This window comes from Octopus bimaculoides, chromosome 5 (assembly GCF_046866305.1).
Source record: "Octopus bimaculoides isolate indiv1 chromosome 5, ASM4686630v1, whole genome shotgun sequence".
Lineage (NCBI taxonomy): Eukaryota > Metazoa > Mollusca > Cephalopoda > Octopoda > Octopodidae > Octopus > Octopus bimaculoides.
In genome coordinates this window covers 30,791,042-30,863,130 of record NC_142932.1, presented here as the reverse complement: position 1 = coordinate 30,863,130, position 72,089 = coordinate 30,791,042, and the positions used below count along the sequence as shown (strand labels likewise).

The 72,089-nt window shown below is 39.8% G+C and overlaps 1 protein-coding gene across 1 annotated transcript; it reads right to left on the bottom strand.

The window, feature by feature from the left end:
- Positions 1–26,341: 26,341 nt before the first annotated feature.
- On the bottom strand, positions 26,342–66,057 carry LOC106877673 (glycine receptor subunit alpha-2). Its single transcript, XM_089352149.1, has 8 exons — positions 65,827–66,057; positions 43,246–43,316; positions 35,340–35,407; positions 34,026–34,252; positions 31,110–31,192; positions 29,452–29,583; positions 28,333–28,724; positions 26,342–26,567 (listed from the first exon to the last, which is right to left on the bottom strand). The coding sequence occupies exons 1-8, from the start codon at positions 65,943–65,945 to the stop codon at positions 26,370–26,372; spliced, it is 1,290 nt and encodes a 429-aa protein (XP_089208275.1). The 5' UTR covers positions 65,946–66,057; the 3' UTR covers positions 26,342–26,369.
- Positions 66,058–72,089: the final 6,032 nt, after the last annotated feature.

Sequence of the window (72,089 nt, the reverse complement as noted above, 5' to 3'; positions counted from 1 at the left end):
GTAAAGGTGAGTTACCACTTTTATAAAGCGGTGGTTTTACATAAAATTTATATTAACTAATTCTTCCATACTAACCTATTAGAGTTTTACACAACAATTCAAAATAGACTTGTTGGATTAAGTAATAGACATGGCATAAAAATAGCCAATATGTCAAGAGAGTGAGTGTCGTGGAATCGAGTGAAAACCAACGATTAATTTCCCAAATATCAGGGGTTTTATAACTGCTCATACCTGAATTCTAAGAACCGTATTTTGTGAAAGATTTCTCTTTGACGAAAGTTTAGAATTCAAATATGGGCAGTAATTCTAACCAATGGGAAACTAACAATTTTACCTATTTGGGCAACATGACCATTACATCATATTACCGCCGATAAAAGTTTATTATTATGACTTGCGTCGCCGTTCAAAGTAACCCGATCACTGTTTCCGGCAGTAAACAAGCTGCTACCACGGTTCAAACTAATAGTGCCCAATATAAGTTAGGTATGTAAGATTTTAAAATGTTTTTCCTATTTATGGACAATATTTCACCGTTAGAATTAATGAAGTGTAACTCCAAATTTATCGGGGTTTTTTTTTATTATTATGGCTTGATAACCAGAATTAATTTTTTTTCTGTTGCAAAGTCTAATTCTTTAAACCATATTTTGTTATTTTTAGGATCAACTTGTAGTTTGGATCGTGTAATAAGAGTAATTTTGAACGTAAGTAAAAAAACATTCCTGTTGAAAGTAAACCCAAATCAGGGGTTACTTTCAACAGCGACAATTATATATAAAAAAGTAACCAAATATTGACTGCAACTTATTTTTATTTCATATATCAGTTTACCTATTTAGTCTCCCTAACATAGTCAAATTTAGTTAAGATTGAAAAAAAGGTTATGAAATTACTGCAATAAGAAGTCTAAAACAGTTCAAAGTATTTATAGCAACGGCCAGAATAGGAATAATTCGTGGCAAAGCTCCATATACTTATTTCTTTACTGCTCACAAGGGGCCAAACATAGAGGGGACAAACAAGGGATTAAGTCGATTACATCGACCCCAGTACGTAACTAGCACTTAATTTATCGACCCCGGAAGGATGAAAGGTAAAGTCGACCTCGGCGGAATTTGAACTCAGAACGTAGCGGCAGACGAAATACCGCTAGGCATTTTGCTCGGCGTGCTAACGTTTCTGCCAGCTCGCCGCCTTGTACTATGCACTTTTGAAACCGGTAAAGTGTATTCGTATATTTTAAAATATAATTAAATTCTAATTAATTTTAATGCATTCTCTGTGCATTTTCAACTTTATTTCTATTATTTCCACTTGCTTGGATTAATAACAAATTATGTATAGAGAAAAAGAGTTAACAGATGAGATCGATAATCTTTCAATATAGAAAACACTTTGTAGCGCTCAAATGATTTGAAGTTACACTCCGATGTCTTCACCAAGGACCAAGTTCAGCAGAGTCAGGCGTGGCTATAAGGGGAATCCAAATGTGCAGATAATGGTTCAAATAAACAGACAAAGCCTTAGGCTTTAATGTAGAAAATATATATACATGTACATGAGTAAAAATAGAAAGCAGATTCATAATCTCCAGATGATAAACAATCAACTATAGATATATGTGTATATCAACGATGTGCGATAACTTCTGATGTTGGTCATGCAATAAATACTTGGTGCACATGGCGGAGATGTAACTCAAACCCACCATCCTTTAAAAAATTTTTTAAACAGAAACCCAGGTTTTCGGCTATGGAGATTCCGGTTCTGAAAAAAAATTGGTGAAAATCGCATCTTCAGAATTTCAGTTGCCCCAAATTGGGGAACCAAACTTCTTGGTACACAGCCGAAGTGTTTTGCTTCAAAACAACAACAGTCCCACCGATCCGGGTTTTAAAACTTCCATCTTGCGATCGCGGGTGCAGCACCCTAACCACTAGATCATGCCCTTTCATTCAACCAGTCTCGGAGACCCTAAAAAGCGTCGACGGCGCTGCCTTTCTTTCCTTGACTTTCCCACTGAAAAAGACAAAATGATAATTCTCCAGTTACATATTGTTGAAGGAAAAGAAACCAACGAAATAACTTAGGGTCGCAAGGGAGCTGGAAACAAGGACAAGGCATCTACGTGGTCGTATGCTTGGCTAAAAATGGTGGGAAAATGTCACGCAAATCATAGCCGACTTTCTTTCAAAACAAAAATCATGTCGACATATTCTTTTCTTTTGTAGGCACGAAATTTTGAGGGAGAAGCCAGTCGATTAGATCGACCCCAGTACGCAACTGGTACTTAATGTATCGACCCCGAAAAGATGAAAGGCAAAGTCGACCTAGGCGGAATTTGAACTCAGGACGTAAAGACAGACGAAATACTGCTAAGCATTTCTCCCGGCGTGCTAACGTTTCCGCCAGCTCGCCGCCTAATAAGACCGACATATTGTTTTGTGTTGTAGTCCAAGAAAAAAATGAAATAGTCACGGCGGGAACGCTCTTGATCACAGGTCTGCTTTATCGATGCAGACCTGGGGCTAAACAACACCAGCACCAGCAAGTAGTAGTAGTAGTAGTAGTAGTAGTAGTAGTAGTAGTAGTTATAGCGACGAATGTTTCGTGGGTGTTAAGAGAAAGTGAGAAGAGAGAGAGAGAGAGAGAGAGAGAGAGAGAGAGAGAGAGAGAGAGAGAGAGAGAGAGAGAGAGAGAAAATACGGGTGGTAAGTGACTTTGGGTGGAGAACGAGAATGTGGAGAGGGAGCGGATGTTGAAAGTGGAGTTGGGTAAATGGGTGGGTATTGGTCGGGTGGCGAGGGAGAGCGAGTGAGACTGAAAGGAGTTGAGAAAGGGTGTATGGAATGTGAGGGAATATGAAAAGGGGTATGTGAACATGTGGGGCGGAGGGTAATGGCATCAGCAAAAGAAAGGTGGAGAGGGGGTAGCGGTAGGTAGGTGAAGGTGGTAGGAAGGGATGCCGTGAAAGTAGTGGGTGTAGGTCACGGAGGGCGCGGGTAGGTGTGGATAAGGGGGTGAAGCAGATGACAATCTTAGACGACGGGTAGAGTGGGGGTAAGTAGCTGCATTATGTGTCTGTGTGTTGGGGAGAAGCGAAGGTTGCAGGTCGATGGGTGTGGGTTGAACAGGCGGCACGTGCTTGTAGAGTACCGGATGTTGGCCAGATACCTGTGTCAGAAAAGACAACGTGTGATAAAGACTATAAGGGGTACAATTGGTGGTGGGGTATAGATAGATAGATAGATAGATAGATAGATAGATTGAGATAGATAGATAGATAGATAGATAGATAGATAGATAGATAGATAGATAGATAGATAGATAGATAGACAGATAAGTTGAAAGCTAGGCAGATAGATAGATAGATAGATAGATAGATAGATAGATAGATAGATAGATAGATAGATACATTTCTTTTATTAGCCACACAGGGCTCAACGAAGATGGGACAAATACAATGTAGAGCTTTTCTTTTTGGGAGGGGGAAGGAAGAAAAAAAAAAGGGGTAGTGTCGATCAAAAGGGATCGTAGGAAGGGAAAAGGGGGAGTTCGATCAAAAGGGATCGAGAAAAAAAAAAAAAGGGCCGATCAATAGGGATCGTGTATCACACAGTAATGTTCTCGTGTAAAAAGAGGGGAGGACAGTTTAGGTTTAGCCGTGGAAAGAAAAGCCTACGGAAAAGACCACGGTAACCTTGGTCAATATTCTCATTGAAGAAACTATAACAGTAAGTGACTCTCTTTTGCCTTTTTGTTTTATTTTTTTCTTGGATTTTTTAAATTTTTTTTTTTTAGTTCATAGGGTTATGCTCAAGATGGCTCCGTCGTTCACACGTGCCATCCTTGCTACATTCACCCATCTTTTTTTGAAGCATTCACTAGACAAGACTTCCCTTTCTACTCTCACCTTCCTCTTCAGGTGATACTTGAAGAAGTTGATGAGAGATTGCCCAGAGAGGAAAGTCTTTGTCTCTAGACCTTTCAGACGCGTCCACCATACACATTCTTTCGCCATAGCCACAAATACGATGAAAATAGCTCTTCCTTCCCGTTTAAAAGAAGGAGGCGCGACAATATTCATGATAGACTCGGCTGATAGACCGACTCGTCCCACACGCGATAGCAGTTGTTCGACGTAAGCCCACAGCTCGGAAATGGTGGGACACTGTACGAGTGCGTGCAGAACGGTTTCGTCGCTCTGCCGGCATCTCGGACAGGTCGGCCCCGTGTTTCTCGAGCCATGCCTGTAGAGCTTATCCCGAACGGGTAGTGCTTCTCGATAGCACTGCCAGGCCAGGGATCTCTGGAAGTTGTCCATAGGTCCCGGCCCGAAGGTCGTCTTAAACAGGCGGGTCAGGTATTCCTCGTCGACGCCCAGGTTCGCCCAGAGATCGTCGTCGTACCTTTCCTCCACTAATCCACTATAGAATGCGTTAGTTGTGATGCAGTCGCTCAAGGTTGATCCGGGTTGTTGGAGTTGCCGAAGAGCAGCGCGACACTCGCGGTGCCATTCGCCATTCCTCGGCCTCTTCTTGATCCACAACTGCAGTTCGGTCATGGAGACGAGCTGCAGGAAAGCGCGCCGCACAAACGGTGACCACACCTGTTCACCGCTGTCTACGTAGAGCCGGAGGTGTCGCAGTCTCAGCGCGTGTCTGCGCATCATCAACCACGGCATGCCCAGTCCTCCTTTTAACGGGTGTTGGCAGCAAACGGATCGCCTAACCATCGGAACGCTTCCTTTCCACAAGAAGCGGAAGAGGATGCGCTCCAGTTTGGTGATGGTAGGTTCGGGACAAGGAACGACGGTCAGGCGGTAGTAGATGACGGACGCGATGTACGTGTTCGCCACCTCCGCCCGACTTTTCAGGGAAAGCTTCCTCTCGGACCATTGCTGGGCTAGAGTGGCCACCCTTCTCGTTATCTCGTCCCAGTTCTTCTCCGTTTGGAGGTCCGGACCAAACCAGACCCCGAGCAACTCAACCGGACTGTCAGTCCAACGTCCCACGACGGAGGCGCTACTTGACGGCATGGGCTAGATCGACAAGTAGGTAGCCAGATCGATAGCTAGATGATTAAAGAGAGCAAGAGAGAGAGAGAGAGAGAGAGAGAGAGAGAGAGAGAGAGAGAGAGAGAGAGAGAGAGAGAGAGAACAGACAGACAGACAGACAGACAGACAGACAGACAGACAGACAGACAGACAGACAGACAGACAGACAGACAGACAGAAAGGTCTAGGCACAGAGATACAGTTAGACATTCAGATAGACAGTCAGACAGATTCATAAGCAAAAAGTCTGACAGACAGATCGATTGACAGACAAAAAGGACAGAAAGAAAAACAGATAGATAGATAGACAGATAGATAGACAAACAGACAGGCAGACAAGCAGACAGGCAGACAGACAGACAGACAGACAGACAGACAGACAGATAGATAGATAGATAGATAACAGTAATTATGAAGTATATATATGCATGGGAGTTTGTGTGTATCAACATCAAGCTGTAGCGTGTATGTATATTTATATGTAAGTAGTTGTGTACGCGTGTGTACATGTGTGTGTGTGTGTGTGTGTGTGTGTGTGTGTGTGAATGATTGTGTAAAAAAAAAACAGAGGTGATATATTTGTCGAACAACAGGGGAGATGGCGAATATTTTTAATGTTGATGAGTGGATGAAGAAGAAATGAGGTTAGTGAGTTAAAGAGTGTGGTGGGTGAGGTAATAGTAGGAGGAAGAGGGGGAGTGGATGGTGGCGCTGGTGACAACGGTGATGGTAACGTTAGCAACAGAGGTGGTGGTGGTGGTGGCCGTGGTGTTGTTGTTGGTGGTGATGTAATGTAAAATGTGTCGTTGATAGATTAATATAGTGAGAGAGAGGGAGATAGATAGATAGATAGATAGATAGATAGATAGATAGATAGATAGATAGATAGATAGATAGATAGATAGATATCAGTGATATATAGATAGAGAGAGAGAGAGAGATATACAGACAGATAGATAGTTAGATAGACAGAGAGATAGAGACACCGACAGAGAAATAGAGAGATAGAGAGATCGACCGACAGACAGACAGATATGTTTCTTTATTGGCTACACAGGGCTGAACACAGAGGGAACAAAATACAAAGTAGAGCTTTTCTTTTTGGGAAGGAAAGAAAAAAAAAGGGGGGGGTAGAATTTCGATCAAAAGGGATCGTGGTAAAAAAAAAAAAAAACGATCAATAGGGATCCTCATAGGATTCTTGACAGATCCTTCTCCGAAACGTTCATTGTCAGATCTATACGACATATCCAATCCAAGTCTGGAGTTACAAATGTTCCTACGTTCATGTTCCCTATTAATACCCTTTATTCGCTGTCAATCGTAACACCACACACTTGTTCACGCACGCATGCACACACACACACATATACTACTACTACTACTACTACTACTACTACTATCACTACTACGACTACCACTACAATACTTATGATAACATGCTTCACTGATTCTTAAACTCTCTCTTTGGAACCGAGATACCTAACCACACATCTGTACTGCATCGATGAACAGAGATATTGAAAATATTCTTTAATAAAGACAGAGCAACTAAGTCTCCTTCAACAACATGGTACAGTTAAAATTTTTATTTGTCCTGGTTTAGACAGGGAAAAAGAGGCAATGTCTATGACTGTCAAAGTTCTCTCAGACTGGAGAGAGATTCATATAGTTAATATACAGTTTGAACATCAAACGTACATCGACATCAGCCTGAAAGACGTTGACAATAAGGTACAGAGATAAAACGTCCAGATTTTAAACATCGTTTCACCGCCCAAGACATTTCGCCCTTGGAGGAGAAAGTCACTGCGGCAAATGTATTTCCTCGTTCTACATGTATCTACTGCATAATCCCGATAACCGTGTTAATCATCACAAAAAAGTACCTCCACCATATTCTAATGTAATGGTCAACAAGGTTAGTTCGATACCGGCGAGCGGTCCTATTTTAGTTTGTCCTTGACTCGGGTTTCTAAAGTGTCAAATTTAATATGGAAGAAGAATATAGTTTAGGAATTCATATAAAAGACATAGGCCAAGAATAAATGAGTCAAATAATTGATAACATTGAGCATACAAAAATGATGCGTGTGTATGCACGCACACACACGCACACACACACACACACACATATATATATATACGACGGGATTCCTTCAGTTTCCGTCTACCAAATCCACTCACAAGGCTTTGGTCGGCCCGTGGCTATAGTAGAAAACACTTGTCCAAGGTGCCACGCAGTGGGACTGAACCCGGAACCATGCGGTTGGTAAGCAAGCTACTTACCATACAACCACTCCTGCGTCTTTGCTTATTACGAAGGCCTTGAATTTTCCAGTCTTAGGGGTGGTATTTTTTAAAATTAAGATCAATTTTTAAAAGTATCATCGCTTTTGAGGTTAGTCTATAATCGTACAGATCAAACACCCACGCAGGTGTGATTTATAAAGTGTTGCTAACTGACAAAGAAGTTGAAATAGTATGAGCTATTTTTTTCTTTTTCTTTTTCTGCTAAATGAACTAGAATGAAATTTGTGTAAAGTAGAACTAACATGGATTGATACAAGCATTCTTTGTAAGAGAAAACTAAAGATTAAAGACAAAAGAGTAAGAAAAGCTAAACACGAGACCCCAAATAAAGCAGAACGTGAGAAAGTATGGTAATTCGTTTCCCGGAAGTGTTGGTTTGTGTATCCTTTCTGTTATACACACAAGATCTAAATTTGAGTGGGTGGGGGGATGGGTTAGTCGATTACATCGACACCAGTGCTCGACTGGTACTTATTTTATCGATCTCCGAAAAGCTGAAAGACAAAGTTGATCTCGGCGGAATTTGAACTCAGAACGTAAAGACCGACGAAATGCCGCTAAGCATTCAGTCCAGTCATATAAGTATACATGCATATATATATATATATATATATATATATATATATATAAAGTTAAAACTTACTTGCAAATGGACGCGTCGCGTTCGATAGAGAGAGAGAGAGAGAGAGAATATATATATATATATATATATATATATATATATATATATATATATATATATATATATATATATATATATACGTATATGTATGTATAGATTGGTGTATATACACCAAGCGCATATTTGTATGTACATATTATGTATGTATGTGTGTGTGTGTATATATATATATATATATATATGCATATGTATATGTATATATATATATATATATATATATATATATATATATATATATATATATACATATATATATATATATATATATATATATATATACATATATATATATATATATATATATATATATATATATATATATATATATATATACATATATATATATATATATATATATATATATATATATATACATACATACATACATATATACCAACACACAGATACATATATATACATATAGATGTAGAGAGATAGACAGATAGATAGATAGATAGAGAGAGAGAGAGAGAGAGAGAGAGAGAGAGAGAAAGAGACATAGCGAAAGAGAGACAGACAGACAGAAAGAGTGAGAGATATACTCATATATATATACATGTGTGTATATATGCGTATGCATATGGAATAGTAGTCGTCTGAGACAGGTGAGTAACTTTTAATTATAGACCCGAAGCGGAAGTGTAAAAGAGGCTCGCCATATAAGACAGGACCTGATGTTTTACAAGGTTTTACCTGACACGTCTTAATATAGTTTGCCATAGATAGAAATAATTTCAAGATTTGCCATGCCAGTCACTGTTCACACCTGTAATAACAAATCAGTCAATGGACCTTTTGCATCTATAAAGAGCAGCCAAATTGAATCGTGTGTATTTACGTAGTTCACTTGGTCACATGACTTGTGGAGTTAGATTATACATCGCCGTTCTGCGTATTGTTTGCTATGACAAAGTATTAAGGAGCGAATTTACCTGTATATACCTGCATGTCTCTCGACCTATATGTATTTGTTAATCTATCTATCTGTCTACTTGTCTATCTCTCTGCATGTCTGTCTGTCTATCTGCCTGTGCGTCTGTGTGTATGTAAGCGTGTGTGAGAATGCATATGTGCAGTATATATAAATACAAGTATATATATACACATGTACATATATGCATACACACACACGCACACACACACACACACATCTATCTATCTATCTATCTATCTATCTATCTATATATATATATATATATATATATATATATATATTACAATTCATGTTGCTCCAGGTCGCTTAGGTGGCACAATTAAGTAATCCTGTGATCTACCGCCGTCCTCTCCAATGGGGGAGAATATTGACGCCACAGAATCTGGGAAACGGGTCCCCTATGAGCCTATATGACGCGAGAAGGACCTACGATGCTTTTGATGTTATAGACGCACGTATGTATATTTGGGCGTGTTTTTCTATCTATGGATCAGTGTGTGTATATATGTATGTATGCATGTGTATACGTGTTTATGCGTATATATGCGTGTATGCGTCTGTTTCTGCATCTTTGTGCTGCATGAGTGTGGATTGAAAGATAACCAAGTCATTATATTATACGAGGTGCATCCCAAAGGTGGGACATTTTTCAATTTCAAGGAAGTACAAGATTCTAATTTCCTTCAGTCCGATTGTGATAGCACTCCAGCCACTTCGTAACGGCCTCACGGAAGTCCTTCAAAGGGAATGTGTCCAGGACCTTCATCTTCTCAATGTTTCCAAAACGACTGTCCCTGAGGTTCTCCTTCAGTTTTCAAAACATCCAAAAGTCAGAGGAGCAGGGTCTGAACTGTATGCAAGGTGTAGGACAAGTTTCGATGCCCATCTCTGTCACTAATATGTCTTTCCTTCTGTTCGTCACTGAGTACCCTGAGAACAAAATTTTGCACAAAATTTGTACAAATCTGGGTTTTCAGGAATAATTCTGTGTACAGTTTCTTCACCAACTCCAAATTCTATGCTTATTGTCTTTATAGAAACACGACATTCTTCATCCAGAAAATTGCAAATTTTCGCAACCAACATAGGCGTAGGAATGACTGTGTGGTAAGTAGCTTGCTTACGAACCACATGGTTCCGGGTTCAGTCCCACTGCGTGGCACCTTGGGCGTCTTCTACTATAGCCTCGGGACGACCAAAGCCTTGTGAGATTTGGTAGATGGAAACTGAAAGAAGCCCGTCGTATATATGTATATATATATATATATATGTGTGTGTGTGTGTGTGTGTGTGTGTGTGTGTGTGTGTGTGTGTTTGCGTCTGTGTTTGTCCCCCCAACATCGCTTGACAACCGATGCTGGTGTGTTTACGTCTCCGTAACTTAGCGGTTCGGCAAAAGAGACCGATAGAATAAATACTAGGCTTCCAAAGAATTTAAGCTCTGGGGTCGATTTGCTCGACTAAAGGCGGTGCTCCAGCATGGCCACAGTCAAATGACTGAAACAAGTAAAAGAGTAAAAAGAGAGTAACTCTAATATTCTGACTTCTCTTTCTCTCTCTCTCTCTCTCTCTCTCTCTCTCTCTCTTTCTTTCTTTCTCTCTCTCTCTCTCTCTCTCTCTCTCTCTCTTTTTCTTTCTCTGTCCCACATCTCTCACCATCTCTCTCTTCCTCGCTACTGTCCTTAAACCTCCTGTACCAGTAAAAACACAGGTACTCAGTTTATACAAATTAATCCATTGGCACACTGGAGCATTTATTAAGTTTCTGTATTATTTTTGCCCAGTTTTCATTCAAGACTTTCCGAGGTGACGAGATTCCGAATTGTTTTCGCGCGCCGACTGCGTTCTGCAAACTAGTGAGCTACAACAAGCAGTGTTTAGTAAGATGTGTTCAAGTGCTGTTACAGCCATCTCCTTCAAACTAGAATAACAGAAGTTGGCAGGTCCGCTTCTTAGATGTACAGTAATAATTTACTGAAATCACAATAATCTAGGACAGCTATAACTGCTTCTTCTGAAATGAAGTCTCAAAACTTCTGAAACGCGCCTTGTACGTAAGTTATAATCTTCAGCCTTAATTAGGAAGAAAGAATGAAAGGGAGACAGAGAAAGAGAGTGAGAGATATAGATAGAGAGATAGAGATAGAGACTGACAAACAGACAGATAGACAGACCGAAAGCAGAGTAAGAGAGAAAGAGGAAAAAACAAAAAGATAGAGTCAGACATACGTTTAGAGGTAAATAAAGAGAGAGAGAGAGAGAGAGAGAGAGAGAGAGAGAGAGAGAGAGAGAGAGAGAGAGAGAGAGAGTAGAGCTTGAAAAATATTTCAAAGACTTCCTTTTTTGAATTTTACGGATATAGAAAACAGGAGGGCAGTGTCCATTGATTTGTGTTTTTTCCAAACCTCCGAGAGAGGAGGAAGAAAGAAAGGAACAGTCTCTGATCCTTGGTTGAATCTCAGACCGAATCTTTGTTCCGAAAGCTTGAGATGGAGACGTATTAAGAAAAGGCATCATAGATCAGAAAGTTGTGTTAATAAGGGTGATAGATTAAGTCTACCACTTAATTACAGCCGCATTTCACAGAACAAGCTGGCGCACAGTTTCTGTCTCGTCAATTTAGCTCAAGAATCTCGGGTCAAGTCGTCTCTTTAATAAAAGACACTTTCCTAATGCGCCAAGTAATGAAACCGAACCCGGACCCACGTGACTGTAAAGCGAACTTTTTTTAACCACGCGGCCATTAATAATTATTCTACAAGACATTCGAGGACTATTAACTACGAACGTAAGCGAGGATATATCATCAACGTTACTCTCCGTCTGGTTAGCACCGACGAGACAGAATGTTTGTCAAACAAGTATTTTGTTTCTTATTTTCTAAAATAAAGAAATATGTTAACTGGCTTTTTATTTTGTTTATCACAGGAAGTTGCCAAATTCCAGTCCTGTTTTGGGGTGTTTTATTCTGTGATCAACGACATATACGAACATAATTTATACATATATACATACAAATACTTATAACAACACATGTATATATATACATGTACAAGTATATACATACAGATATATATGTACATACATACATGTATGTATACATACATACATATATATATATATATGTATATATATATATTATATATATATGTGTTTCTGTGTGTATATATACATATATATATATATATATATATATATATATATATATATATATATATATATATATATATATATATATACACATATATATACATATATATAAATATATACATATATATATGCATATATATATTGAGACATATATATGTGTGTGTGTGTGTGCGCGCGTGCATGTCCATAGATATACATATATATATATATATATATATATATATATATATATATATATATATATATATATATATATATATACATACATACAAATATACATATATATACATGTATATGTATGTGTATATATATAAATATATATGTGTGTATATATATATATATATATATATATCCGAAGACGGGGATATATATACCCGTCTTCGGATGTATTTTATCGTTTAACAACTAACAAGGCAACATCAGAAAAAACAACCGTGTACATGTGCGTGTGTGCACTCGTACATGAATTATTCGGCCGATACCATCTCCTCAGAGTTTCGTCAGACGGTGAGATAATGGCGAAAAAGAACAAAATTCCAGTGAAATTCAAGATAGAATCGTAAGACAACAGTCTAGTTTGTAGGCCCGAAGCAAGTGTGACTTCTCTCCTATGTCGTATCTGAGCAATAAATGAATGTAAGGAAGATAAATCACGTTTATATATATTATAGTGAACAGGAAGTAATTTGGCGACGAACATCGAAATTACTAAAAGCAAGGAATCGAAGAGGAATAAGCAAAATACATTTTTCTACTCTAGGTACAAGGCCTGAAATTTTGGGGGATAAGATAAGATCGGTCCAGTAAGCAACTGGTACTTAATTTATCGACCCCCGAAAGGATGAAAGGCAAAGTCGACCTCGGCGGAATTTGAACTCAGAACGTAAAGACACACGAAATATCACTAAGCATTTCGCCTGGCGTGCTAACGTTTCTTATTTCTTTATTGCCCACAAGGGGCTAAACATAGAGGAGACAAACAAGGACAGACAAACGGATTAAGTCGATTACATCCACCCCAAAGCGTAACTGGTACTTTATTTATTGACCCCGAAAGGATGAAAGGCAAAGTCGACCTCGGTGGAATTTGAACTCAGAATGTAAAGACACACGAAATACCACTAAGCATTTCGCCTGGCGTACTAACGTTTCTGCCAGCTCGCCACCTTAAAAAGCTATATATAAGGCTTCTTTCAGTTTCCGTCTAGGTTTTGGTTGGCCTGTAGCTATAGTAGAATACACCCAAGGTGCCATGCAGTGAGACTGAACCTGGCACCATGAAGTTGGGAAACAAGCTCCTTACCACACACCCACGTCTGTGCCTATTTAAATGCAGTTTAAAGATTAGTTTTAAATCTAATTAAGAAATAAAAAATATGTTAAGTCGCGAGTCTCCTTATTTATAGATACAAGTTTATTTGGGATACAACTGACGTAAGTAAATTCATAACATTTTTCTTAGTCTACCTTTTATTTCTGTAACTTTTTTAAGAACACCCAACAAATATAAAAGGATATTGGAATCAACATGTTTGACTGACACTGGATTATACTCATATTTCGAAAAAAATGTTTTTACTGATATCTCTATAGCCTTGCAAATATTTGAGTAACCTTTATATTTTCAGAAATATAAATGGAGACGTTAAAAAACGTTTTCTCGTAGAATAAGATGACAGTAAATGGAAATAATTTTTGTTCTTGAATTGGGAAGTTGAAATTTTCTGTACAGATAAATCTTGAGAAAACATATTTTGATTAAAAGATATTAAAAGGGAAATTTATAAGAATTTTCTAGACAGTGTAGACTTTAATAATATATTTCTTTTACAAAAATTACACACCCTAAACTAATTACTAAGTAGCCTTCTTTGTTATAATATAGGCAATGCATTCAGCATTAAATTACGATGCAACTCAGCTTAAGCTTTTTCACTTGGTTCTATTTATTTGTTTTATTTTTATTTATTCCAGTTATTTTAATGTCTCTTTTGACTTCTCATTATCTCTGATCAATTTTTAATTCATTTGATGTTTTTCAGAATTATTTCATTGTATTGTTGAGAGGAAGTACACCAGTTCTCCTATATGAGTTATTCACCCTAATGGAAAAGGAAACGGTTTCTCTACAATGGATTTTCCTATGTCAAATTATTATAAATAAACATCCTTCTGTAAGTATTTTTTAAACAAATTGCCTCAACTACATTATATTAAATTGTTCCCTATGAAATTTCATCAATGAATTGTCCCCTCAAATTATTTGAAATCAAAATGTCCCTCACCTTATCAAATTATTTAAAAATATATTGTGATCATTTTCATATTCATTCTTTATACGTCTCGACGGATTCGAACGTGAATATGTTGATATCTGGTGTATTAAGAAAACAATCCATTAACGATAAACTTATGCTCAAATGTGTGTGCATGCCTATATACGTATTTATAAGTTCGAAAAGACAAAAAACAACAAAAAACAACAACGCGAGGACGTGATACAGATTGTGTTACTGGACGCTCGGGAAAGGAAAGAAAGAGAATTTGACGTTTCGAGCGGAGCTCTTCGTCGGAAAGATAGAACGGTCCAAAGAAGGGAAGACGGAGGAAGAAAATCGCCAACGATATCCACGAGACCACCTCCTTCTCCACTTTGTACCAATTTTGGCCGGTATTTTGTTTTGCACTATGCGCTTAAAAACGATACGAGAAGCCTTCTCGGGTAAAAAAGTTTTTGAAATTAGTGGTCACCATTATAATCCCTGCTTTCTTTATTTTCAAACAGAAAATGAAACGTAATTTAAAAACCATATTCTTTTATTCTTGTCTTAGTTTCAGTCATTTGACTGCGGCCATGCTGGAGCACCGCATTTAATCGAACAAATCAACTCCAGGACTTATTCTTTGTGACCCTAGTACTTATCCTATCGGTCACTTTTGCCGAACCGCTAAGTTACGGGGGCGTAAACACACCAACTTCGGTTGTCAAGCGATGGGGGGGGGGGGGAACACAGACACACAGACACACACACACACACACATATTAAAACAATTGTTTTAATTTTGTTTATTAGTGGACAGTTCTGCCTATTAGATCACAACAGATTTTTAGGCCTAGGTCTTAGCTTTTGGGTCGGCTACTTTTATGACAAATGGACAAGGGTTTATTATACCAATGGCTGATCTAATGCTTTACAATAACAATAGTGACCACGGCCAAATTAGATTTAGCCTCCTCATCGGTAAATCGACAAAGGATATTATGAACGCTTTCGGTGCAAACATAGGCCAAGTAATGGATGAAATGGTCCCTACTTTATTGCTGTATCAGAGAATTGGTTTGGCAAGAGTTCATGATAACAGGGCGGTGAGCTGGTAGACTCATTAGCTTATCAGGCGAAATGCTTAGCGCTATTTCGTCCCTCATTACGTTCTGAGTTCAAATTCCGTCGAGACCGGTTTTGCCTTCCATCTTTTTCGGGGTCGATAAAATAAGTACCAGTTGAACACTGGGGTTGAAGTAATCGATTTAACCTCTTCCCCACGAACTTGCTGGCCTTGTGCCAAAATTTGAAGCAAATATTTCATGGCAATGTTTCGTGTGTTTTCTTCGCTGCTGAATGGAGGGAAAGAAAAATGGCCAACGAAAATTTTCAAAAATAATAAAATAAAATCCTAAACCTGCATTGAAAAGAAGACTGAAAAGGGAATCGGGTTGCTAAAAAGAATTATTTACAAAAGAATTATATGAGATTCGAACCAAGATTCTTGTTGTTTGCTAATCAGCCGTTGCTACAGTAGATTTATTTGCCATACCTCAAGTTTAACTGTCTTTTTCTTATTAAGTCCATATGTCTAACTGGAATTGTAGATTTAATGTAATTAGAAGTTCGTAATTAAGAATGGAGAATTAGAACTGTGTTAATAAGAAGCATATAATTAAAATCGTGTAATTAGGAACTCGCAATTATAAGTTTATATTTAGGGCCGTGCAATTAGAAATATGTAATTCTAAACATATCAAAACTATGATTAAAAGAAGAGCGAATATAAAATGTATCTGGTAAGAAACTGTCCGCTGGAATACCCGTATGTTAATAAAACTGAGCTGTAAGTACCTCTAAGCATATGATTTAACAATAAGCTGTGACAGCGTAGAGTAATATTCACGTTAGAATGTCACATATTTAAAGGCGGCGAGCTGGCAGAAGCGTTACCATCAAATTTGAATTCTTTGCCATCAAATTTGATTGTAAAGAATTCAAATTTGATGGCAAAGAGTTCAAATTTGATAGCAAAGAATCCAAACTAGATCGAAAACATCTATATATGTTTAGCAAACAACTTGCACATGCAAGTGCTACCAATCGAAAGCTCCGCATACTGGAAGTCAGCAAGTGTATGGGGTCATCAAGAGAAAATGAGCACCGTTTTGGGGCCTACGTCACGACGCTTGTTAGATCAACTGGTTATCAAATAAACCTCAATATTCTTCTAGCTTTTGCTCGGCTAATCTTTTTTTTCCCTGTAGTTTGGATTTGAACTCGACACAGGCCAATAAACATTCTTAACAAGGCCACATTTTGAGGTGTGAAGGACGCGGTCGTTGATTAACTTTACGCTATTATTTCATTTGTCCACAGTATCACGATGATTCTGCCTGAATAAATGTATAAATAACTGTGGAATATTCAGCCATAAAACTGTAATTCAATGATTAGGTAGTTCAGTTGATCGAACAACTGGAGTATTTTGTCGTCGAAAACGACGGAGATCCATTTACTCATTTTATTTTATTTTATTTTATTTTAACATTTAATTAACATGTTTTCATTCGTGTACGCGTGTATGAATGTATGTGTTGAAGTCTGTGTCTGTGTACGAATTTGTATCAGGAATATGTATGTGTATGTGTGTGTGTATGCATGTATGTATGAATATGTGTATACATGCACATGCACACACCATACACACCACACACACACACACACACACGTGTATGCACGCACATATATGTACAGAATTTTACATACAAAAGTAAAGCTTGATAGGAACTTCGAAGTTTCGGCTCGCTCCCTCTCCTCTTTCTCTCTCTCTTTCCTTCCCTGCACACGCGCGCACACACGCGCGCGCGCGCGTGTATGCAACAAGCACATATATGTACAGAATTTCACATGCAAAAGGAAAGCTTGATAGGAACTTCGAAGTTTCGGCTCGCTCCCTTTCCTCTTTCTCTCTCTTTCTTTCCCTGCACACACACACACACACACACACACACACACACACACACACGCCAACACACACACATATGAAGTTGCAAACCGCTGGTCAGAAATGTGTTAAATGTGTGCATCTATTAGATGCATATTTGCGTGTGTTTATGTAAATGAACGAGTTTCTTTTTTATTAGGTTAACATGTATGTGCTTATGTGTTTAAAAGCAAAATGAGTGTGCTGTCGAATGTGTGAGTATGTGTGTGTGTGTGTGTGTGTGTGTGTGTGAAGGGGAGGGAGACGGCCTAAGTATGTATGAATGGCAGAGTCAACGCGTGAGCATAAATGCGCATGTGCGAACGCATGTACATATATGTCTGTTATTCACCATGTCGTGTTAAAGTGGTAAAAAATAAGTCAAGTGGGTACACAGGAATGCATGCAGAGACGTACACACGCAGACACAAACATATTTGGCGACTCTTTTCACACACACACACACACATATATATATACACACACACATATATATACACACACACATATATCCTCTTTTACTCTTTTACTTGTTTCAGTCATTTGACTGCTGCCATGCTGGAGCACCGCCTTTAGTTGAGCAAATCGACACCCAGGGCTTATTCTTTGTAAGCTTAGTACATATTCTGGACGATCTGCTCGGTTCAATGAGAATCGATTGAAGAATCTCATCCACGAGAATCCCTGCCAACCCACAAGGGAATCGGCTTAACAGATGGCATAGTTTCATGATACGGTCACCCGTCACCTCACTTCGATTGGTAAGGCCCAAAATTTCGTGGAAGGATTTGTTAAAACTGTTGATGAAAACAGAGAATTATAAAAGGCAAAAAAAAAAACACGAAGGGGTTTATCTAAAAACTCAATATGATTGAAAAGAAGATAGGTTGATCGCGATTACAATACTGGTCTAATGATATTTTTCCATCACAGGAATATTTCCCTAAACAAGTGTTAATACAATAGAAACATGGTAGAAGTAGCGAATTTTCATGAAGTGGGAGATAAGATTCCCTGTAAAGATTAAAGTCTCTATGAAATACTCAACCACTACCAAACAATGTCATTTAGAAATACTCTAGTAGAATATACAGCTTACCAGAAAAAGTTACCATGACAATAAAAACAGGGAATGCAATTGCCAACTCCCTTCTCAGTATCACGGGTCCACACGGAATCCATTAAAAAGCACAAAAATCTGATACAAATGATTTCAAAATCCTACACTACACAAAGCAACGGCATGGAAAACACGTTTATGGAACTAAATGACTTAATACACACAACATTCATGTAGTAAAAATTCGGGAAGCATCTTTCATACGTCTGTATAAAAATCCAAGCATTTCTAGTTATACTCGAAAAATGCAAACTTTTTTATAATTGGAATCGAATGAAAATATGCATTCTGTCAATAGAAATAAATTAATGTCAATAAGCGACGACAGAACACTAGAAACTCAGTCTTTTATTAGTTTATTAGCCAGTGAGATGAGGCCTAGTCGTAACAAATATATATATATATATATATATATATATATATATATATATATATATATATATATATATATATATATATATATATATATATATATATATATATATATTGGGTTGGTGCATAATTATTGCGGCTTTTTTTTTTTTTCAAAATATTTTAATCAGCAAAAACAATAACAATATTTAACAAAAACATCTTTAAATGACGGTCTGACCGTCTACCAAGCAAATGGGAAGCAGTCATTGAAGTAGATGGTGAATATGCTCCGGAATAATCATTTAAAGATGTTTTTATTACATGTTGTTATTGTTTTTGTTGAATAAAATTTGTTGAAAAAACCCCTCAATAATTATGCACCAACACAATGTATATGACCTCTGGTGGTCGTCCTTTGTTGTGGTGGAAGGCTTGCAATGATACTAAGCGCAGTGCTGCCGGGAATCTAATGATTTTGTTAGAGTTAGCCCATAGTTGTAAAATTGCAGAAGAGAATCCAAGGTAAGCGCTATTGTCGCCACTTCAAGATCTCAATAGCCAAGCAACAGAGAGTAGACAATAACAATGGACGATCTTAATGATTGAACTGAAAGACGAGAGCGAGTAACACCAAACTGGCTGAATTAGAAGACTCTAACTCTGGATTATAACCGAGTCAGTGGCTGTCCGTTGCGAAACTTCATCACCTGATACTACCGCTCTCTCTCATTCTTTATATGTTACAACGAATGGTCCTGGAGCTGTAATGTGTAGATCACTCTTTGACAAGATGAGGTACACTGCAAATAAATCCTCGTGTCACTGGAAGTTCGTCCCGCGGGTATTTTCTTAAATACGAAGAATTTGAAATTCTCACTCACAAAAAATACCCATGTGTCGCGTATATTTGTATGCACGAGTTGTATGAGCATGTGTGTATATGTGTGTATGAGTGTTTATGAGTATGTGCTCGTGTTGTGTATTTTGTGTGTATGCCTCTATTCCAGGGCTCTTCGTTGCTGCCTCTTAATTCTGGCAACTGCTTATAGAACAACGCCATCTGGTGTCACTAGAAATTCCTTCAAATTTTATACGAAAATTAAAACAGTCGAGAATAAAAATGCAAGATATCAGTTACACACACCAACATACACATATGTTTGTATTGTGTGTGTGTGTGAGCATGTGTGTGTGAGCATGTGTGTGTGTGAGCATGTGTGTGTGCAAGTGTGTGTGCGCTCATATATATATATATATATATATATATATATATATATATATATATATATGTGTGTGTGTGTGTGTGTGTGTGTGTGTGTGTGTGTGTGTGTATGTGTGTATACACACACATACATATATATGTACATATATCTATACACAAATACAGAAGTGTATATGCATACATGCATAACATATTAGTATACATATGTGTATGTATGTATATATATAAATACACTCACACACATATACATATATTATGTACGTATATATGTACACGCCAACTCACGCACACACACGTACACACACACACACACACACACACACACACACACACACACACACACACACACACACACACACACACACAAACACACAACAAGAAAACAACGTCATTAGACAAACATCTGCTTGTCAGAAATATCGTCTGCTATTTGAGACTCAATGTTGATCACACGGTGAATAATTGGTGTTAAAATGTTCATTTATATTTGAAGAATTGCATTGAAGACCCTAATGTGCTAAAGAGAAATTCTAGAGAAATCTTCCAGCGAAGGAACTTTATCTCTGCTGCTAATACGATATTGGAATGTTTTTATGATAACAGTTTAATCAAGATTGCTGTGAAAACTATAAAAAGCGTTCAGTTCTTCCGGTTTGGTTCGCCTTTGGGGACGGGAGGAGGGGCTGTGTTGATTTACTTTTTTGTTATATTGTTGGTGGTGGGGTTAAGATTTTGTGGGGTGGAGTTATTTTTTAATGATTCCCACTTGTGCGATAGGATACACACATACTTACGTTGATATTATATATATATATATATATATTATATATATATATGTGTGTGTGTGTGTGTGTGTGTGTGTGTGTGTGTGTGTGTGTACATAAATTTCAAAAAAGGATAAAACTCTTTTACAAGAATTTTATCAAGAAGCCAGTGTGTAAAAAAATTCATTAGGGAAATATCTATTCCCAAGAATATAATTATTCGTTTATATTTATATAAAGGGCATTATTATAGAAAAATAATAACGCCACACAGTGGACTTCTCAAAAAATAACCACATTTAGTACCTATGCGAGGAAAAAACAACCAACAGAAGATGACCAACTTTCTTTTAAAATAGACTTAATTGCGTATCGACCGATTTCGCGATTACTAGAATGAATCTAGACTTCGTTCATCAGCACAATATTGTCCCAAAAAAATATATAAATAAACAGAATTCTCACCTCACCAAAACCGAACAACTACGTATCCGACAGAGTAAAGGGAATGAAGTTTATCTGTATATATCTTCATCAAAGAAGCGGGAAATACTTCCGGGTTGTTTTTTTTGGATACCCATGTGGAGACAGGAATAAAAAATTCAACATTGAATGTATTCCGTGTATATATTTGATAAATAAATTTCAAAAAAGGATAAAACTCTTTTACAAGAATTTTATCAAGAAGCCAGTGTGTAAAAAAATTCATTAGGGAAATATCTATTCCCAAGAATATAATAATTCGTTTATATTTGTCCACTGTGTGGCGTTATTATTTTTCTATAATAATGCCCTTTATATAAATAGTATATGTTTTATATATATATATATATATATATATATAAAACATATACTGCTCCAGTATTGCCACACCCGTAGGACTGAAACATGTAAAAGAATAAAAGAATGTATGTATGTATATATATATATATAGAAACGTATATATAAGTTCGATTTTTCTTGTCTGTACCAACATTTCTGTATACACACACACACACACCAGACACACACACACACACACACACACACACACACACACACACACACACACACACACACACATATATATATATATATATATATATATATATATATAAATTAAATAACAACTAATTAAATAACATCTAATAACCTAACGATATGTCATTTTTACACCTCTGAATTTAACTCTTTGGGTAAAATTGAAACAGCTGTAATGGAACATGTTAAATGTTTGCAGTTAATAAATTATAAACCAAGATTTATACTTAATTCCAGTAATTAAAACATTTTATTGGGCAAAATCTCGTCAGAGGTGTAAAAATGACATAAATTTAAATAGAGGGTAAAATAACCACCTTAAGGGATAGAAAATATCCAATGAATTACTGGTTTGTTACCTATTATTTTCTTGTGAATTCCTAAAATAATAGGTTTAAGTATAAATCTTGGTTTAGAAATATTCAAATTAAAATTCACAAATGGAGAGGTAGCACTAATATAATTCATTAACTGTAAAAATTCAGCATGCTCTCTTACACCTGTTTCGATTTTTCCCAAAGAGTTAAATTTCAGTAATTAAAACGTTTTATTAGGAAAAATCTCGTCCGGGGAGTAAAAAAGACATACCGTTAGGTTGTTAGATATTATTCTTCGAAAATATTTTAATTACTGGAATTTAACTCTTTGGACAAAATCGAAACAGCTGTAATGGATCATATGGAACTCTAAACATCATATGAATCCCGGTTGAGAATGAATGGTTTAATCAGAGGAGTAAATTCAGACCAATCGGAACTGGCGAGGAGAAAAATCGAAGTTGTCCTGATTATGATAACTTGGCTTGTGTGAAAGACACAGAAGAACCAGGTGGTATTGTTAAACGAGTCAACGCATTAAGTGTAGGATCCAAGAATAGAAACAATCTGTGATTCTACATAGTTTTTGTCTACCAAGTCTCACTCAGGTGTTTTTGTCTGCTAATGTATCACTCAGCTCGAAGTTACGGCAAAAAAACAAAAACAAAAATGCTTAGCCAGTGCACCACGCTGTGGAATTGAACCCGAGACTACATAGTTACACAGTGGATATTTTAACTTATTGATTCACGCTTATTAACAATGTGTGGAGGCGCAATGGCCCAATGGTTAGGGCAGCGGACTCGCGGTCATAGGATCGCGGTTTCGATTCCCAGACCGGGCGTTGTGAGTGTTTATTGAGCGAAAACACCTAAAAGCTCCACAAGGCTCCGGCAGGGGATGGTGGCGAACCCTGCTGTACTCTTCCACCACAACTTTCTCTCACTCTTATTTTCCGTTTCTGTTGTGCTTGTAATTCAAAGGGTCAGACTTGTCACACTGTGTCACGCTGAATATAGCCGAGAACTACGTTAAGGGTACACGTGTCTGTGGAGTGCTCAGCCACTTGCACGTTAATTTCACGAGCAGGCTGATCCGTTGATCGGATCAACAGGAACCCTCGACGTCGTAAGCGACGGAGTGCCAACACACACACATTGACACTGTAATGAAATAAGCAAAACAGTAATATAAAAGTCAGTCATTGTTTTTTAGTTGCCTACACTCGTCTGCCAAAATCTGTACCGAAATAAGAATCACTAAACCATCAACTTGAAATAATGTACGAGTTTAATACAAATATTAAATATGTAAAATACGTCATCCGTTGCCTCAACCATCAAACAAGAAAATGCAAAACAAAATATATTGTTCTTCAAAACCCTCGCACTCAGCAATGATATTTAAAAATATAAACTAAATACAAAGATATTCATAAACGAGGAAGAAAACTTTTTCAAGGGACGTAACTCTTTGAGTTTGTGATATTCGTGATTTGCTTATTTCCCTTGGACTGTAAATTCTACTTGTATCGTTTATGACGGTGATGAAGCAATAAATTTTTTTTTTTCTACTCTAGGCAAAAGACCTGAAATTTTGGGGGAGGGGGACCAGTCGATTAGGTTGACCCCAGTACGCAGCTGGTACTTAATTTATCGACCCTCAAAGGATGAGAGGCAATTTGAACTCAGAACGTAAAGACACTGGGGGCGATGTAATCGACTTAACCCGTTTGACTGTCTTTCTTTGTCCCCTCTTCCTTCCTTCCTTCCTTCACAAAATCTATTTTGTATATGCAAGGGGAATAACTCTTGATGAATTTTCTTTCGAACTCTCATAAGTTAGCTCCCTTGTTTCTTTTTACATTTTCATATTTTCTTTCCTTTGTTTAACTTATTGGACTGCGACCATACTGGAGCGTCGCCCTGAGGAATTTTCGTCAAACGAATTGACACCAGTACTCATTTTTCTAAAGCCTGGTGCTTATTATATCGGTCATTTGTCAAAATGCTAAGTTACGGGAACGTGAACAGGCACTTTTGACCATTCTGAATCGTTAGACTATGAGCTACTTTTTGATTGACGAAAAAATCAAATTTGGTATTGCATTCAGACATTGAAATGCTTTGTTGTCAGATGTTATGAAGCTTATTATTAGGATCCCAAGCTTACCCCATGGATGTCAGACAGTCTTGTTTTACCGTGAGCAACATAGAACCTAAGCTATTTGAAGTCACTAGCCTTGAATTATATGCCCTCGTTGATGTAAATCGATAGTTAGCTTTCATCTTCACAAACGGCCATGCATTCATTTTTTTACTTTTCTATTTTTTTTTTTTTTTTTTTTAGGTGGTGGTGCATTGAGAAAAAGGACCGACCTTGGATACAACATTCTTAAATGAATGTTAAACAAGTCTTGCAAATAGCTATGAGAGCAAGATCATTTTCATAGATGTTGGATATGCTGATATTTTGATATCTTCTGCTTAATAGTATGAACCTTACCTTGGATGGGGTCAGTTACAAAATGAAAAGTAGCCAGGGTGTCTTCCTGAAAGATTCTTGCTGCTAGCCATAAGTTATAGGAACGTAAACAAACCAATACCGCTGTCAAACAGTGTGGGGACAATCGCAGAAACATGCACACACACAAACACATACACACCTGTAATATAATATAATATAATATAATATAATATATAACATGGTATATATCACATACACACATGTAGCAGACTTCCACATACTTTCTATCTGCCAGATTTACTCACTATTAATTATTAATTATATCACAGTGTACTAAACAGCTCATCTAAATTATTTGTAATGAGGTAAAGTACACCATTTACCATAAGCATACAATTTTTGCTTCACCGTGTGAAGTAAGCTATGTGTTTTCATCACGGCTATATAATCACTCTGTCCGAAGAAAAAACATAGGATCGATCTGATCCGTTTTTAGTCTTCTTTCCATAGAGGTATACGAAGCTTATAGGTATTTATGATATATGCAGGCTAGGATTCAACTAAACTGATCAGTCTAATTTGCATAACAGAGCATGCGCTTACAAACTGAATGAATTAATTCATACACAGTTCACTACGTTACCGATTGTTTTCACTTTTATAATATTATGATGTTCATCCTTGTGTACAAAAGAATATTTTCATTATAAATGCGACATATTTATTCTTGTAATTATTACAACAGCTTATTTCCAGAGGTTAATTTTAAATTCCATTTTGAATATTGATTTCAAAGAATCAAGTATTCTTGTAAGTCTTTTGCAAAGAAAAGAGATCATGTTCTTGGTTGATACTTCGACAGCTTTGTACATCAGTGGTTTCTGTGCCAGGTTGTTGTATAACAGCATTAGAACTCTTACACATCTTTGAAGTCATCATGTGTCTGTATACTTCTTGAACTTCTAACAGCAAGAAACACAATCATGCCCGAAGAAATTATAGGTCATATAATCCACGTAGCTTGATATTCGCATTTGCTATATTTACATATATGTTATCATATTACTTCTCTAAAAGTGATTTTTTAGCCTTTTATTGAGCTCTTTTTAATCGTTTTCTACAAAATGTTTTTTCATTATAATTACAAAGTAATTATTTATTTAAAAACATTATGGAAATGAGTTCCTGTAGTAATTATGGTTTCAAAATTTGGCACAAGGTTAGAAAGTTCAGGAAAGGGGTAACTCGATTGCATCAACCACAGTGTTCAAATGTACTTACTTTATCGACCTCGGGAAAAAAAATTAAAGGCAAAGACAACCTTGCCGGAATTTGAACACAGAACCTAATAAGCTGAAAAAAATGTCATAAAGCATTTTTGCCTGACACTCTATCGATTCTGCCAGCTCACCGATTTAGTTCTTTCAGTAGTTATAAAATTGGAATTAAAGCTCATTTCCCTATTGTTTTAAAATTCCATTTTTAATATTAATTTTGATGATTCGAGTGTTATTTTTGTTTTTGTTTTGTTTTCCTTGGTATTTCGAATGCTTCTGTTATATCACCGTTCTTCGTATCATGGTGCATATAAATAGCAGAGTCGCAGATGAAAACATCAAATGTCCATCTATTTTTTAAATATCAAAACAGCAAGAGAAAATGAGTTAAGAAAGCCCAACGTGTCAAACTTGTTTGTGTGTGCGCAGCGAAGTCTGCTACGAATTTTTATTGGGAATCTCAAATGACAAAGTTTTACTCAGGTACCATGACCAGTAACCCAAACTGAAGAGGAGAAAACAGAGAGGAAAACTAATACGGGATATAACATCCATTCGTTTCGCTTTGGAACGCATCTGTGCTTCGGTCCTTTCATCGCATTCGGCTTTGATATCTCCGTTCTCGACGCTTTCAGCCTGTGGTATAGAAAATCAAAAGACATGCTGTATTAAAGCTAATAATTTACACGTCACATATACACACACCCAGTACACACACACACACACACACACGCACACACACACACACACACACACACATGCACACAACAGTACACATAAGTACACATAAGTACACACACACACACGCACACACACACACACACACACACACATGCACACAACAGTACACATAAGTACACATAAGTACACACACACACACAACAGTACACATAAGTACACACACGCACATATACATATGTACGCATACGCATGTACATGTGCGTGTGAGTGTGTGTATGTGTGACTGTGTGTATGTGTGTATGTGTGTATGTGTGCCTCTGTGTGTGTGTCTCTGTGTGTGTGCCTCTGTGTACCTCTGTGTGCGAGTGTGTGTATGTGTGAGTGTGTGTGTGTTTGCGTGTGCGCGCGTGTGTGTGTGCCTTTGTGAGTGAGTGTCTGTGTGTGTTAGCGCGCGTGCGTGTGTGTGTGTATTTGTGCCTGTGTGTACAAGTAAATGATAACAGCCTAACTCAGCTTCACACGACACAAAGTTTCGTGAGTGCGTAGAACACGCCCGTCTCATCAGTTGTTAAGAGGTAGAGTGGCCTCTGAATAACGAATGAGATGAACCGTTCTATGCCCCCGCGAAACTTTAAGCTATGCACAGCTGAATCAAACTATCTCTGAATACATGTATTTCTAACCAAATGAAACGTTTGATTCTTTAGATGTTGCAAAATTCCACGTAGTTTTGTATTGAATGTGAAGTTTTATCATTATTATTATTATTATTATTATTATTATTATTATTAGTATTATTATTATTATCATTGAGTAAGAGAGCAGTGCATGCCATCAAAGTGACACGGGTAAAATATACGAAGCCCATTATACCCATCATGACTACCCGTCTGATAAGGGTACACCAGGCACATGCATCACAACCATATGTGCGTGACATGGTGATCTCATATCAAGATAAACAGCGCATGACCTTGCAGGTGGAGCCCAGTTAGAATTTTCTTCAGGTCGAGTAGCCTATTCCGCTCAAAAGGTCCCTGAATAACGGTTGTTTAAAGATGTTGAACAAAACACCCATGTTTCCAAAGGTTAATTATTCAAACCCCAAAGAATTCCTTTCAACACATGGCTATGATGCTCCCACACTACTTCTGCTCGTGATCAGAGATGTACATATCGTCAGCCACCAAGGGACATGCTCAACTGGTTATGGTCAAACAACTGACAAGCAACTGACAAGCAAATATTATTATTATTATTATTATTTTATTATTATTACTATTATTATTATTATTATTACTATTATTATTATTATTATTATTATTATGCGCCCTTTTCAAGCCTAGCCAGGCTCATGGGCCCGGTTTCCCGGTTTCTATGGCGTAGAGGAGTGTGTGCGTGTGTGTGGAGTAATAGAAGGAGAGAGAGAGAAAAGAAAAAGAGCGAGAAACAGAGAACGAGAGAGAGGCAGAAAGTGAGAAGGAGAGTGAGAGAGAGAGAGAGAAAAGAGAGGGTAAGGTGTGTGTGTGTGTGAAGTAATGGGAGAGAGAGAAGGGAAAGAGAGAGAGAGAAGGGAGAGAGAGAAACAGAGAGAAAAAGAGAGAAATGGAGAGAGAGACATAGAGAGAGACAGACATAGAGACAGACAGACAGACAGACAGACAGACAGACAGACAGACAGACAGACAGACAGAGTGAGAGCAAGAGAGAAAGGACTTACTTGGTTAACGTTGAATGTTTGTTTTAGGCTTCTGTTGTTCTGAATAACTTTGATGGAAAAGCGCTTGGTTTCGTGTCTGGAATACGTACTGACCACAGCGTATTCTAAGAGGGCGGCAAACACGAAAACCAAGCACGTGACAGTCCACACATCGATGGCTTTGACATAAGAGACGGGAGGCAGCGAGATAGCAGTTGACTGTCTTTGCGTTATCATGATTAATACGGTGGTGCTGCCCAGTGCGATTCTGGCAGGAACTGCGTTGATGGGGAGCCAGAACGATACCCATGATATGAACACTATCATCGTACTCGGAATGAATACTTGTAAAAGAAAGAACTCAACACGTCTCTGCAGGTAAATGAAGGCCACAATACAGGTGAACTCATTCTCTGTAAAAACCAAAAAAAAAAAACCAAAAAAAACAATAAAGAAGTATTGTCTCCCTTGTTTGGGTTTACTGTTTCATATGGTCCAAAGATGTTTACATGTAAAAGAGACAGAGGAAGACAAGGCTCTTAATGTTACCATAAATGACCGTGCCGATCAGCTGGATGAAGTTGTCTAACTCAATGGTTGCAAAGTCGAATGAAAGATGCAACAGATTTGACAACTCCAATTGACCTGGTTACCTAGCCATCGGGTTCACTTGGCATATTTGTGAAGAAGCGAGTGTTTCTTGGAATGCAAAAGAACACGTTAAATAACACTACGCACAGACGTATTTTATATATATATATATATATATATATATATATATATATATATATATATGTAGACTTTTTCAATTCCCGAGCGTTATACTAATACATCTGTTTGTTTTCTATACCATCTGTAGTATGAATTTAAGCATATGTGTGTGAGTTTGTCTCTGTGCATGTCGATCGCGAGGGATAACCATAACGACTAAGAGGCCGTATTAATCGTTAAACTGTGTTAATCTTTAAACCTTGGCTCAAAAGCTAGCAACAGAATGAACCTTGCTAAATCCATCAAGAGTCTGGTCGTCGAAGTAATGTTCGACTCGACCAAATAAAAAGTCACTTGTGTTTGAAATTCAGTTTTGTCGATGTCTTGGATGTGATTAACAAAGAAATTAGAACAAACGAGATCGATTACCTTCATGTTTAGTGGAACAGTTCTCAGGCTGTATATCATCAATCACAAACTGAGCCATCTCAAGTTTACCATATATCGCTACCGGATTATTGTCCTGCCACATGAATACTACGTTATCAGGAGTGTAAACAACTGCAAAAGAAACATTAACGAAAAGTAGTATGAATTTATACATGTGTGTGTCAGTTTGTCTCTATGCATGTTTGATAAGTATGTATGAATATATACTTTTATATATTTGCATATTTAATATGCAATATGAATATATTATGCATATATTAATATATATACCAAATTGGTGAAATTGTCATTAAACTATATAGGTAGGAATACTTTTATTTATTATTATTATTGTGTCCGTTCGGCTCTATGTCCGTTCAGCATTGTGTCCGTTCGGCTTTATGTCCGTTCAACATTGTGTCCGTTCGGCTTTATGTCCGTTCGGCTTTATGTCCGTTCGGCATTGTGTCCGTTCGGCTTCATGTCTGTTCGGCATTGTGTCTGTTCGGCTCTATGTCCGTTCAACATTGTGTCCGTTCGATTTTATGTCCGTTCAGCTTCTTGGCTTCCGCTTGTTCTCCTTCGGCAAAAGTGCATTCGGCATCCTGTCCGCGTACGATATGAAACAGCACCAATTCAGAGCGGTGAATTTGGCGGAACTGACAGAGGGCCGGATAAGATGCCTTGCGGTGTCTGTTCCGGCTCTTTGGCTTCTGACAGGAACGCTTTTGATGACACAGTGTTCGATAATGTCCACAACACCAGCGCTCCTTCTAAATTTATATTTGAACACACACAGATATGTATACACTCATGCACTTACACACACACACACACACACACACACACACACACACACACACACACACACACACACACACACACACACACACATACACACACACACATATATATATATATACATACATATACATGTATATATAAGTCTATGTTTGTGTGTGTGCGAGTGTATGCGTTTGTATTAATATATGTGTGCGTGTGTATATATATATATATATATATATATATATATATATATATATATATATATATATATATATATATATATATATATATATATATATATAAGTTTATGTATATATTAATATTATCTCAATTTTAAAAAACCTTTGAAAATGTAAATATGTTAATAGTTACCAGAGGAAGCAAAAATTACACAAAAAACCAGGATATCACAGCCGTTTTATAGGTAGAGATCCCAAGTTGAAGTGATACATTTTGAGAAGATATGAATAATAACAATAAATGGAGCAAAACGCATACAAATAAAAGTTCCTTTAATTCCTACACATGTTTCAAAATATATGTGAGCTCTCCTTCAAAGAAGTAAGAGCTGCTGGAATTCCACATATGTTCATCTTCAGGGAATCAACATATAACGGTCACTTGGCCATGTAACATCTCAGCTCGTAAGTTACCTCATCATTTCGCATTTGTCTTGCTTTTATATGTTGATTCCCTGAAGATGAATATATGTGGAATTCCAGCAGCTCTTACTTCTTTGAAGGAGAACTCACATATATTTTGAAACATGTGTAGGAATTAAAGGAACTTTTATTTATATGTGTTTTGCTCCATTTATTGTTATTATTCATATATATACATATATGAGGTTTTAGTGAAGGGAAGATACTTACAGCTTTTAATAACGATTGAGCAGACTTGAGTGTCTAGAGGGAAGTTCTGCAGATGCATGGGACAGGCTCCGGTAATGGTTAACCTGTGGAATAAAGAAACAAAGCTCTGTCATTTTATTATTTGCCGGGCATCCAATGATTCCAAGGTAGCCTGACTCAGGTGGTTACATGCTATTTCACTCATATTTGGGACTCTAACAGGTTCTACTATTCCGGGTCAAAGTAGACATGGGAACAATAGTGACTAAGATGTAGTCTCGCGCTCCTCAAAACCCTAACCCTAAAACTCCCAAATCAAGGCCCCGTTATTGCATGCAGTCTAAAGTCATATCAAGGACATATCCTATTCTAATATCACGTGATTACGTGACCGACGAGACTACCAGATGGTATTACACATCGCTGGTCACAATCCGCTTTCGCATTGTCTAACCGATCAAATGACGCCACCCTGCTGGTGAGGTGAGCAGGCCACCAACCCCGCTCCGCCGCCCTTGATCGAAGGGGGACTGGAGCAATATGAAATTAAGTGTTTTGCTCAAGAACACAACGCGCCGCCCAGTCGGGGAATACATCACAACCATATGTGTGCAACATGGTGATCTCATATCAACATAAATAGTGCATGACCTTGCAGGTGGGACCCAGTTGGAATTTTCTTCAGGTCGAGTAGCCCATCCTTCTTAAAAGGTCTCTGAACAAGAGTTGTTTAAGGATGTTGAACGGAACATTTATGTTTCCAGAGGTGAATGATCTAAACCCCAAAGAATTCCTCTCAGCACGTGGCTATGATGCTCCCCGACTACTTCTGCTCGTGATTAGTTCTCTTCCGCAAAATGGCAGCCCTTTTGGAAAATTTTGAAACCATTATTATTATTATTATTATTATTATTATTATTATTATTATTATTATTATTATTATTATCATTATTATTATTATTATCATTATTATTATTATTATTATTATTATTATTATTATTATTATTATTATTATTATTATTATTATTACTATCATTTCTTTTTTATTCTGCAAAACGACGGCTTATAGAGGTTCAAACTCGACATCAATGAACCGCAATTAATCGTACCAGTCTCGGCCATGGCTTTTACTTACCAGCGAATGTTGTGTAAGCTGCTCCTCACCTTGATTATGCTATCACAAAAATCTTGTTAAATTATACAGGTGTAATGTTACAGGAAGGTGTGGCGCTCGATCGCCTCGTATTAATATCGATTGCCGTCAAGTTTACGTTTTTTCGTGTTTAACAAGTTACACTTTCACCAAAACAGGAAATACTCTCTTTCTCTCTCTCTCTCTCTCTCTCTCTCTCTCTCTCTCTCTCTCTCTCTCTCTCCCTTTCTCTCTCTCTCTCTCTTTCTCTCTCTCTCTCTCTCTCTCTCTCTCTCTCCCTCTCTTGCTCTCTCTCCGTCGAGGTAACAGGTTTAGTGTATGGTTCTTGCTGCGTGTCACAAATAGGACGGAAAGTGACGATCCGATCCTTTTCTATTCTGGCTACTAAGATAAACTCACACACACACACACACACACACACACACACACACACACACACACACACACACACAAGGCTTGTGTCTGAATAACACATGTACTGAAACCACTCACACATACACACGCGCTAATATGTACACATAGACAAGCATAGCTACGTCAGCTCATATAGATACCTGCAGATGTAATCCCATGCTCAAACATACGAACATACATGCGTACAGACAGACAGACACACACACACATGCATACACACATATTTGTAGATATGCACAAATACACAGATTCATACCGACACACACACACACACACGCACGTACAGGGTGTCCCAAAAGTTACTGATGGGTTTCAATTTTTAATAACTTCATCAACTTTAAAAATTAATGAATGAAAAAAAAATATAATGTTTTGAATGGCACGACAATGCTCTATAATAACTGTTGTAATTCAGTCATCCATTTAATCATATGGCTGTGTGGTAAGTAGCTTGCTTACCAACCACATGGTTCCGGGTTCAGTCCCACTGCGTGGCAACTTGGGCAAGTGTCTTCCACCATAGCCTTGGGCCGACCAAAGCCTTGTGAGTGGATTTGGTAGACGGAAACTGAAAGAAGCCCGTCATATATATGTATAGTATATATATATATATATATATATATATATATATATATATATATATATATATATATATATATATATATGTATATGTATGTATGTATGTGTGTGTATGTGTTTGTCCCCCAACATCGCTTGACAACCGATGGTGGTGTGTTTACGTCCCCGTAACTTAGCGGTTCGGCAAAAGAGACCGATAGAATAAGTACTAGGCTTACAAACAATAAGTCCTGGGGTCGATTTGCTCGACTAAAGGCGGTGCTCCAGCATGGCCGCAGTCAAATGACTGAAACAAATAAAAGAGTAATAAAAGAGTATTGGTCATTATCAATGGTTGGTTTTACATTTTGTCCCTTATTGATATAATAAAGACCGGTCAAATACTGAGGTTAATATTATTGACCGTTCCCTCCTATTCAAAAAAAAAAAAATTAAATAGAGTTTTAGCCTTCTGTCGATGCAAGGTATTATCATTTTCGTAATCTTTCCTCCCAGAGCGTCACGCCATTGGAATTACCACCTTTTGGAAGTTTTTAAATTTTATCTCCAGAAAACAATGGCTTATAGACGTTCCAACACCATATCAATCAGTCGAATTAATCTTACCAACTGTATTGATATTGCCAAAAGTACCTCACAGACATCGGAAAATAAGAGGACATCATGGTTTTGAAGCGAAATTCTTAACCATTTGGTCAAGACTGGATTCTTAGACAAACAGACATGCACGCAGGCAATCAATAACTAGAGGTGATTTCTGTATTTCAAGAAAAATATCGAAATTCACAAACCTGACTCGGTACTTTATTGTACCATTCTTGTAAAGATGGATCATCTTGTTCGGCATCGTAACCAGGTGAAACGAAGCATGTTTTTCATTTGCAAAATATAAATCAGGTACCCAAAGCTTCTCAATGAATTTGGTGTTCAGTTCGAGGAACTGGTCTTCGAGATAGCTGGAATAGTCTAAACGGGGATCATTCCATATCTGGGTGAGGATAAAAGTCATTGTGTAATCCTGTCAGAATAGAAGAAATGAAAATCTGACTATAAGGCTTATTTTGTGAAAGCATGAGTTAAGCTAGTTTAATACACACACACACACACTAATATTTATCTATCTATCCCCACCTCTCTCTCTCTCTCTCTCTCTGTATATATATATACATACATACATACACACACACACACACATATATGCATATCTAAATGTATATATATATATATTTGTCTATATATAAAAAAGAATAAGATAAAGAGACCAAAGGCATAAGTAGAATTATATTTTATGTATAATGTCTTACAGCTGTTTCAGGGAAAATTCAATGTATCCCTTCATCGGAGACGGTAATAGTAGAAGAATGGATTATTACATCTATGAGAGGAGATTTGTAGTAATAAATAAGAGCGATGCGTAGAAGAAAGAACAAAGAAGAAAAAGTACTTGGAGTATAGTTCCATTCCAACAGTAAACATCCATGTTATATGTATATATGTATATATGTGATATATATGCATATATGTAGTTTAATAAATGACAGAGGAAGAGGGAACTTCATTAGCTTACAGTTGTTTCTGCTTTAAGACGCAATGCACTCTCACCTCAGTCCTTGTGCATCACCTTATAGTTTCCTTTGAAGCTGCGAAGAGTTAGAACAAGAATATTGAACAATCAGAGCCTTTTGTGAACACCGTCTACCGAAAATTTCAGGTCTGTAATGGCTGTTAGTGGAGGCACATGACCTAGTTGTTAGAGCAGCGGACTGCTGGTTGAGGAATCGCGGGTTCGAATCTCAGACTAGGTGATGTGTGCGTTAATGAGGAAAACATCAAAGTTCCACGCGTCTCTGGTAGAAGGTAATGGCGAACTTCTGCTGACTCTTTCGCTACAACTTTCTCTCACTCTTTCCTCCTGCATCTAGCACCTCACCAGTGACGGACCGGTGTCCCGTCCAGGTGGGGAACCTATACGCCAATGAAACCGGAAAAACCGGCCGTTATGACCCAGGCATAGCTCGAGAAGGAACAAACACACAATGGCTGCTAACTGCAGATTTCAGGCCAAACAATCTTAAGTGAAATGAATGTTGGGAGTGTTTACTTACCATTGCTGACTCAGATATCGAATCAATACTATAGATATAAAGATGAACTCTGACCTCGGTTGGAATCTCTGCAAGAGAACAAATGCAACATGTTACATCATTCGTGGAATGTATAGGTAAAGGTGGTGGGGAGCGACGGTAAGTCCAGTTAATCAATTAGCCAATCAGTATCTGCTGAAACCCCCTTCGGTCATGACTGACCATAGGATTGCACCTGGAAAGTTACCCTCCCAGGCACAAGTCCGTGCAAAGTTGTTTATGGAAGGCCACCAGTCGCCCATGCATACCGGCTTCCCTATCCAAGGGAAAGGCAAAGGGGCCGATACAGCTTGGCACCAGTGATGTCGCAACTCATTTCTACAGCTGAGTGAACTGGAGCAAGGTGAAATAAAGTGTCTTGCTCAAGAACACAACACGCAGTCCGGTCCGGGATTCGAACTCACAACCTCACAATCGTAAGCTCGACGCTCTAACCACTGAGCCATGCGCCTTCAATATCTATTGATCTGAGCCATGCGCCAATCAGTATCTGTTGATCTTGTTACAAGGCGATGATCTTGCAGAGTAGTTACCTCGCGGGGAAAATGCTTAGAAGCATTTCGTCCGTCTTTACGTTCTAAGTTCTAATTCCGTTGAGGTCGACTTTACCTTTCATCCTTTCGGGGTCGATAAATTAAGTACTAGTGGAACACTGGGATCAGTGTAATTGACTTACTCTCTCCTCCTAAATTGCTGGCCTTGTATCAAATTTGAAACCGATATCAATTGACATTATGAGTGTAACCATAGCTGTGCGGTAAAGAAATTCTTTGATTCGATTCGATTGCCTGTGACTTTAAACGAATGCGTTCTTCCATAGACTAGGGTTGGTACAATCCGAACCGAACTTTACGGAAACCAATCTGGTGTACTGTGTGGGTTTTTTGGAATTTAAATCTAACCTCTCATACGGTTTAACACCAGCACCCGGCTTTTGCGAACCGTTAATGGCGTTCACAATGAATGTTGCCATCATCGGGCTAATTCTCTTCCGGTCTGAGGTCAGCAGATATCGTGATGTGTTGCCTTTTACTACAATACTTTTAAGTGTGATATGTGATGGCGTCTTTCTCCTTCCCACCTTAGTCTCAGAAAACCTGCATAATGTCATAGGTGCTGCTCCTCCTCTTTTCATTAAGCCATATATATATACATATATATATATATATATATATATATATATATATATATATATATATATATATATATATATATATATATATATATATATATATATATAATCATAGCACAGGAACAAAAACAACAGATAATCTCACAGGTCACAATAAGCTCATCTTAATACGATAATCTAAGCCAGTGATGCACAGCACTTTTCAAGAGGTTGGTCGCAAAACTCATGAGAAAAACTTCATGGGTCACTATGTATGAGTTTACGTTTAATTGCATTATGCAACTCGGTGGGACGTAAGTATCTTAATTTAGAAATTAATAGCGCTTTGCATAATAAGATACATGTAAATTTACTTTTCATTATTTAGAATTTAGATTACAAGGACATCATAGAAGTACCAATTAAAACACAGAAAAACTGTTTTATTTACTTTTTGTTTGTTCATTGCGGCGTCAAAATTTATGTCGCATGAAAGAATTAAGTCTGAAAGTGACTAACGACGATCGCCGTCGAATAGAGTGGAGGCACATGGCCTAGTGGTTAGAGCAGCGGACTGGCGGTTGAGGAATCGCCGCGGGTTCGAATCTCAGATCGGGCGATGTGTGTTCTTATGAGCGAAACACCTAAACTCCACGCGTCTCCTGCAGAAGCTAATGGCGTACTTCTGTTGACTCGTTCGCCACAACTTTCTCTCACTCTTTCCTCCTGCATCTAGCAGCTCACCTGCGACGGACCGGTGTCCCGTCCAGGTGGGGAACCTATACGCCAATGAAACCGAGAAACCAGCCCTTATGGGCCAGGCGTGGCTCGAGAAGGAACAAACAACAGCAGAGATGTGTGTGAGGTGTATGTGTGAGCGCGCAAGATTGTGTGTTCAAGAAAGGACACAAAACCTATATAAGAACTGACTAGTGACTAAATTTTAAACAATTGCAGTGGAACTATGCCAGTGACCAGACTTCAGTTGTACGATAAAAATTTTAACTCCTCATAAAATAAAATAAAATTGCAGAAGAATTCGTTACTGTGCAGTTTAGCTTAAGAGTAAAGCACTTGACGCGTTATCACAAGGATGTGAGCTCGAGTCTCATGGCTGGCCGGTAACGTACTTTTCTGCAATGTATGGATAATTTATCCTGATCACGCTATTTATTAGCGGCTTTGATCATATAGGGCAAAAGAGTTTTGGCAGCTAGTCTTGTACTGTTACAAAGCTTTGTGTATCCAAAATTTGTATCGACATAAACGGTTTTCCTACTTTCAGCTGTAGACTGTAGAGATAGATAGCAATGGGCTGAAGAATTGAGAAACCGTTAGGTACTTGATAATATCATCAATATCTATTACAGTCTGAACCGATTTGTACCTTCTGGTTTGAGTTAAGACTAGCTGAATGATGGTGGGATGAACATCCTGTCCAATGTCATTTTGGTAGGATAAGATAGCAGGTTCAGAAAGCCACAAAAGGTTTCAATAATTTTGTGAGAGTCTCAGATAAACTTTCAATAATATTTCTAGAAAAAAGTTTATAATTAATCTACAATATTTTTTTTTACATTTCCACACTCAGTGACAAAAGACAGATGACTGCCCGCCATAGAATTAAAACGTTAGCAAACATACATATCAAGGAAAAGTTTCGAGGTATTGGAATGATTTTGGAGCATGAAAATTGTTTAGAATTAAATATGTTATAATTCCTCGTTTAAAAATAATACTTTCAAAGATATAGGCGCTGTATAGGTGTAGGTATGGCTGTGTGGTAAGTAGCTTGCTTACGAACCACGTAAGCAAGTTCCGGGTTCAGTTCCACTGCATGGCACCTTAGGCAAGTGTCTTCTACTATAGCCTCGGGCCGACCAAAGCCTTGTGAGTGGATTTGGTAAACGAAAACTGAAAGAAGCCCGTCGTATATATGTATATATATATGTATATGTGTGTGCATGTGTTTGGGTGTCTGTGTTTGTCCCCTCAACATCGCTTGACAACCGATGCTGGTGTGTTTACGTCCCCGTAACTTAGCGGTTCGGCAAAAGTGACCGATAGAATAAGTACTAGGCTTACAATGAATAAGTCCTGGGGGTCGATTTGCTCGACTAAAAGCGGTGCTTCAGCATGGCCACAGTCAAATGACTGAAACAAGTAAAAGAGTAAAAGAGTAAAGAGTTAGCACGGTTTCAAACGCCACAGTTGATTGATAATAATTTATTCAATCATAATTTCACGGTTAAGTTTGGTTTTTACTTCTTAAATATTCGAAATTTGGCAGATTCATTGACAAATGGTGACGTAGTTTGAAGTAAAACATCGACACCACTAATACGCACACGAGCGCGCAAGCACAGATACACATACGCATACATATATAATTGCGTAGTATATCCTTGGTTATGGCTTATAACCGGCCAAGAAGTCATCATTAGTTTCGCGTCTACTTTTGCACTTGGCAATATAGATGACTCATCAGTCTCTTTGACGATGGAGGTAAATATACAGTATTGGTCAGTTTGGGAGTGAAAAAAAAAAAAGATTTTAGATTTACTTGCCCACAACCGAAGACACAAAAGAGATTAATTAGGCGGATGGATAGCGCAAGCACTCTTGACCTCTGTAGTTCTTTCCAGAATAAAGAAATCGAAGTGGTTGAAGTTAAGCTTTAAAGGTTGGACTGGATGTTGAACGTGGTCAGAGGGAGAGAGGGAGAGGAAGAAGAGGGAGAGAGAGAGAGAGAGAGAGAGAGAGAGAGAGAGAGAGAGAGAGAGAGAGAGAGAATAAATTGCAAACAACTACAGTTGTTGGTATGATATACTGAGCTAAGAGTTTAGTCTGTAATCTGATTGAGGTTATCGATCGCTTTGTTGGCTTAGAGAGAACAGAAGGTCTTCGCTTATAGCGACGACTGTGTGTACGTCGTGGTGAGACTGAAGGAGAGGAGAAGGAGAGATTGAGAAGAGCTCTGGTGTGTGTTTGTGTGTGTGAACTTGTTTGTACGCATGCGCGTATTTATGCGCGGTGGTTGTAGAATTGGCCGTAAAATAGATTTTAGATTTATTTGCCCACAACCGAAGACACAAAAGCAATTTTGTCTGCCCACAACCAGGACTTTGTCTCTATTCATCATGCAATCGAAGTGCAATAACACCAAACGGTCGATTCTTTGGCCCAAATGGCTAGTGGACTTATCAAACCGGTTTTGAAGCTCTCCTGTACAAATTTATGGATTGAATAACCAGCTGTGTTACTTACAGAGTTGTCTAAGTTCAGGAAGGGTGGGCACTAGGATCTTACAATGTTGGCAGAGATCTACTTGAAAATATACCTAACGATTTCTTAACAACTTGGGAGACAAGAAAAATGCAGCTCATGTGATACACAGAGAATTCTTTGTTTTTTCTTTACAGTCGCAGGAGTGGCTGTGTGGTAAGTAGCTTGCTTACCAACCACATGGTTCCGGGTTCAGTCCCACTGCGTGGTACCTTGGGCAAGTGTCTTCTACTATAGCCTCGGGCCGACCAAAGCCTTGTGAGTGGATTTGGTAGACGGAAACTGAAAGAAGCCCGTCGTATATATGTATATATATATATATGTATGTGTGTGTGTGTGTGTCTGTGTTTGTCCCCCCACCATCGCTTGACAACCGATGCTGGTGTGTTTACGTCCCCGTAACTTAGCGGTTCGGCAAAAAGAGACCGATAGAATAAGTACTAGGCTTACAAAGAATAAGTTCTGGGGTCGATTTGAACGACTAAAGGCGGTGCTCCAGCATGGCCGCAGTCAACTGACTGAAACTAGTAAAAGAGTAAAAGAGTAAAGAGTCATCTCAAAGGCGTTGTATGTATGATGGGGTTAAATACCTTCCAGTTGGTGATGGCCATGGTGATGATGATAGAGTAAAAACAACTTTTAACGCAGCTGTTCCGTTTAAACTATCTCTTACATACTGCCACAGACAGTCTGATAGTGAATGGGACCGAGATACTGAATAACAAACATGCTGGTTCAGACGTTAAAGTAAAACCGAAGAATTAAACCGGTCATACATATAGAGAGATTCTCTCAGCCGCCAGTTTCTTCTAGATGAGGCTCTTAAATAATGAAAGACGATGAGACAGCATTGAGATAAGTGATGCTCTATGAGAGTAAATAAGCATGTTAAAACTGGAATATTCACACTGCAAATAGTTTGTCATTTCTCGAACCTGTTGGCTTGAGCGCCATCTTCACCTTCACTCCGCTAATATTGACTTCAACTTTCATCTCTTCAGAAGCAATAAAATAAACAGCACGACAATGATTTGATCAACAGTATTCCTTTCTTTCGAAAAAGTTGCTGATCTTGTCTTTAACCTTGGACAATCAATACTGAAAAGCAAGCAGCAGTTTCATCTTGACATAGGAGTCAGCAAATATCGGACCCCAAGAGAAAGCAGCATTCGCGAAAGAGAGAAACAAAAGAGGAATAGATCGGGTGAAAGACAGAAGTGATGGAAGGGGAGGGAATGAGTTTGAATTTTCTAATGTGATTGATTTTTGCAGCCTCTCATTAATTCTGTAGATGTCGCTTTGCTGTTTTTTTCTTCTGCGGGCCATGTCTGTCTGTATGTCTGTCTGTCGGTGTGTCTTTGTAGCAAACAGCAAAACTGATTGCTCAGTTTATTGTATGTACTTAACTGTCTTTACCTATCCATAAGGAGTGAACCAACTTCAAAGACGAACTAACCTCAAACACACACACACACACACACACACACACACACACACACACACACACACACATAGGCACGCACAAACATACACACACACATACACACACAAGCACACTTACACAACACATGATCAATGGTTTCCGCACAACCAATTCCAACATCCCCCCCCCCACTCCCAATAGATCATGGTTTACTTAAAGTGTAAGGCAAGCTTGTTTGCTATGGTTGCAATCTTGAATTTTACAGACATATTATATACACTAAAAAGGGCAAAGAAAATATTTGATGGTGGTGATGATGATGATAATGATGATGATGAAGAAGAGGTGGAGAAGGTGGAGGAGGAGGAGGGGCTGGACCATCATCATCGACGTCGTCATCATCGTCATCATCATCATCGTCGTCGTCTTAATTATCATCATCGTCATTATCATCATCATCATCAACATAATCGGAAGAGGCTTCTTCAATAGCAAAATGTCCAGAAATTGGCGATATTTACATATTGATAGTAACAGCGGTAGCAGTGATGGAGATGCTGCTGGTGACGGTGGCGGTAGTGGAGGTGGTGGTAATACGTCTGTATGCACGTGTGTGTGTGTGTGTGTGTGTGTGTGTGTGTGTGTGTGTGTGCGCGCGCGCGTGCGCGCGTGCATGTGTGAGCACGCGAGCACGTGAATTCCCATTGTTCACAGTGCAAATAACAATTTATTATTGGTCGCCTGACATCAGCACGAACCAGCTAACAGTTCGTTCGCGGAAATTATGTAAAGCAAAAAATAAAAAATAAAATAAAACCTCGGCTTTTCTTTCGATTTAAAGATCCGTGTACTTTTAGCTTACGAAGTATAACATATCGAAACACCAGTGTCCTAAAAGCCCTTGTACCAATCAATCGAATGTGTTATGCACACGCAGTTGTTGTAAAGAGAGGTTGATCGCTTGTAACGTACACAAAAGTGATTAGCATATTTGCGTTCGAATTTGACAGAAAGTATTAAGAATAATTATGTAACACATCATCATGAACGCCGCTGTTCAGAGTGCAAATTATGATTTTTTTACACCTACAAGTATATCTATCTATCTATCTATCTATCTATATATCTACATTTATATATATATATATATATATATATATATATATATATATATATATATATATATATATATATATATATATATATATATATATATATATATATATATATATATATATATATGTATATATATATATATATATATATATAAAATACAAAAATGGGACAAGAACGCAAGACATCCAGACAGTTAGGTGATATAAAAAAAGGGGATAACAAAACATCCAGACAGACGATACAAAGAAAGCAAGGACGGGTCATTCGAAGTTTTCTATCCTCAGTTGAGTTCCAGATTATCTTTGTAATTTCGGCTGGTTATATTCGAGATTGCTCCAATCTGGCCAGCCCCAAGGAAAAAACTAATCTAAGAGCATTAGATTCCTTGGAAGAAAGCAGCGATATATATATATATATATATATATATATCTCGACTGTATTTTTGCTGGTCGTTCGTACTCTCCCGGCGACGTTAACAAAAGGCGTTTATATTATTAATGCCGTGGTTACTGAGATTGCTACCAACGTATACCAACCAAGTGACTAACGTCGATATGTTTTATGTTGACAGTGTTATTATTCAGTTTATTGATCATGTTGAGTGCATTACCATTTCTCAAAGACGTTTCCAATTTCAAATTCTTTATCACAAGGCATTTTATCTGATCCTCTAACGTCACTAGTAATCAGTCTGTCTTCATTATTGACTGTCATTTGGGATTATCATAAACTAAACAAACTGACATCCGTTGATAAATTTGGATGTTAATATTTTGACAATGGGCACAAGATAATGCTTGTAATTAGTCTTGTACCATCCAACCCATGCCTGGTACCCGAACGTCTTTGATTCCAAATTGGTGATGTATTTTCAACTGTGTTGTAAATATAATGGAATCTGTTGAATCAATATTAAAGAGAAGAAAACTTACCAAGATCAAAATGTGGCGATATTCGATTATCATATAATCTTTCATCTGTCAGATTCTGTATCACCAGCGACCTGGAAAGAGAAAATAAAAGGTTGTAGTAATACCTTAAAAGCTGTTTGGCTGAAATAAATTAAAGGAATTATCATTTCTGATTGCGGCATATTTTCTCCGTCCATAAAGTGACGAAGAGTACTCAATACGCGTAAGACGGATGATGTTACGTGGCAGTGAGACACTGACCTTGGACAGGGAAGTTTTGTAGAGTCTGGAGAGAAATAAACCAGGTGTGATCCGTTGGTCTGTGAATCGTTTGCATGGATGAAACGCAGAAGCCTTATGTAATTAATTAGCAAAAGTAGCAAATAACATTCATATCTTAAGCGTGTCTTTCTTTGTAGATTGCTTTCTTTGTAGTTTGCGAAGAGCAGTTAGTGTTTGCTTTTTGCTTGTTTGCTTTTTCAGTGGCCGACGGTTCCAGCAAGCGAGTTACATAACCTTCTTATTTAGCTGAAACTGCCACAGTATGATGTAGATGCAGAGAAGGCCTTCTTGAATAACTACCTCAAACTCTGAAACCCTTACTATTTGATGCCGAGAATTTAAAGCGGCTTTTTGTGTGACGTTAATATACAATCCATGTTTCACTAACGGAGACCAACGTGTAGGTGGGAACAGAATTGTGCTGTACACTTTCAGTTTTGTTCCTATAAGTTGATACTTTTCCTATTCCAGACATTTTTGTACCGTCTACCAAAAGCCTTGCTGGTCTCTTCGATTCCTAACTCTTACATCGCCATTAATGATATTTTTGTGGCAGTGTACTGCTAAGATAGGTAAGCTTTTTCACTCTACAGAGCCTCTTCATGTTGTTTCTGGTGTTTAGACAAAAGCAAAATTTCCCCGAGGCCGGCTGTTCTTGCATTTACAATGGCGACACTAAAGTTTATGCATTGCATGTAAGCATTTAAATTAACATTAAATATGCTGTCATCAGCAGACAAATTGTCTCTGATAATGACTGTGTTTAACATCGTTTTAACCTGAATCCACCTGTGGTTTAACACTCTGCCTTCAATACGGTAACCAAGAGTGGGCATGCCATCTCCATGTATATCTTGGACTGTATGGATCAATATCTTCCACTTTTTTAATACGGTAGGATTGATATTTGGATGATAACCTGTGATAATTATCATAACATTGTCTCTATGAAGCAAGGAAGCTTTTTCTAGGAGATCGAGTGACCACAAAGAGGCTACCTCGTTGCTTGTTATACGTAACGTAAACAAGGGATTACCTATTTGGACTTACGATTAAGTTCAGTCAAGCGTTCAGACGATTACATTCGCCAGTAGGTACTGAGAAGAAATGGCAGATTGTGGTTAGCTTGTTTAAAGAAAGACCTCTCCAGCCAAATCAACATCATGATCGATGGCAATTGAGGTCAGACACCACGTGACTACCTAAAAGTGCGCCGACATCAATTTAAACTATTCAGCCGTTATCAATCCTTTATCTTCCCAATCCGACAATATGTGTAATCCACCATAAGCCTGATTTAAAGAAAATGTTAGAATCGAATTACATACATTACATATCCGGTAGGCCGTACATACGACAAACAAAATATTTATAAGTATATACATACATGCATATATATATATATATATATATATACATATTCTTTTACTTGTATCAGTCATTTGACTGCGGCCATGCTGGAGCGTCACCCTAAGGAGTTTTAGTCGAACAAATCGAGCCCACGACTTATTCTTTGCAAACCTAGTACTTATTCTACCGGTTTCCTTTCTTGAACTGTTAGGTTACGGGGCCACTAACACACCAACATCGGTTGTTAAGCGATGGCGGGGTAACAAACACAGACACAAACGCACAAATATATATACATACACGCACACACACACACACACACACACACACACACACACACACACACATATGTATAAATACGACGGGCTTCTTTCAGTTTCCGCCTACCAAATCCACTTACAAAGGTGCCACGCAGTGGAAATGAACCCGGAAGTATGTGGTTGGGATGTAAGCTTCTTACTACACAGCTACACTTGTGCCTATATATATATACATGTGTGTGTGTGTGTGTGTGTGTGTGTGTGTGTGTGTGTGTGTGTGTGTGTGTGTGTGTGTGTATGTATGTATGTATTATGTATGTATGCATGTATGTATGTATATACATATTAGCTCGCGCACAAACATACATTCATATATACATACATACATACATACATACATACATACATACGAATTCAATCTATTAATGGCGCTGTGGGGATTTGTAAGACATTCCAAATATTCTCCATATGAGATTCTTAAGTGAGAAGATGAACACACTTGGGTTATGGTTCCAGATTAACCCTAACCCATCGACAATTCAACCAACATACCAACTCAACCACACGTTTACAAACACCGGGAACTGTCTTAATTCAAAAAGTCTTGTCACTTTGTTAGCGACCGGCTCGAACTCTCCCAGGAACTTAAAAAGCTCCAAGGAAAAACAGACATACGTCCATGCATATTTGTTTTCACGTAAAAACTTAAATTTAGATATGTTTCAGCCAGAAATTAGCCCAGGCCATATCCTACTTAACAGCCCACCTGATCAAATCGCTTACGTCATTTTGGAGTAAAGCTATTCATATAAAACAATTTAACATTAGTATACTACATATGTGAAGTCACGTGGCTTAGTGGTTAGACTGTTGCACATACGATCACCTGATCGTGGGTTCGTTTCCCCGATTGGGAGGTGTGTTGTGTTCTTGAGCAAAACACTTCATTTCACGTTGCTCCAGTCCCCACTTTCGATCAAGGGGTGGGAATGTTGTCCTGTCCGCCTATCCAGCAGGGTGGCGTCATTTGAAGGCTAAAACAGTGCAAAAGCGCATTGTGATCAGCGATGTGTAACAACATTTGATAGCCTGATCGGACATGTTATCACGTGATAGTACATATCTTATTGCAGTATTGTATTTTAATACCATACACATTGCTAGGGATAGTTTAATTGTGACTTCGAAGCTTCGGTTTATAAGCCGTCGTCAGACTGCCTGGTGGCGGTGAACGACAACGACAATGACGAGAGAAAACTTTGTATCCAAAAAGTAAGAGATAGGGAGAGCCCATCTCTAGGAAGTTCTCATGTGAGAGACGATTTAAGGATCTTCACTGAAGAACTTTAATGGAATCATAACTGAATTCCCTAAAGTTCTCAGGGCCTGGAACCAATATGTAACGTGATAAAGTGAGCATCTGTGATATATGGTTATTTGGCTATCATAATTTGGCCATGGAGAAGAAGACTCAAACTAAAAAAATTAGGTTATTTTAGTAACCCTTCCAATCACCTTCGAGATTATTGGAATATTTAGAGTAAGGGCAATTGAGCACTAGTCAAAACGATATATAATGATTGTCCTTAGAAATGAGTGAGGGTTCCATGTAATGGGGCAGTACCTTGTGTAATACATCCGAGAAACAGGTGTACAGCAACTAAACATGCTATGGACCTGTATCTTCCGGCTTTTAGCTACGAACATTTTACAAGCAATTGTTAACCAGTCTGGCACATGGAGTTGAGCGTTTATTGTTCTTTTGAACTGGTCGACACGGTCTACCTTGTAGAATTTGAGCTTTCTAAATCAATAACCGATTATCGGGTCTCTGCCAGGGACAGGAGTGGGGCTCCGTTCGGTAGATTTGCAACAACCAGCAAAAGAGTTTCACTAGTGATATTTATTCTGGGCGAAACGTTTGTGGGTATTCACTCCGTTGCTAATTAAACCACAATACACCAGGGTTGTGTTTCTTGCTTACATCCAGCACCCTTCCTACGAATATGTCTTAATTATTCTAATGAGAAGCTTTTGCGACCTTTTGTAGCATGACTTTCATACTGTGACATACTACTTGATGGTAGTGTATCAAACTTGCTGTTGATAGTACTACATTCTGGTCGTTTCTTTCGACAGCGAAGTTTGTTTTTCACTTAGGTTTACAGTTCGTGTTTGTGGAGGCGCAATGGCCCAGTGGTTAGGGCAGCGGACTCGCGGTCATAGGATCACGGTTTCGATTTCCAGACCGGGTGTTGTGAGTGTTTATTGAGCGAAAACACCTAAAGCTCCACGAGGCTCCGGCAGGGGTTGGTGGCGAACTCTGCTGTACTCTTTCACCACAACTTTTTCTCACTCTTACTTCTTGTTTCTGTTGTGCCTGTAATTCAAAGGGTCAGCCTTGTCACACTATGTGTCATGCTGAATATCCCCGCGAACTGCGTTAAGGGTACACGTGTCTGTGGAGTGCTCAGCCACTTGCACGTTAATTTCACAAGCAGGCTGTTCCGTTGATCGGATCAACTGGAACCTTCGACGTCGTAAGCGACGGAGTGCCAGCCAAGCTAACAGATCATGTTTAAGAACCATTTGGTTACTTATTAGTGACACCTATCGGCAGTTTCTGCAGACCATAATCTATCAAAAAGTCACAGCTGGTCATTCACACATCTGGTCACTTTGCACTCAATGATAGCACCCAACTGTCCAATCTGAGTCCGTCGATATTTTGAGGGTGAGGGTGAGCGAGAGGTGACTCATTTTGGTTGTTCTCACGATACGACCGATCACTGATACTCACATCTGTTGACGAATGGTAACTGCAATACAATACAAGTATTAGATTCAATGTTCAAAATTTCGAAATTATAATTTGCACAAAGTGTTCTTAAGCAGCTTGACTGATCAGGATGACGGCAAGTCGGTAGATTTTCTATCGATTCGTGTCCTAATCGTCCTTTCATGCAGTTGGTTGGTGAGTCAAATGAGTCCAACAAAATCCATTTTGTTGTACTCAGAGATTTAAAAAAGCATATTGACACCTAGAGCTAGAATATTCAGTTTTATATTCTAAACGACCTAACTAAGTTCCTATGAACAAGTAACCGCAACATTTATCTGTCTGTCTGTCTGTCTGTCTGTCTATCCATCAATCTATCTATCTATAGATATAGATATAATATACATATATATACATATATTTACACAAACATATTATATACATATCCATATATATATATATATGCTTTTATGTAAACCGAGAGGCAATTTAAATCTACTACCTAAATACAGGAATGATCACTATAACAAGACTCCAAGCAGTTTCACTCAACCGAGTTTCACTCAACTGAGTTTCACTTAACCGAGTTTCACTTACAGAGCAATGGTCAACATGAGGCACTTTCCCGACATATCGTGTAGAGATGAGACTTTCCCCAGACGTCGTGTAGAGAACACACTTTTCCCAAGATGCCGTGTAAATAAAACACTTTGCAAAGATGCCGTGTAGAGGAGAGATTTTCTCGAGATACTGTGATAAGAAGACACTTTCCTGAATAGCCGTGTGAAGAGGACAATCCCTAAAAAGACGTTCCTAAGATACTGTGTAGCTAACATATTTTATCAAGGTAGGCCCCGAAACGGCGCGCTTTCTCTCCTGATGACCCCATACACTTGCTGGCTTCCGGTATGTGGAGTTCTCGACTGGTAGCACTAGCATGTGCGAGTTGTTTGCAAGACATGTAGAGAAGACACTTTCCTAAGATGCCATGTAAAGAGGACATTTTCTCAAGATGTGTTAGGAAGACACTTTCCCAAAATGCCATGTAAAACCACAACTGACTGTAATATTGGGTGTTCAAAAGGGACAAACTAGCAGAATCGTTAGTAGGTCGGGCAAAATTCTTAGCGGTATTTCGTCCGTCTTTAGGATCTGAGTTCAAATTCCGCCGGGTTCGACTTTGCCTTTTGACCTGCCATGGTCGATAAAATGAGTACCAGTTGAACACTGGGGCCGATCTAACTGACTTACCCCTCCCCTAAACCTGCTGGCCTTGTGCCAAAATTTCAAACCAATATTAGGTATCCAGAGGGCGGCGAACTGGCTGAATCCTTACCACGTCGGACAAAATACTTAGCGGCATTTCATTCTGAGTTCAAATTCTGTCGCGGCCGACTTTGCTTTCCGTCCTTTCGGGATCGATAAAACAAGTACCAGTCGAACAATGGGGCCGATGTAATCGACTTACCCCTCCCCACAAAATTCCTGGCCTTGTGCTAAAATGTGAAACCAATATTAGATGTCCAGTTCTGAAACATAGTAAGACGTGCAATCTTTGAGAAGGTAACCAAATGTCTTATCCATTTATCTATTTCACCTGTACACACGTGTATGCACATGTACCTGCGTAAGAATCTCTCTCTTTCTAAAGTACACACAGTTTACTAGATTATCTCACTTGGGTAATTAAGTTTGTACGGCATCATTGAGATAAAGTTTAATCAATTGAGATAAGTAAATAAGATTAACAATGAAGAGACAGGCGCAGTATGTCAGCTACACCATAGTTGATGCGGTGCGTTGCAACCATCGCTACTACCACCATCAACACCACCACATCTTTACCACCACCACCACTGCCGCCACCGCCATCACCTCCACTTCCACCACCGCCACCACGTTCGCCATGACCTATAACAACAGCAACAACAATAATGAAACAAGTAGAAAACAACACTCCAAGTGTAGGAAAAACTGTTGACTATATCGATAAGGTAATGTTGTTTATTTGCCTCAAGGACAGCGGATTAGTGTGGGGCGGGAGTTTACACGGGGACATATTTGATAAAAGAGGAGTAAAAGGGAAGGAAATGAAACGTCCGGATAAAGGGAGTGGTGGGAGCAAGTACGTGATGGGTGGGGACAAACCGGGATCGGAATCCCACCCTTCAGTTTCTTTACTTTCAAGGGCAAGTGTCCTTCCTTGTCCGGTTGTGTTGTCCGGTCTAAGGATGGTACGTGCTGGGTGGTACATGACGACCCATTCGCCCGGGCCGTCGTTTACGCCACCTTCAGTAAATTTACCGGAGAAGAGCAGCCGACAGTAACACCAGCGATAACTGTAAGACCAAGAGAAACAGCAGTAGCAGCAGCAGTGACGACAACAACGACGACGACGACGGTGGTTGCGGTGGCGGCGGAGCCGGCAATGACAAAAAGACTACGACTATAAGAGCAGTTACAGCATCAACAACAACAGCAAAAACTATGACCATAGAGATAAGTTAGCAACAACAATAGCAACAAGAAACGCAGGAGGATTAACGCCTAATCTCTTTAGCTGTGATATATCAATAGTAGAGATGTTTCTTTTGTTGTCAGTGTTAATGCTAAACTGCGGCCAATGAGAAAATATATTATATGTGATTTATATTCCGACAACACCAGCTAAAGATCTGATTCGCTCCTAACTATATTCTAGTCTAGTTTTAAAACGAATTTATAATCTCGGGTTTTACGTATTCGCGCAGCCTGCTAGAAATAGCAGTGAAATCTCTCTATATATATATCTCTCTCTCGCTCGCTCTCTCGCTCTCGTATCATATTTTAGTCTTAAAGGTAAGAAAATAAAAACAGTGTAAAATGACATCAGCAGAAGAACCGTAAACTCAGAGTCTCTACCGAAAGAATCGTCACTCCGATTTACAGACAATGATTTCAAATTTTGGTACAAGACCAGGAGATTCGCGGAAGGGATAAATCAGTTACATCAACCCATGTGTTCAACTGCTACTTATTTATCGACCCCGAAAGAGCTGAAAGGCAAAGTTGACCTCGGCGGAATTTGAACACGGGACGGACGAAATGCCGCTAAGCGTTTTTTCGGCATGCTAACGATTCTTTTCTACTCTAGACACAAAGCCCAAAATTGTTAGGGAGGGGACCAGTCGATTAGATCGACCCCAGTATGCAACTGGTACATAATTTATCGCCCCCGAGAGGATGAAAGACAAAGTCGACCTCGGCATAATTTGAACTCAGAACATAAAGACAGATGAAATACCTATTTCGTTATTGCCCACAAGGGGCTAAACATAGAGGGGACAAACAAGGACAGACAAAGGGATTAAGTCGATTACATCGTCCCCAGTGCGTAACTGGTACTTAATTTATCGACCCCGAAAGGATGAAAGGCAAAGTCGACCTCGGCGGAATTTGAACTCAGAACGTCACAGCAGACGAAATACCGCTAAGCATTTCGCCCGGCGTGCTAACGTTTCAACCAGCTCGCCGCCTAAAAGAAGAATACCATTCAATATGCTTTTCTACTCTAGGCATAAGGCCCGAAATTTTTGGGGAGGGGGCCAGTCGATTAGATCGACCCCAGTACGCAACTGGTGCTTAATTTATCGACCCCGAAAGAATGAAAAGCAAAGTCGACCTCGGCGGAATTTGAACTCAGAACGTAGACAGATGAAATACCGTTAAGCATTTCGCCGGCGTGCTAACGATTTTGCCAGCTCGCCGCCTTTCTGACTCACAGATAATATAATCTGTGGAACTGGCAAAGAGGCTCGCTTTGCAACCACGGTGTTTCGTGTTCAATCCCACTGCACGGCACCTTGGTAGGAGGAAGTAACAGTGCTGTGAATGTCTTTGGGGTCTCTGACAAAGGCGAGAAGGAAAGAAGATTCATAGTACAAAGGAGCAGAATTATGTTATCTTTCATTGTCGTCGGATAACGGAACTGCTGGGTAACCATCTCGACCCCGCTACTGAATGTTCAAGTCTGGTACTTATTCAACCAGTCACACTTGCAGAATCGCTATGTTACGGGGATGCAAACAGACTAACACCGGTTGTCAAGTGGTGGCTGAGACAAATGCAAACACAAACACATACATATACACGTGCGTGCACACACGCACACACACACACACACATAGAGGCACGCAGAGAAATATCTAATATTGTTGTTGTTATTATGATGATGATGATGATGGTGATGATGATGATGATGATGATGATGATGAAGAAGAAGAAGAAGAAGAATAAGAAGAAGAAGAAGAAGAAGAAGAAGAAGAAGAAGAAGAAGAAGAAGAAGAAGAAGAAGAAGAAGAAGAAGAAGAAGAAGAAGAAGAAGAAGAAGAAGAAGAAGAAGAAGAAGAAGAAGAAGAAGAAGGCGGTGAGCTCGCAAAATCGATAACACGCTGGACTAAATGCGTTGCGGTACTTCGCCTGTTACTTCGTTTTGAGTTCAAATTCCACCGAGGTCGGCTTTGCCTTTCATCCTTTCGACGTCGATACATTAAGTACCAGTTGCTTAGTGGTGTTGATCTAATCGACTGCCCCCCCCTCCCACCAAATTTCAGACTTTGTGCCAATAGTAGAAAGGATTATAATTCTTCTTCTTCTTTTTCTTCTTCTTCTTCTTCTTCTTCTTCTTCTTCTTCTTCTTCTTCTTCTTCTTCTTCTTCTTCTCATCATCATCATCATCATCATCATCATCATCATCATCATCATCATCATTATTATTATTATTATTATTATTATTATTATTATTGTTGTTGTTGTTGTTGTTGTTGAAAACTCACAGTTGAAAACTCACAGCTTATTTTGCTGGGTATGATGGAAAGTGTTATCTGTCCACAGCCAGCAGACTAAGGTGACATTTGTTTACTGGTCGTGCTTCAAGGACCCTGCGAAGAATTCTTGCAGTTCCAAGCAATGCTGGTTTTTGTAGGTGTTCTTCTTTCACGCTTGCCCCAATCTTTTTCAGCCATGTTGGTAGTTGAGTGCTGATACTTCCAAGTGCATCTATTACTATTGATATCACGTCTACACTCCTCATTGACCACAACCATCTTCAATTCGTCATAGGGTCACATAATCTCTGTTCAGTAATTTCAAACAGTTCCACTGCTCTCCATTCACTGTGCATTCGTTTTCGGTACCCACTGACAGGTACACCATTCGCATCTACTGGGGCGCTCCATTACTTGTTTACTCCACTTATGTCTTGTAGCATGGCTAGCAGTTGATAGATAGATAGATAGGTTTCTTTATTAGCCACACAGGGCTCAACACAGAGGGGACAAAATACAAATGTAGAGTTTTTCTTTTCGAGGGGGTCGAAAACAAAGCAGAAAAAAAAACAAAAGTGGGGACAACGATGAAAAAAAAAACATCGCAAAACGTTTGGGGTATTTACAAAAAATACGAAATAATACAAAAAATTCCCAATAAACGGGGAGGTTATCCGTGGAAAGAAAAACCTACGAAAAGACCACGGTAACCTCAGTCTTTAGCGTCACAGTTTGTTAAATAAAATTTCTTTTATTTAAGCAAGAAACGTAAGTAACTCTCTGTTTACAAAATTTTAAAACGTTTTATAGAATCATAGTCAAGGTGGCTTCGTCATTTATACGTGCCATTCTTGCTACATGTATCCATCTTTTTTCGAAACATTTGCTAGACAACACTTGCCTCTCTACTCTCACCTTCCTTTTCAAGTGATACTTGAAAAAGTTGATGAGAGATTGACCAGAGAGGAAAGTATTTGTCTCTAATCCTTTCAGACGCGTCCACCAGATGCATTCTTTGGCCATAGCCACAAGTACGATAAATACAGCTCTTCCTTCCCGTTTAAAGGAAGGAGGCGTGACGATATTGACTCGATTGATAAACCGACTCGTCCCACACGCGACAGCAGTCGTTCGACATAAGCCCACAGCTCCGAAATGGTTGGACACTGCACGAGTGCGTGCAGAACGGTTTCATCGCTCTGACCGCATCTCGGGCAGGTCGGCCCCGCATTTCGCGAGCCGTGTCTATAGAGCTTATCCCGAACGGGTAGCGCCTCTCGGTAACACTGCCAGGTCAGGGATCTCTGGAAGTTGTCCATGGGTCCCGGCCCGAAAGTCGTCCTGAACAGGCGGGTCAGGTATTCCTCGTCGACGCCCAGGTTCGCCCCGAGATCGTCGTCGTACCTGCCCTCCACTAATCCCCTATAGAATGACTTCGTTGTGATGCAGCCGCTCAAGGTCGACCCGGGACGGCAAAGTTGTTGCAGAGCAACGCGACACTCACGGTGCCATTCGCCATTCCTCGGCCTCTTTTTGATCCACGACTGCAGCTCGGTCATGGAGACGAGCTGCGGGAAAGCGCGTCGCACAAACGGCGACCACACCTGCTCACCGTCGTCTACGTAGAGCCGGAGATGTCGCAGTCTCAGCGCATGTCTGCGCATCATCAACCACGGCATGCCCAGCCCTCCTTTCAGTGGGTGTTGGCAACAAACGGATCGCCTCACCATCGGAACGCTTCCTTTCCACAAAAAGCGGAAGAGAATGCGCTCCATTTCGGTGATGGCGCGATCGGGACAAGGCACGACGGTCAGGCGGTATTCGATGACGGACGCGATGTACGCGTTCGCCACCTCCGCCCGACCTTTTAGGGACAGCTTCCTCTCGGAGCATTGCCGGCAGAGAGTGGCCACCCTACTCGTTATCTCGTCCCAGTTCTTCTCCGTTTGCAGGTCCGGACCGAACCAGACTCCGAGCAACTTGACCGTCCGTCCAGCGTCCCACTACTGAGGCGCTGCCGGACGGTATGGGCTTGCTCCTCCAGGTGCCGAGCAGCAAACCCACCGACTTATCCCGGTTGATTTTCGCTCCCGTCACCGCTTCGTAGTCTTTCAGCGTCTCGCCGACAAGCTCGATGTGCTCGTGGCTAGACGCTATGACGGTGACGTCGTCCGCGTATGCCGACACGCTCGTCCCGCACCCCAGTTCTCGCGGGATGCCCCTCAGCGTCGCCAGCTTCTGCAGTAGTGGCTCGAGAGTCAATACGTACAGGAGCGGCGACAGGGGGCATCCCTGACGAACCGAACGTGCAATGTCGAAGGGTCCCGATAGACGTCCATTGACGCGAACAACCGAACGGATGCCTGTGTACAAGGTAGCCATCCAGCCGCGGAAAACGGGACCGAAGCCGGCCGCTTCGAGGACGGCCTCCAAGTATCGATGGTCTACCCTATCGAAAGCTTTGGATTGATCCAAATTGATCAGGGCCCCACCCATGCCAGGTTCCTTAACTACCCTCTCTATGATGTAGCGCATCAGATGGAGGTTGTCATGGATGCTCCAGCCCGGCACGGCGCACGTCTGCTCCGTGCCGACCAGTTTCTCGATGACAAGCGCCAACCGCTTGGCTAACACCTTGGCCAAAATTTTCATGTCTGCATTGAGCAGAGTGATGGGCCTAAAGTTATCTATGGCGTCCCCCTTGTTTGGATCTTTCTTCAGCAGCGTTACCGCTCCTCGGCTCACAAAACCGGGAATGCTCCCGTTCTGCTGCCAGTTGCAGTACACGGCCTCCAAGACGTCTCCAACAAGTCTGGCATACAGGTGTAAAGCTCATAGGGCAGACCATCCAAACCCGGAGATTTGTCCGTCGAGCAACCCGCCATCGCGTCCCTCACCTCCTCCGCCGTGATGACCCCTTCGCAGCACTCCGCCTCTCTTGCCGAGAGTCGTGGCAAGCTGTGCAGGTAGGCACTAAAGTCCACCCTGCCTTCTCGCTCGCCACTCCTCCCGAACAGTCGGGCAAAATGCCGCTGAAACGCCTCGCACATCTTGCTCGGCTCGAGCAATTCGCGCCCCTGTTCGTCTACCAGAGACCGGATGGTGGCTCTGTTACCCCGCTGCGCCTCCGCCACCCGGGCCTCTCGTGCGGCTCCAACACCCTCATTCCTCAGAGCACGCATCCTTGCCCTGACAGCACACCCTTCGTGTTTAGCATTGAAGTGTTGGTCGAGGGCCAACCGCGCCGCTAAAACGTCGGATGCGATGCCACTTCGCAATGCCTCTTCTAACTTTATCACTAGCTCCCCCTCTACTCTGTTCCTCTCTACAGTTAGTGCCCTGCTATACCTTATTGTTTCCGCCCTTACTGCTCTCTTGAGGGCAAACCACCATTTGTTGTTGACGATGGCTCCCGTCAAAGCCCTCTTTACTAACGTGCTAATCCGGTCTCTGAAAACCTGTCTCGACGGGAAAGACGCGTTTAGTTTCCAGTAACCGGGACCCTGCCTATGTGCCTTATCTAAGTCTAGCGTACACGTCACAAGTTTGTGATCCGTGTAGCTGACTATGTGGAACTGTGGACATCCTAAACTATCTCTATCTCTTGTCCTACACACTATCCTATCTAGATACGATCTCGACGACCCAATGCGGTTGCTCCAAGTCCACGTTGGCACATTTGGGTGGTCGAGTCGGTACCTGTCAGACAACTGGAAGCGTCTGAGCAGGTCTATGAGGCCTTTGCATCCCCTTCTAGTTTTGTCACTCCCCACGTAGTCTAGATGCGTGTCCAAGGTAGCATTCCAATCCCCCACTAAAAGTAAGGGACGAGACGTTCCCAGGAATACTTCTAGACGTCGAAAGAAGTCTGACCGACCTGTTAAAGGAGGCACATATACTGTCAGCAACCGAAAAGCGCCTCCATCGCTGCCGTCCACATCAAGGACAACCAGTCTACCCTCCGGGTCCGTAAATATCGTCTTTACTTGGAGATCCAGACTCTTGCGAAAAAGAACCGCTGTGCCACTACCGCCCAACCTCGGCAGACAGGGAGAAAAATAAATGTTAAACTGTCCGCCAAACATGGACTTTAGGGCCCGCGGTTCATGGCGTCTGGTCTCACTAATGGCTATGATATCCAAATTGTGTGACTTGATGTCATTTAAGAGGTACCCTTGTTTCCAAGGCGACCCCAAGCCACGCACATTTACACAACCAATCTTCACCATGATTCTATCAAAATTTGTGTTTTACACACGAAAGGAGAGAGAGAGAGAGTTACTTACTGTCCGAAAGTTCTTGGCTCTTGGCCTCACAACCTTCTCTCAGAAGGTTTTTGTATAGTTTTTTTGATGAATATTTTTGGAATCTCCCTACTGTATCCGGGTAGAGAGATTTCAGTGTATTGTATGTGCTCCGTGTTACATGTATGATTTTGATGTGTTGTGGTGGTGTTGTGCGTGGGTGATTGCTTGTTTTCGTGTCATTATCTGTTATGTTAGTGTTTGACCTAATGAATTTCATTAGGTCTAGATTGTTTGTGTTTATCGCTGTCAAACTTGTTGTGGGGTTCTGTGTTGGTGCGTTTTTGTTGGTGTTTTTGTTTTCTGTGGATGTGTTGGTTTCGGGGCTGGTAAACCTCCCCGCTTTGTTTGTTTGTTTTTCCGTTCTTTTTTTCCCCCTTTTTCTTCTTCCCCCCGTGGCCACTTGCCAAGCCTCTGTGTCATCTTCATCTGACATGTCGGAGGAATCGGAGGGTGGGAGGGGAAGGGTGTTGGGGTCTATTTTTGTGTGGGTTGATTTTGTTGTTGGTGGTGTTGGTGCTGTTTCGTGACAGTTGGGATGTGGTGTTTTGGTTTTTGGGGGTGGGGTGGGAGTCTTTTTCGTGTTCCCTTCTTGTGGGGTTGTTGGTGTTGGTGGTGGTGATGGTGCTGATTCTGTTCTTGGTGGTACTGGTGGTGTTTTTGTTTGGTTCGGCTGTGTTGCTGGCTGCTGGCGTTTTTCCATTTCGTTGTACAACTGCTTGACCAGTTGTGCATATGGCGGTGTAGGCAGTAATGCTGTTTTTTTCTTGTGCTTTTCTTGTGGTTGTTGTTGTTGTTGTTGTTGTTGTTGTTTTTCTTTGTATTGTTGCCGTTGTTGTTGCCTTTTCTTCTGGGCTACTGGGCATGTTTTTTGAAGGTGAGTTTTGCTACTACAAACGTAGCAAACTGGCCTTCTGCCTTCGACGAAAACATGAAAAATTGAATCCTCAGTTAATTGGATTCTATGTGGAATTTTTTCCCAGTTTGCTGGATCAATTTGTACCAGGAGTTGAAATTCCTGGCCAATCCAGTTTTGATTGCAACCGGCAGATGCTTCTAGTATGTTTATCTCCTCCTCTATGCCTAGACATATGGCAGATACTAGCCATTCTTCCTCAATTTCAGGAGGCACATTCGAAATTTTTATTTTCGTAACCCTACGACCAAGGTACGTAGGGATCATGAGCAGGTTCTCGTGCTGTAATGACTTAGTGGAGAGGTCCTTCGCTCGCTGCTCGCTGTCTAGTCTTACTTCTATCGTTCCGAATTTCAAACCTCTCGTTATGTAAGTCTTGTAAGACCAAATCGGCTTTAAGCATCTCTCAACATTTTCTTGGGTGAATTTTTCCACTGTCTTTGTCTTTAAATTAATGGTTCTGTAGATGATAGTTTTTTTTTCGATGTTTATCTTAAAGTCCGCGGGCGTTTGAAGATGGACTGTAACGTCCTTTTTACTTAGCATGCTTTTGCATGCAAGTAATTTCTCTTTCGATATATTCAAAATTATTTTCCTAGGCTTCAAAGCCTCGGCAAAGTTCGTTGTGGTGGTGGTGGTGGCGGTAGTGGTGGTATCAGTGGTGAGGACAGTGGTTTTGTTAGCAAGGACATTTGTGTCCTTGTTGTTGCTGCTGCTGCTGTTGTTGTTGTTGTTGTTGTTGTTGTTGTTGTCACTGGTTACGTTGGCAGGCAAGACTGCTGTAGCAGCAGAGTCTTTCTTTTTCTCCATTCTCTCCTTTAACTGTGAGGAAGGAAGACTAGGAAATTTTTTTTCGAACGAAACACTGCAGACTGCAGCATTCGTTTCACAAAAATTTTCATGGCTACAAGACGCCATCGTCTCAAAAAAAATGGCTAGAAAGCCGAAATTGGTTTTTATATCCTGGAAATGTGCCACACAGGGCAGATTTCCGTCGCAAAAAACTTGCACCAGAGAGTCTACAAGTTGTTATACAACTTTGTATATAAAATAAACTTTACAAACAAACTTTTTAAAACATGAAAAAGGCAAAACTTACGGAGCGGACACGTCTACCGTCCGTCCATAGAGATAGATAGATAGATAGATAGATAGATAGATAGATACACACACACACACACACACACACTGATAGATAGATAGATAGATAGATAGATAGATAGATAGATAGATAGATAGATGGATGGATAGATAGATAGCCACGAGGCTCCGGTAGGGGATGGTGGCGAACCCTGCTGTACTCTTCCACCACAACTTTCTTTCACTCTTACTTCCTGTTTCTGTTGTACCTGTAATTCAAAGAGTCAGCCTTGTCACACTGTGTCACGTTGAATATCCCCGAGAACTACGTTAAGGTTACACGTGTCTGTGGAGTGCTCAGCCACTTGCACGTTAATTTCACGAGCAGGCTGTTCAGGTGATCGGATCAACTGGAACCCTCGACGTCGTAAGCGACGGAGTGCCAACAACAACAACATAGGAGCAATATATGAGGGATCCTCTATGAGGTCGCTCGCCATGTGTGAAATAACAGCTAAATTTTCTCAAATCGCATACAGCAGTTTTAAAAAAGGGTGTACTCCTGGAATTTACAAAATGATAGGCTGGTCATTGCCGGAACGCATTTGATCATGAATTTATTTGATCGGGTCTGACTTCGGACTTAATAACAGCAACAACAACAACAACAGCCATAGCCGCACAACCACGAAAGAATGATTAACTTTACACAGCTATGATATACAAAGTATTGCAAATAAAATATCAATCACAAATAATAATCGATTAACAATGATACGGCTGGTTTATTAACTGACAAACTTCAAGAATTAATGCAATATTACATGACATTGTTCAAATATTTAATTAGATATTTTGATTTATTTAATCGATGTTAAGTAACAGATGTGGTGCACCAATATTTAGAGTGCATATCTGTACACATTAGCATTCAGCTACTTTCACATACAAATACCTCAGAATATTTCTGAAACATATTAGTACTTACTTTTGCGTATATTCTTTAGAGATGTGTTTATTCTCTTTACTCTTTTACTGGTTTCAGTCATTTGACTGTGGCCATGCTGGAGCACTGCCTTTAGTGTGGAGCAAATCGACCCCAGGACTTATTCTTTTGTAGGCCTAGTACTTATTATATCGGTCTCTCTTGCCGAACTGCTAAGTTACGGGGACGTAAACACACCAGCATCGGTTGTCAAGCGATGTTGGGGAGACACACACACACACACACACACACACACACACACATATATATATATATATATATATATATATATATATATATATATGGCGGGCTTCTTTCAGTTTCCGTCTACCAAATCCACTCAGAAGGCTTTGGTCGGCCCGAAAGTAGCTTGCTTACGAACGACATGTTCCGGGTTCAGTCCCACTGTGTGTGTGTGTGTGTGTGTGTGTGTGTGTGTGTGTGTGTGTGTGTGTGTGTGTGTGTGTGTGTGTGTGTGTGTGTGTGTGTGTGTGTCTGCACTTTGTATCATTCCGTACAGGAATGTCCAGTAAGCATTTGTCCAGTAATAGCTGCATCGAGTGAACCCACAAAGTGTAAGACTTATTCGAGGATATATTTGACAATTTAATAAAACAACTCTAATCTAGTAAATAAAACTATATATATTTGAATCAGAATCTGTACGTGTGTTCTTGATAAGCTTTCTTATAAAATTAATTTATGAATCTGCCGTTAGTTTCGATGATTGCTTCAATGCAGGCCAGGAATCGTTGACATGTATGCAAATAAAGGGTCTTTATACATCTCGGACTTCACCTGGACAATGTAGCTGTCAGTGAAGCTACGGTTTTGTAAAGATGTCGATTAGTCTTCCTTGCAACAACGCTCCAAAGGTAGTAGTCCATAGGATTTACATATGGCGTGTTTGAAGGCCAGAAGTTTGATGATCCATGATCGCAATGATTGTCAGACATAAGTTCTTGGGATGCGTGGGCTTTGTGAGAAGTTGTTTTCTTGTTGAAATATGTACGGCCTTTCCTTGCGTACTTCATCCATCCAGGGTTTAACAACTGTCTCCAGCATCTCAACCTTATTCAACAGCATTCTAAAATCCTGTGGAAAGATGTGAGGCGACATCATTTTCGTTATTCACTACTTCTGAATCCATCATTTAGTCTTCATCACTTTGAAGATGTCAGATAAATTTGCGCATAACCATCTGTAATTTTCAGTCAGAGTTTGGGCCTTGGTCGACAAGCGCCAAGCCCCAAAGTGCTATATTTGCGAGGGTTTTTGTGTCTCTGCAGTCATGAATCGGTTTCTCCTCAGCACACACGTCTTGTATCGAATGCCCTTGTGCATCACTGTTCTGCTTGTCCACTCCGACAACCAAAATTATTTCGTAACAGACCACATTGATTTTCAGAGATCATCATCGGTAAAGTTTCGAACCCGTTTACTGAACTGTTGTGTCCTTATCGTGACCGAACATTTAGGAGGATTTTTTTTTTGTTTTTTTTTGTTTACCTCTGTTCTAATTGTTGTTTCTCCTGTCCATCTTTTTATCGTCTATCTGTCTGAATGTTTTATTGTCCTCTATTGCGCTTTTGTTCCATTTTTTATATTTATATATACATATAGCGGCGTACGTACACACCTGTGCTCACCTTATGTATATATATATATATATATACATACACACACACGCACATACATACACAAAATTGCGCATAAGCCACCCTTATCATTTATATGCATATATATATATATATATACATACTTACGCACACATACATACACACACACATAAATAATACATACATACATATGTATATTCGTAAGTACATAAACGCTTACCTGTACATACATTCACACTTCACTTATATCTGCAAACAAGAAATAAATGGACGGAGCTTTTTTCGTTAATCAAACCAAATGGGACACAAAGACATAAGCGAAGAGACATCAAATTATATAAACATTCCACAAGCCTTTTGTGTTTAATCCACACACGCTTTGTTCAACACCCGTATATTTATATCCACACGCGCGCGCGCGCACTGGCTGTCACTAGAATGGTAATGCTCACGGTTTTAGGCGTTTGTTACTTCCATTAAATATTAGTATTTTTAATTATGTTTTTATTAGTTTTATTTCTGTATTATTTGTAGGCGGAAGCGTGGAAGTTTGCTTCTCAACCACATGGTTCCTGGTTCATTCCCACTGCGAGGTACCTTGGAGACAGTGCATTTTACTATGGCCCCTGATCTCGCAAAGCCTTGTGAATGAATTTTGTTGACGGAAACTAAAAGAAGCCTGTTGTGTGTGTGTGTGTGTGTGTGTGTGTGTGTGTGTGTGTGTGTGTAATTTATATATTTGTATATCTTTGTGACGTGGAGGCGCGTGGCTTAGTGGTTAGGGTGTCAGCACCATAATCGTAAGATTGTGGTTTCGATTCCTGGACCGGGCGATGCGCTGTGTTCTTAAGCAAAACACTTCATTTCACATTGCTCCAGTCCACTCAGCTGGCAAAAATGAGTAACGCTGCGATGGACTGGCGTCCCGTCCAGCTGGGGAAGACATACGCCATTGAAACCGGGAAACCGGGCCCATGAGCCTGGCTAGGCTTGAAAAGGGCGCATTTATATTTATTTTATATATATCTTTGTGACACATATATTTGATAACCGCTGTTGGTTTGTTAACGTCTTCACAACTGGGTGGTTCGACTAAATAGTCACTGTAATAAGAACCAGGCCTTTAACAAATAAGTTCTGAGGTCGATTTCTTCGTCTAAGACCCTTCAAGGCGGTGCCCCAGTATGGCCGCAGTTCAATAACTGAAACAAACAAAACATAGAAGACGAAGGTGTTTATTTATTGCTTAGCACTATATTTAAGCTCCCATTTCTGTTTTCTTATTTTTTCTATTTTCATAGTTCTATTTGGTAGCAGAGGTTGTACTCATGGAAAATCTGATAAAAAGATAAATGCTGTTGATGTAGAAATACGTCCCTCAGAAATGGAGAATCAAAGGAGAGACGTTATGGAGAGGTTTATATGAATATGTATACGTAGCTTTTGCATGAAAAACTACAATATACCATAATCTTCCATGTGTAATTTATACTAGTTTCGAAACTTTACATGTGGAAATGCGCATGTTTACATTATTAAACGTGGAGGTGCAATGGCCCAGTGGTTAGAGCAGCGGACTCGCGGTCATAGGATCGCGGTTTCGATTCCCAGACAGGGCGTTGTGAGTGTTTGAGTGAAAACGCCTAAAGCTCCACGAGGCTCCGGCAGGAGATTGCTCTGACAGATAATCCAACTGAAATATTCTACATTGAAAGAAAGAGTACTCAAAGCACGTGTGTTGTAACAGAAGACGGGCAAAAGAGCAGGTGCAAATAGTACGTGACACACCTGTCTATAAGCAGGTCCCGCAGTATTTGTGAAAAACGAGTTGTAGATCTGAAGATGTCTGAAAAATTCATTTCGTTCATGATCAAAAACTTGAACGATGGTGTGTCTATATGTGTGAGTTCGTACTTGCATATGTACAAATTTTCTTAACTTTATTTATACCTTATAAACGAACATTCCATTCTTTTATTAACTATAAACTTACCTTAATTATATTAAAATTTCTTCCATCCATTTATTATTCTAATTCTGTTTACCTGCTCTATTTTATCTCCAGTCAACCTGCTTCCGCAGCATTTCGTTCGACTTTATGTTCAATGTTCAAATTCCGCGGGTGACGACTTTGCCTTTCATCTTTTCAGGGTTGATAAAATAAGTACCAGTCAGGCACTGGAATCGATAAAATCGACTGGCCCCCTCCCCCAAAAGTTTCAGACCTCATGCCTAGAGCAGAAAGGAATACTTGTTCTGGTTCTTTACACTTTGTGTTCAGATCTTTCTGCGATTAAGGCGGCGAGCTGGCAGAAACGCCTGGCGAAATGCTTTGCGGTATTTCGTCTGCCGTTACGTTCTGAGTTCAAATTCCGCTGAGGTCGACTTTGCCTTTCATCCTTTTGGGCTCGATTAAATAAGTACCAGTTACGCACTGGGGTCGATGTAATCGACTTAATCCCCTTGTCTGTCCTTGTTTGTCCCCTCTATGTTTAGCTCCTTGTGGGCAATAAAGAAATAAGAAACGTTAGCACGCCGGGCGAACTGTTTAGCGGTATTTCGTCTGTCTTTACGTTCTGAGTTCAAATTCTGCCGCGGTCAACTTTGCCTTTCATCCTTTCGGGGTCGATAAATTAAGTACCAGTTGTGTACTGGGGTCGATCTAATCGACTGGCCTCCTCCCAAAATATTTCGGGTCATGTGCCTAGAGTAGAAAAGATCTTTGCCTTTCGTCCTTTCAGAGGTCGATAAATAAGGCTACCAATCAAGTACTGACGCAGATGGTACTAACTAACCCTCCCCTCAAAGTTGTTGACTTTGTACCTAAATTAAAACCAAAGACACGGTGGTGGGTTGGCGAATTTGTAAGAGCGTCGAACAAAATTTGTGCTAAGGAATTTGTTCCGGCTTTTTAGTTGAAATCCCGTCGAGGCTAAATTTGCCTGTTATTTCTCCGGGGGTCGATAAAACAAAGCGTCATTTAAGTACTGGTCTTGAGTTAATTAACCCTCCCGATGACCTTGTGTCTAAATTAGAAATAATTTTCGTTATTAACATTTTGGGTAACTTGTGCCTCGTTCCTATCAACGAACACCTATCATTTCTCTAAACCCTCCGTTGACCCATGTTAGGTGTTTGTGCTGTTAGCAATAGCTTTAGGCGTGAGTTGTATTTTTTTAAACTTCCGGTGTAAGTAAGAGCTGTTTCGAATCCTTGTATTCATAGGGACGGTTACCCGGGTTTCGTGGCGTATAAGTGACCGGATGACACCATTCCTGCTGAGCGAAACGCTAGTCTGTTGCAGAGTTACACACATTTGCAGCTGAGTGGAGTGAGGGAAGGCGAAATGGAGTGTTTTGTTCAAGAGCGTAATGCACTACTCGATCCAGGAATCAAATCCAAAGATCGTGAGTGCAGCATCCTATTCAATAGGCCACAGGTCATCGTGTTTTTTTTTAATTAAAGTGAGAGAGAGAGACAGACAGACAGACACACAGACACACAGACACACAGACAGACAGACACACAGACAGACAGACACACAGACAGACAGACACACAGACAGACAGACACACAGACAGAGAAAGAGGAGAGAGTAAGAGACAGACAGACAGCAACAGAGACAGAGAAGGAAGAGAGAGTGAGAGACAGAAAGGCAGAGAGAGACAGAGACAGAGACAGAAGAAAGACAGACAGATGGAAAGAAAGGCAGATGGAGAAAGAAAGAGAGAGAGAAAGACAGACTAGCATACAGACAGACAGACAGACAGACAGACAGACAGACAGACAGACAGACAGACAGACAGACAGACAGACAGACATTCATGCAGACATACAGATAGAAAGGATGGAAAATCTACACTAGTTCTTGAATAGTTATTTCTCTGTCAACCTCCAAGATATTCCAAACTTGATCCTTCTAGAGTCCCGACGCAGAGCACAGTATGTCCGACAATATACAAAGAGGGGGATTATTCATCAACGCTATTATATCGCTGCCATATAACCCACCTTATTGTATAATGTCCATATTATGAAATGATATAACGTTTTACATGAGCAAAATAAATGAATGAATAAACAAAAAAATCTAAGAGAAATAATCCGGTCTATCTTTACAGTATCTTGACGAGGAAGGAGCAACGTAAAGGAATAAGATAGCAGGGTCAAATATATAGCGGGGGATAAAAAAAACAAAAAAACAACACTTGTTAAGTCTCACCTTCGACTGTGAAGCTGGTTCGATTCCACGGTACTCCAGAGCAGCACATCTTGTAACAAATGCAAAAACAGGAGTACAACAGTGACATGATTTTGGTGCCAAATAAACAGCAACACCATGTTAAGAACTTTTTTTTGGTTTATGAATGTACGCGTATGTATAGAAACATATGCATATGTGTGTGTATATATATATATATATATATATATATATATATGGTGGTGGTGGTGGTATCGACGAGCAAGTGTGAGTATGTATATTTATGATTATATGTATGTATGTGTGTGGTGTGTGTATTTGGTCGAAGCTGATGGTTTAATGATTGATCGGTTTCGAACGAATAAATAAACTTGAATATATGTATTGTGTCCTCTTTCTTTCACTTTCGTTTGCTCTACCAAACATGTATGTCCGCGTGCGCGTGTATTCTACATGTATGCGTGTGTGTGTCTGCATGTGTGTGTGTCTGCATGTGTGTGTGTCTGCATGTGTGTGTGTCTGCATGTGTGTGTGTCTGCATGTGTGTGTGTGTCTGCATGTGTGTGTGTGTCTGCATGTGTGTGTGTCTGCATGTGTGTGTGTGTCTGCATGTGTGTGTGTCTGCATGTGTGTGTGTCTGCATGTGTGTGTGTCTGCATGTGCGTGTGTGAGTGTGTGTGTCTCAGTTTATGTATATATGTTTTCTATATATTCACATTTGGTTTCTATATATGTATATATATATATATATATATATATATATATATATGTGTTCTATATATATGTATTTATGTGTGTGCGTGCGTGTGTGAGCGTGCATGTGTGCGTGCGTGCGTGTGCCTGTGCATATGCCCTCATATACACACACACGCACACGCACACACATTCACACGCTCACCCTTTCCCTCTGTCTTTGTCCATCCTTTTAAAAAGGCCTTTTGCCTATGCATATATACACATATATATATATATATATATATATAAATGTATGGGTGTATGTATGTGCAAGCACTCACGGTTCCGGTAAATATGAGCAACCCTTTAGGTGTGTCTACGTCGTGTGTTTGTTGTTGTTGTTGTTGTTGTTGTTCGTAGTGGTGGTGGTGGTGGTGGTCTTGTTGTTGTTTCTGCTGTTGCCGCTATTGAAATGATCAATTACCTGCTAAATCTCCGCTGTTGATTGAGTACTGTTAACAGAATCAGGTAAAATGATAAGTGTTATTTGTCATCAATCAAAACAACAACAGCAACAACTACAACAGCAACAACAACAACAACAACAATAGCAGCAGCAGCAGTAGCTATAACGGTAACAAGGATATACACAGCGGCAGCAGCAGCAGTAGGTGTAACAATATGAACCACAACAGCAGTTGTCAATAATAACAAAATAAAGGCTACTTCTGTTATAGCGGCGGCGGCGGCGGTGGTAGTGGTGTTGGTGGTGGTGGTGGTGGTGGCGGTGGCGGTGGCGGTGGTGGTGGTGGTGTTAGTAGTAGTAGTAGTAGTAGTAGTAGTAGTAGTAGTGGTGGTGGTGGTGGTGGTGGTGGTGGTAGCGGTGGTGGTGGTAGTGGTAGTTTTGGTGGTAGTAATAGAAGTAGTGATGGTGGTGGTGGTGGTGGTGGTGGTAATAGTGGTAGTAGTGGCGGTGGTTGTGGTAGTAGTAGTAGTAGTAGTAGTAGTAGTAACAATAGAATCAGCAACAGCAGCAATAATAGTAGGCATAACAACAGCTAAAGCCGGAGTAGCAGTAGTAGTAGCAACAACAAGAACAGACAGACAGACAGACAGACAGACAGACAGACAGACAGACAGACAGACAGACAGACCATCCACCAACTTCGTGACAAGAGGCCCGCTCCCCACCCCTGCTATTAAGAACTCGGCTTACAAAGGAGAGCATTATTGGGAGAATGCTTTGCTTATTTCCGAAATCCAATCACAATAAACTCTTCTGATAGAAGCGTGGGGCACTTAAAGGCGAAGACTAACCACAGTGAGGCTGAAACGACAGAAGCAAATACAGCGCTCAAAAGTAATAAGGACATTGGAGAGGATGATAGTCGATCCAAAATGAGAAGTTGGGCTCCAGTTTTTATTCAGTGGGTTCCCTGCCGAGTACCACAAGGCAGGGATATGAATTAATCTTACGAAGATTGAGACATTTGTCGTCTCAAAATCTTCCCAGTGTACTCAGCATGTTGGGAGAACATCTTTCTTTCTTGCCTTTAACCCTCCAACGCGGAGTATAGGCCACTTATAATTGAATTCCATGTCGCATAATTTTTCGCTTCTGTACTTATACTCTGCTATGAATGTCCCCCTTTCTCTAGTTCCTTTTGTGTTGATCTACACCACGAGTTTTTAGGCCTACCCCTCTTTCTATATCCAACCAGATTCCACTGTAAAGCACTTTTCGCTACATTTGGTGTGTCCTTTTTAATTGTTCTACCAATCCACTTCCACTTTTTCTTAAATATTTGCTCCCTAATCGAAACTTGATTCGTTCTTTGCCATAGCTCCATATTGCTTATGTGTTCGGATCATCTGATTTAAAGTATATTACGCAAGCACCTGTTGATGAATGACTGTATTTGCTGATTTGACTTAACTGTTGTTCGCCATGTCTCAGCCCCATACAATAATACCGCTTTTACGTTAGTGTTAAAAATTCTTATTTTGTTCTTTATTGAAATTACACTTGCGCTCCATACTTTGGTGGGCGGGGGGAACATCACTGAGACAAATCTGGGAAGATTTAAGGATCTCGGGGCCGCATTCACAAATGATGAAAAGCAGGATGCTGGATAGGATGCTGGCGTTGCAGGTAATGACACAGTAATTCTCCATCTTGTTTTCAGTCCTTAGAAGAGAAGAGATTGGGTGGGTGGCCTAAATCGCTATCTTCAATTCAGTTTTGATACCTATCCTCATCTGTTGTCACAAATGTTGGCCAATGACTGAAAGAGTACGATCTTGAATACATGTGGCCCAAATGGCTATCCTGCGAAGGTTCTCTGCAGTAACGTTACTCGGCAAGGTGCGTAACTCGGAGATTAGGGAGTCGCTCCAGGTCGAGACGCACTGAGGGGTCACAGTTCCAGTAATATTCTTTTCTACTCTAGGCACAGGACCTAAAATTTTGGAGGAGGGGGTCAGTCGATTAGATCAATCCCAGTGTGCAACTGGTACTTAATTTATCGACCCCCAAAAGGATGAAAGGCAAAGTCGACCTCGGCGGAATTTGAACGTAAAGATAGACGAAATACCGCTAAGCATTTCGCCCAACGTGCTAACGTTTCAGCCAGCTCGCTGCCTTACAGTTCCAGTAATATTAGAATGTCATAGGAGAGAATGGAAAGTCAGATTCAATCGGAACCAATCGGCAGGAGACCCAGGAAGAGACGAAGAAAGAGATGGCTGGATATATCCAAAGTCTCAGTTGGTCATGCTTGGGAAATCAGGCGGAAAATCGAGTAACAGTTGCTTCTCATAGGACCCTATGGAGGAGGTGCCTGAGGACCCTACACTCTCGCACCTCCCAGGAAATGTGGGCGGAGAAGATGGCTGAATGAATATGTAGGTGTATACATACATACATACATACATACATACATACATACATACATACATACATACGTACGTACATACGTACATACGTACATACGTACATACATATATATATTTATATATATTGTACGCACACATGCACACAGACACACACGCACACGCACACACACGCATGCACGCACACACACACATATGCACACACACAGACATATACATACGCCCGTACACAAATGTACTCGGACAATCACAGGCAAACAGCAGAGATAGGGAATTTGCGTATATAACTACATACAATTACACATATGTGTGGCTTAAGCAAGTATATATGTCAATCACCACGGTTGTTGGAGTAAGGATAAAAGATTTGTAAGGTCATAGAGACTGTTTAAGAGATAAGAGAAGAACCGTAGACAATTGGGGAAAACATTAGTAGTCCGAGTGCTTGAGTATCTTTGTGTTTTTGTCTTTGGGTGTCTAAAATTATACGCATAGACCTTATACATACGAACATACTATATATATGTATGTGTATATATACATACCTACGTACTATATATGTATGTGCGTATATATATATATATATATATATATATATATATATATATATATATATATATATATATATATATATATATATATATATATATATATATTGAAAAGAAAAGTCATCAGAATTTTGGAATAACTTCTTTCGTTATGTTAAATCTCTGAACGAGGTATTAACAGTAACTGCACGACAAGGTGAAGTATATTTGCCACTTAAATGTGGCTGACCCCTAAGGGTGGATGTTACTGTTGCTTTTAGCCCCAGGAGAACATCTCCTCCAGCTGGCTATTGACACACATCTGTGTCCTGTCTGTATTTGCAAATATACTTCTTTCGTTATTTTAGAAATATATTAGCGCTTTCGTTCGTCTTTCGAACTTGTCAAATGTAATTCTGTGAAAATACAGAGATCTTGCTTATTTCTATAAAAACAGGTGTTTTTTGGGGTTTTGTTTGTAACAGAACATTGTTTTGTTTTTTGTTTTTGGGGTGTGAAGCTTTGGAGATAATGGAAGATCTATAAGCAGATAGATAGATAGACTGACAGACATGCTCTAGTTTCCTAGTCACTCTTCGTCACTGACATACACATATACATACACATATGTGCATAGACACAGACTTACAGAACATACATACACACACCTATATATATATATATATATATATATATATATATATATATATATATATGGGAGAATTTACGAAAAAAAAACAACAGACGAGGACAGGTGGTGTAAACAACAAAAGGATGTATTAGTTTAACGCTAATATGTATATATATACATATATATATATGTGTGTGTGTGTGTAGACGTGTGTACACACACACGCACACACACACACACACACACACATATATATATATATATATATATATATATATATATATATATATATATATATATATATATATATATATATATATATATATATATATATATATATATATATATTGACAAAATCAAAACCATGCAATGCACATGCGCCAAATTAAAAATATATCAATGGCGACAATTTACCCGTAGCACCCTGTATATAGTAGGCACCAGTCGGTCTCGAGAGGCCATGGATCTGAGCCCGAAGAAATCGTATCAGCTGGCGAAGATGGTGCAGCCTCTGCTGTGGTTGTAGAGGACCACAAGGGAATGGAGATTCCACATACACCGACTGCATTTGAAGAAGTTCTCTGCCAGGGCGACTGGTTTTTCCTTCCGTGAAGTGCGCTTTTCCTTGGTAACAAGTTCGAGTTTTTCCCCCCTCGATTTATCCCTTTTTGCAGCATTTTTCTCCAGCGTGGGTGATCATTTGCGACCTTCTCCAATCTCAGGACGTCCTGATCAAGAGACTTCATATATTTCCTGCAGACGTCCTTCAAACGAACATGAAGTCGTCCTCGTGCTCTTTTGCTGGTGGCCACTTCCCCATACAGGAGACCTCTTGGGATCCCCCCCGTCCGGAATGCAAAGTACATGTCCCAGCTATGCAGACGACTTTGCTGGAGCACAGTGATTATTTTGCGTATCATGGTGCGAGTGAGGAGTTCCGTGTTGGTGATGTGTCCGTCCATTCGATATCCGAGATGCGTCTCAAATTACGAAGGTGGCAGACGTTGAGACGGCGTCACCGTCTATATATACACGCACGTGAGTTTCTCTGTGTGTGTGTGTGTGTGTGTGTGTGTGGCGGTGGCGGTGGCGGTGGTGGTGGTGGTGTTAGTAGTAGTAGTAGTAGTAGTAGTAGTGGTGGTGGTGTTGGTGTTGGTGGTGGTGGTGATGGTAGCGGTGGTGGTGGTAGTGGTAGTTTTGGTGGTAGTAATAGAAGTAGTGATGGTGGTGGTGGTGGTGGTGGTAATAGTGGTAGTAGTGGCGGTGGTTGTGGTAGTAGTAGTAGTAGTAGTAGTAGTAGTAGTAGTAGTAGTAGTAACAATAGAATCAGCAACAGCAGCAATAATAGTAGGCATAACAACAGCTAAAGCCGGAGTAGCAGTAGTAGTAGCAACAACAAGAACAGACAGACAGACAGACAGACAGACAGACAGACAGACAGACCATCCACCAACTTCGTGACAAGAGGCCCGCTCCCCACCCCTGCTATTAAGAACTCGGCTTACAAAGGAGAGCATTATTGGGAGAATGCTTTGCTTATTTCCGAAATCCAATCACAA

Bases quoted from the DNA above. Each gene is read 5' to 3' on its own strand.
- LOC106877673 (XM_089352149.1), bottom strand. From the start codon at position 65,945: ATGGTGTTGCTGTTTATTTGGCACCAAAATCATGTCACTGTTGTACTC. The intron at 34,253-35,339 runs GTAAGTAAACAC...CTATTCTGACAG, and splicing joins CGATATCTGAGTCAGCAATG to GATTACACAATGACTTTTAT. The intron at 26,568-28,332 runs GTAAGTCCTTTC...TCTATACCACAG, and splicing joins AAACATTCAACGTTAACCAA to GCTGAAAGCGTCGAGAACGG.